Here is a 60,948-nt window from a genome sequence, read left to right on the forward strand (position 1 = left end):
GATTCATTTCCACAGGGCAAAGGAGCCACCCAAAGAGCAGTGCAGCACAGTTGATTCTGAGGGTCACAACACTTAATCTAACATATTGCTTAAGTGCTTGCTTAAAATCCCTGACAGGCATCTTATTCATACTATGCTTTACCATTATTTAGCATCACACAAAACAATGACTGGCATTTGCTGGAGACTGTGAGGGCAGGTTTCATCATTCATTACACGTACAGGGCAGGACTAGTCTATCTTCATCCTGGGAGATGACACCTGGTTCTGACTGCTGTGCTCAAAGGGGCTTCCATTTTGCAGTCTTTCCATCTGTAGCTTTATGGATTTGGTAATAAACTTACTCTTTGCACAGAACACTGTGAGAACTTAACCATCTTCCATAAACAGACACACAATCCCTCTGCTTTCTCTTTTTCCCCTTCACAGGCTAAACCCATGCTTGCCATCAGCAGGTAAGTGATGAGCTCCTGAACTGACACCAGGTAAAAGACCAGACTGTTCATACAGTCTGTCCATCACACAGGGCAGGAAGTAGCAGACAAGTATTTCCACATGGAAATGGAAGCCTCGCTAGGGTAGGTCACAGGAACAGCCACAGCAGACAAGTGCTCGGTGATTCCCTGATAGCCTTTCCACCCTTTGTGAGTTTGGGCTTAGCCAATATTTTTTTTTCCACCTCAGGCTGAATGCTGCCATTACTGTAATAGAGATGACTGCCTTCTTAGCCCTATACCTCTTCCTGAGGAGCCCTCTGGCTTCCTAGTGTGTGCTACTCCTTGCAAATGTGCAGACAATTCAACGCAAAAATAGTGATTTTTTGCCAGTCCGCCTTCTCTATGTCCAAATGTAGTCTGTATATTAAAAAAAAAAAAGGCATATTCATTAAATTTCAAGTGCCCAAATCAAATGTTTTTTGACTTGATAAGCATTCACTCAAATTCTGTTAAATCAGAAGGTGACAAAATAGCTGTGAATGGACGAGGGAAAAATGTGGCTTTATTTTATTTCCTGAATATTACAGTTAAAGCTAAAAGGGAATTCAAAGAGAAGGTATCTTAGACTGCTGGGTTCCTGAAAGGAAATAGCAGTAGATGAAGCAGTGGAAAGGGAGCACTTAGCTTATATCTGATGACCATTCAAGAACTGAATTGATTATGATTAACTGTGCACCTAGAGGAGAGAGATCAGAGGTAGGTATTGCTTGTCCTGGGAAAAAAAAACAAAAAACACTTGTTCCAAATCTGCTGCTGTGAAGTAAAGAGCAAACATGGTAAATTTGGATAAACAGCCATAAGGTGAGAAGTGTGCTACAGAACAATGGACTCCTGTGACTGGTAAGAGAGAAGGCTAGTCTGCCAGGGTGTTGTAAACGAACAACATGGGAATATTCAGCACAGATGGTAGTAAAGGCTGCATGTTAACCTTCAAAAAGTGCAGGTGAGTGAAGTTTGTTTTTTCCCCCATGTGTGCTGCCCTCAGTGCCACTTGGATTTATTATTGGCACTCAGTGTTACAAGGACTGCTGTCAGTAGTAGAGCTTCAAGAAATCTAGCTTGCACAGTTAAAGATGTTCTGTTTTAAAAAAAAAAAAAAAAAAAAAGGCAGGGAAACATCCCTTTTTGATAGCTTACTGCAAAATGACCGTGCAAATAGATGGGAAAAGATCCCTCTGAAGCTTGAATCCCTCATTCCATCATTTTTTAGAGCACAGAAAATAGCAGTGCTAGGTCAGACCAAGGATCTGTGTATCCCTTGCATTGCCTCTGAAACCTAGAGAAGGAATAGTGTGATTGGTTAGCAATGCCTCTTCTGAAAACTCCCAGCATTTGTTTGACTTGGGGAATTGCTCAGTCAAGCATAGTGTCCATGTATTTATTAGAATCAATAAATATTGGATTTCTGCTTGGCGTCTGCGTACCAAAGTTTGAGAGAACAAATCTCTGAAGCCTGAGGGAAGAATGTAGCTCTAACTCACAGGTCATCTCTCTGGAGTTAGTCTAACCTCTATTTAGGGGACCGGGAAGGGGAGGAATGTCTCCTTGGTACTTATTCCTAGAGAAAAGGAAAAGCCATGGAGCTAGATAAGAACAGCAAGGTCATCAAATGCTGCACCTATAGGCACTTGCTGCAGAAGTTGCAACCACCTTTTACAGTTACGTGACATGCTTACTCCCTGTAGTGCTGCAGAATGCTTTCCCAGAGCCATACAGCAAGCTCAGAACAACACCACCTACTGCAGTGAGGTGTCATCAACTGGCTGCTTATCTAAACTTCAGTGAAGCCAGAATGGGAGCTGGGAAGAGACACTCCACTAATGCAGCTACTCAGCCTGTAGAATACAGAAGGGATGGCACCCAGATCACTAATTATCTAATGGTGAAGACTGCTTTCCTAAAGCTGAAAGTCAGTGTTGGTATCTACAGGGAATCTCCCCCTTCCCAGTATAGAATTCTTATATGGTACCTGAAAAGCTGTCACATTGCTGTTGCCTGTGTTTCTGTGACTCACCCTCTGACTTTGTGCTTTTCAGAAGCTGATGAACTTTTCAACATTGAAATCTGTGAAAAGGCCACTCCCTGGTGGTCACAGAACTTTGCTGTGTGCCGTCCTGATAACAGAGACCCACTGGAGATCCTTTGTATATTAGGATAAGGACTTGCTGTTCTGGAATGCTCTTTCAGAAGACAAAAATAGATATCCAGGTGGTACTGGGCTCCTTCTAAGGCCAAAGGACGGACTGGGGTTTCAGTGCAGTATGAGAAAGGATTTGAGATGAATCAGCAATATAAAATAATGTTTTCACTGTAATGTGTGTATAGGACACACAGGAGCTGTAACTGGGCACATCTCTAACTATAAAACAGCCCAGCAGGATGTTACAGTGACTGTGTCTGCTTGCAAATGAGATAGTAAGACCAAACAATTATAAAAGAACCATAACAACTTTGTTCTGTGTTAACTGCTCTCTCTGAATCGCATCTTAATCTTCTCATTGGACATTCTTCAGAGTTCAGATATGTTAATGTTACTTGTGCATCTCATGTTCAAGTTTTCTTCATAGGCTTCTGCAGCCTTGATCCAAAAACTTCTCACATTTCTACCGAAAGCTCAAGATTTTCATGTAAGCAGCAGGGAGGGATTTAGTTTCCCTGTATAAAAAGATATACAGTAGTCTCACTACTCTGGGTGCTAATGCAAATCAAATCTTGACACGGGTTATATTCTTTTACCTGAAGGCAAAGGTATATGCTAGCTGACAATGAGTTATCCTGTTGCAGAGCCTGCAGGATGGGGATTATTGCTGCTAACACGCTTTCATCCTGCATGCAGTACACAGAGCAAATTTCAGTTAGCAGATTTTGAACAAAGACAGGTGATAATGTGTAAATTCATTAGGTGGCAATTCAGAGCCTGAAGTGTGCTTTTAGGATAGCTCATTGATTTCAACAGGAATTTTGCCTGCAGGAGAAATAGACTCATGCAAATACTGTTACATCATTTTAATAGACCAAAAAACCTAAGGGGATTCAGGAGTGGCAAGAAGCCACCTTAAGGCATCTCTGCATAGTACGTGCCTTGGACTCCAAATAAGAACAAATAAATGCCAGCTTATCTGATGACAAAAGACTGATCTGAGGTTTTGTTTTTTTTTTTTTTTTTTTAAAAAAAGGACAATATAGACAAGAACTGTGGCTTAATCTGACAAGGTCAGCAAATCTCTCTACTGAACTGCAATCCTTCTCAGTGTGGAAGAACTGAAATATTTCACCCTTCCCTGGAGTTCAGATACAAAATTAGTCCTATTTAGTATAGAAGATGGAAGACTTGGCCCTCAGAGCAGGATTACCAAGATGCCTTTAGACAGACTCTGAGTGATTGTTATGGGAACAAGGGGAAAGCCCTACATTTTACAAATCAAACACTTCAAGGTATAAATTGCTCTGTACTTGGTGGATAACTATAGATAAGTTGATGTAGAATTAGGCCAATAAAATACAGTGCTGCTTGTTTCTTAATTCCTCTGGCAACACTATCATGCTTTCAATGCTCAGAAATTATGTTCAGGCTCATCTCTTCTATGAGGTAATCCTTTTTAATGTATCCATGTATTCAGTGCTTTCCTTTGCACACCTTGAGACCTTATCTGAATGAAGGACAAGGACAGCTACATCTTCAGAAAATGAAATTAGTGTGTTGCAGCTGAAGTATAGTCAATCTTTAATTACTCACAGAATGTCTTATTTCTGGCTCCTGGTGTGCTGTATGCAGGTAGGAAGCTGCAAACACTGGCTCTTGTTGTGATTCAAGTACTCTAGGCCAGACCTTACTTGCTTGCAGAAGTTCTTGCTGTCTTAGAAAAACAAACAGAAGAATGCTGTTTCTAAGAAATAAGCTGAGTCTCCCCAGAAACAGAAACTATGCAGCTTTCTCTAAATGTCTATATATATGTATTTTCACCTATACTTTTAAAATGTGTGTGTGTGTGTGTGTACAAAACTGACAAAACAGACCTGAAAAGCAACAATTCTGATTTGATGCTTCCATGCTACTGGTTTAATCAGAAGCATTTTCATATTTTTTGTCACTGCTTTTTGTGTTGAGATCATTACCTTTTCTAATGGTAAATTCAAAAGAATAAAAAATTCCTTCCAGAAGTATCAAATTGCTGACATTAACAATCTAATAAATTAGCGCTTTAGAAAAAATGTACCTTGTGTGCTGAATGCATTTACTTTTCAATGTCCTTTGTATTGCCTAAAAGCTTTAAGAAAAATCATAAATACTGTACTTTTCATTGCGTCTTACCACAGTCTTCTAGAAAAGCAACATCTTTCTAACTAGTATCAATCTTAATTTCTGTAGTTGGGGACAGAGTTGCTGAGAGGCCACTAACAGGTAATTAGGGATTCTGTACAACAGCTGACAACCTCAGTAGTGAGAAAGCAGGAAACTTAAAGCATACTGAAAACCTTATGGATTTCCTGCTGTTTACCTGCAATTTTTTCCCCCATGTCTGTCTTAACTAATTAGTTTCATATCCCTTGGGTAATATCATGGTAATTAAACAGTAGAAACTACACGGAAAAGTGGCAGGAGGTTTTTTGTTATCCTGTTGAACAGTAAATGACAAGTACCAACCTTCCTGCCAACCTTCCTGCATTCCTAACACATACAAACACTAGAGAACTACCCTGTCACATTCCCAACCATAAATCTGAATATGTCATGCAAATACCAGCCCAGCAAATATCACTGAATGATACCGAAGCCAAATGCTTACAAGTAGCTCCAAAAAGCATGGCAGACTTTTCAGGAATTTAGAAAGCTTCTTAAAAAAAGCTGAGAGACCATTTGTAACTAAACAGTTTTATTGACTTCTTTGCAAAATAAAAAACACAAAGTAACCACCAAGATTAAAGGCCATAGACAGCATTAACCAAATGAACCAGCCACTTGGTTATAGTAGCTGATAACTAGCACAACTGGATTTTATTGCATATACCTCAGGTTCACTTATATATCCATTAGTTTGGCAAGATTACAATCATACAGTAGCTTTGGTTGTGTAAAACCTAGTAGTAATACTTACTCAAAATGGCTAATGTTTTATGACAACAGATACTTATCTCATCTTTGCCTTCACACATCTTTTCTCATTCTTTCTTCTCCGTAATTTCCATCATCACCGACCAAGAATTAAGGAGACAGTGTTTGCAACTATCATTTATAGCCCTTCTTTATCACCGTATGGTGATGAATCTTTTATAGGGATAGGAATCTGTTGCTTGCTTGCCTTATAAAAGTCTGTAGAGCAGCATCTCTTTCCCTGCTAGGCAGCTTCTACCACCCTGCGGTAGCATGTGCCCAGAATTATTCCAACTGGAACCTAAATAAGTAGAGGTGTATATGGCTTTCGGTCCAAAGCCTGTCCTGACCTACAGCATGGGGGCGTGACTGCACTGCCTTACCTGTGAATACAGAAAATAAAAACATAAACAGCTTTTCACATTGGTATGCTGAGACACCAGCACAAAAAATATTAACAAACCTAATATACAATACCTAACTTAGTTACAGAATTGTGCCTGAGACACTGTGCAGAGTTGCACATGTATGTTCTACAATCTATATATTTTACTTTTGGTCTTTTAAAAATGCTTCATTCTTATATAATCTAGTATAACACCGCAGCTTTAGAGCAATGGTTGATAAAAAGTCATAAACACACAGCGTATCTGAAAACACTGGAGGCCTTTTCTTTTTTTCTCACGTTGTTTTTGAGGAATTCCTTCCTTTCTGCCTTCATTTTGCCCCCAGCTTTCTGAGAATATTTCCAGAGGAAATACGTGACCTACTCAAACCCTAACACTTTGAGTTCTACCAGGGAAAAAGCTACAAAACAATTTCGATTAAATTGAAGTGATAGTGTGTGAAGATCATTCTTCACTTACAAAAGGTTATAATAGTAGATAACTTAGTTGTTTTTGCAGCCCTTTCATTTGCTTGCACTGAAGTAAAATGGAATTCGGCATGAGGAATGGCTGCATGGTTAAGATCACAATGAACAAGGTAGCTGCTGTGCAGTACTTCAAATGCAAGCAGTATAACTGCTTTCTCTATTCAGATCCATACTTATAAAGATATAAATTAATAAGCCCTTCTAAATGGTTTTAGAAATATCCTCTTTGATCTAGACACTTAAAACCTCTGAATGCTTAGAATCACTACATTTCACATGGCTCACGTAGTCATAATTATTTGCACTTACAGGGCAAATATTAGAAATACATTTGCCTGCAGTTGAACAGGTAATTATATTGCCTATTATTCAGCTGAGCAAAGATCAAGCACTCCGTATCTTGCAGTTATTGGATCTCATTCTAACTTTTTACTATAGAAAGGAGAAATACCCATCTAATTATATTACCAAATGCACAGTACTTAGTTTTAAAAAAATAACAAAACCAACATTTATACTAGGCATCTTGATTTTTTTTTTTCCTAAGATGACTTTTTATGAGATACTCTAAAAGCTGTTTCTGATGACTGAGGATTGTCTATTTCACTGTACTCGTATAGTAAAAATAGTTAAAATCTAATACAAAGCTGCTACATGGTTTTGTGGTCTGTAAAATAAAATGATAATCCACAATTTTATCTGAACAAAATACTAGGCAGTATACTAGACAGTATAAAAATATTTCCCAATTGGAGACTGAAACATTAATGCTCTATTATTATTTTTTATATAAAAAGAAAGGTAATAAGGGTAGACATTTGTCTTCTTATTAGCCAAAAATATACATATGACTTTGAGGAGCTGCTCCAGGCTCACTTTCGGTGGGCTTGTGCTTTTGACCCTAGCAGTAATAAATGCACAGATGTGGAACAAAGTTTCCTGAAAACTCGTACTGCATCTTATTTCTAACAATAAGACTAACTTCTGACACTGGCTATGAATTTCCAGTTATGTGTTCTGTTCAGGCAACTACAGCAGAGGAATTCCAGAAGCACCACTTCCGCCTTGAATGGTGTTTATTCAGTGCAAAATCTTCCTTTTCTCTTTCTTTCTTAACCCGTTGGTAGTGATCTTCTTCTTTTAAATACCACACAGGTGGCCAGCGATGCCTCTCAAAATATTCTTGATTATCTGATTAAAAAGAAACAAAGCACAAACCAGCCAGTAAATCACACAGATCCCAGAAATGCCTTGTTTGCAGAAAGCTACACAACTAAGCATTTATCCAGTCTCTGTGTTAGCTAGCTTATCAGAAATTCCCCTAGTTTCCTGATGTGCATTACTTACAGTGTGAAAAGAATTTGAAAGCAGCCACATGTGAGAATTCTCAGACCACCAAAGTGTAAAAATGCAAGACCTTTATAGAGCCTGTCTTTAATTGTGACGCCTGTAAATAGCTTTTTCTTTTAGCATCTCTGAAATAGGCAAAGAACATCATGTTTGCCTAGGAATCAGGCTAATGACTATGACCCTTCTTTAGAAATTAATGTAAAAATTAATGTAGAATGTAAAAATGCTACATGTAATTGTGCAGATGTTCAGTTTCACACCTGAACTATCTTTGTGTTGACTGGATCAGAAGAAGAGAAAGAAGGAGTGGCCTCATGAAAATGGAGAAGTGTTGCTGCCCATACCTGAAGATTTAGCTTTGATCTCCTTGCGGAATTTGGAGCAAACACTGTTGTAATTGGTGCAGATGTAGTGCAAGCACCAAGCTGCCAGCTGGTTAGCGTTGTGAAACTGTAAAGAAAAACAAGAAGCTTATTCAGTTTGCTGAGGTTATTGTTCATTCTGCAGTCCCAACTAAGAACCAAAGCTAGTGTGATTCCCCAGTGAGTTGTACCTGGCAGCACTCTCACAAGAGCACAGGGAAGCTTTTGAGGCTGAATTCCCCTCTAGATGTTCTAGCCCTTGTCAGAATTCTCTGCTGGAGCAAATGGTGGCCCAAAAGGCTTATAAATAGTTGTTTAGTATGCACAGCATCTCTCAAATTGCATTTAGTTCCCTTGAACCTCAGGCATGCTGGACCTGACTTTTCCATTATGTTTGTACCAATGAGTTATTACAAAGCCTGCTCTGAAGTAACTTTCTGTAAGCCTAGCTTCACTGACAGAATTCAAGCATTAATGAAAGCTCAATACAACACCTAGTAAAAGCTTCCTACAGTCATAAGGAAGAAACAGCTAGGATGCAAATCAACCTTCACTGCATGTGTTTCAATTGTCTACCATGACCTCAGGTTATAAACACATTGCAGTTGCACACACAGGGCAGTGAGGATATCCTAACAGCAGTTAAACTTCCTAATTCTGTCTTCAAGCAAGGAAACAAAAAACACCCTTCATAAAATTAAGTGAAGTAAGCTGCCTTTTTCTTGAAAAGGGTTCAGTCTTGGTTTCTGGGACTCAGCAAACATTGAAATATTCTGAACAAGAAGAAGTAATATTTGTACATGCTCTGAACTATCAGAAGACTGGCTCTGAGTAGCTAGTCTAGGCATTAAGTTTAAAAATATAAAAACTTTTGCTGCTACACTACAGATCTAAATATTTACTGGAACTAAACAAAGAGGAACCCAACTACCAGTTACCATTGCTAAACTGCTCCATTACATTACAACATAGCCATGAAAATAAAGAGCTTGGAAGCTCAATGATCAAGAAAAAATAAAACTTGTATTTGAAACAAAACTACCTCCAGTTTACTTTCATAGATATTTCATCTGTGAACTAACGTAAAAACCTTCTTTACAATAGAAAATAAGACTCAGTTTTATTGTCAGTTGCTCTCAGAACTAAGGACTTTGAGTTTCTTAAGTGTAATAGTCAGAACAAAGAGAGCTAAAACAAGTGCTACAGTTGGCAAGAATATCTTTAAAGAACAGTGTGCACTAACCTGAGCCAATTCTAAACAGGACAGTACATCTCCATCTATTGCAATGCCACTCATGGAGGCTTTGGTCAGCTCTTGTACTGCATGCTGCTCTGTTACAGGAGAAAACCCATTACTCACATGGGAAACAGTCTCAAGGTCAGATCATCCAGCAGTAACAAAGATTCAAGAAGCCACATTCTGCCTCCTTCCAGTGTTAGCTCTAGCATTGTGTAAGTGGCATATTCACTTAGGTAGCCTGAGCAACTTCACATCTGAGCAAAGTCAAATTCTGGCCTTCACAGTTATGGCTGAAGATTCTGCATCGCTGGTATGAACTCTATTGCTACAGTAAAGGACAGTCCATACCAGTATTTGCCTCTTCGCCTCAACTGAAATAATTCATTTCTGTTTTCACATATAATTGTTATCTCTTTCTTACAGAAAATGAGCCTGCAACTATTAATCACTCATAGAAGTATAAAATTCAGCAGCCACCTGTCTCCTTCTGGCAGAATGGATAGGTGCAAACTTCAATATAAATTAGAAAAATACATCAGCTGTCTTTTTTGGGTAGTACAAACAATAGCCAAGTTTTTGGCAACAGCAAACTGACAGCACTAATAAAGAAAAATTCACTTCAGGCCCTCTCAGATTAGTTGCTTCTGCGGGTCTAAATGTGGGCTCACCTTCAAAAGTTACCTCAGGAGATTCTCCTTAACCCTTTCCTAGAAGCATAAACATTTTAGAGGCTGGAGTGTTTACTGGGATGTGAGCTGATTTGGCTCTCGTGGATTAAGCTGCTGGCAAGAGCCTTTGGGCTCAAAATTATTTCAACAAGAATTAAATAGAACAAAATATTCTTAATAGTAAATATATGCTTATGCTTCAACTACTTGTAAGAATTATCAGGCAATAAAGACTTGTTCTGTCACAACCAATGTAGACAAGGCATGCATTCCTGATGCACAACTGCAAGAGAGCTAGGATTTGGTACGTGGTTAGAATTTGCAAAATTTTTTTTCCTATTAACTCATGTAACCTTTGCTTCAAGCATCTCTGACAGTTTTGGCCTTGGCCATGTCTTCATAATAATGTCAAGTTACACACAAAGAAAAACATATCCCAGTGGTTTGGGGTATGAATGGACTTTATTTTAAAACCAGAATAGTAACCTATTCTGTCATTTTTCTCTAAATATATGGTAGATGAGTTTCATAGTGAAATGAAGGTTGAATACCCGTGTGTATACCAAAATATCCAACTCCCACCTGGGCAGTGAAAAGAGATATAGTATTTCTAAAAAATTCATGAACAAAGTGTTACCCTCTTTGAACAGAAATTTATAATGGAGCACTTCATCTATTACATAACAAAAAGTTCAGGGTCCATCCTATTTTCAGGTAAATTATTAACTACAGAATGGATACTATAAACCATAGACATTGCATCAAGGCTAAAGAGAAGGTTCACTCTTCCCATTTTTAAAGCACAAAATGCTTCAACGAGCTGGTTTTGCACAAAACTGCAAAAGGCAAGAGGAAGACAAGTACATTTTCATAAGAGAAAACATGAAGTTGTACTATAATTTTCCTTTCATGGAAAAAGAATATCTTCTTTGATGTGAAAAAATCGTGTGCATTCTAAAATCATTAAGACATGTTTAAACTGTTGCAGAAGACACTGCATTGGACGTGGTCACAGGTCCTTACCTGCTAGAGCAACCAGGTGAGGAAGGCAAAACCTATTTGCCAATGCGATTAACTCAAGTATGTCCAGATCTTGAGTGGAGGATAATTGCTTGGTGTACAAGTAATCTAAAACAGCTTGCATGGAAGTCTTGTTTATGTTGGGCAGAACTACCTGGAAAAGACATTAAAAAAACCCCAAAAACTCCAATAATTGAGGATTTTTAATATAAGGGTCATATATCATTTTTGCCACTTTGCAGGACTGTCCCTTTTTCTCAAGTCATCTTAGAAATATAAGGAAAATATTTTTCAAAAAAGGAATTTGCCATTAAAATTCAATAAGCTGCCAACTGGCAAGTTTACCTCCAGAGTCAGACCTTTTGTCAGGTTGAATGCAGACAATTCTACCAATTTACTGGAATTGGCTCCACATCTAACAGTGAATCTGCACAATGCTTTCTAGCCTGCAAATGGACAGCTTTGTTAGAAGCTGAGCACTTCCCATGCCAAAATTCCCTCAGTAGATTTCTTAAGGAATACAGTCTATCTGTTACTAGCAAGGGATATTCTGGGAAATCTGAGAATAACAGAAACCAAAGGATAAGAAAGCAAGCAATCAGCCAACCAGCAAAAAAAGGCGCAATCACCAAATCAGAAAAAAACAAACCATACATACACACACACAAAAACAACAACAACAACAACAAAAACAAACAAACAAAAAGCCACAACCAACAAAAAACCCCCAAACCTTCTCAGTTTGTTTCAAAATAGCCAAATTATCCAAGTAAATGACAGTTGGGAAAGGACTGAGAACTGAAGAAATGAGGCAAAGAAAATGCAAACCTTTTCTGCCACACACGTACATCAGTGTAACTACTGTGCCATAAAAGTCTCTACACTGAGACAAATGCTATTTAATTTTTCACCAGCACAACCCTAAATCCTTGTCACCATGGAACTGCCTTAAAAGAAGAGGAAGGAGAAATAGAAAATTTCACTGTAACCTACCACTGTAGCATCTCAACTGCAGTTTGCATACGTGGTCTTTCTCCCACAGTAAAACCGATTCTTGTGGGTCTTGAGGTTGTGCTGGTTGTGCTAGCCCAAGCTAGCTGATCTCTCTAATCAGAAGTTTGTAATTTACATCTGCACAATTCAATAGATGCTGGCACTGAAGAATGCACTATGGTATTCTGAAAATCTTTTAGTAAAAAAATAGAAATGCAGAGTAGAAAAGAATAGTAAAAATATGGCGAGGAATTAAACATAACTTAATCTGCTCGAAAGCAGTCAGTACGTAATTCTTGCTAGAACTGAATTAATCATTGTCACGTAGCTAGCAATTAACTCTGGGGGCTTGGAAATTTTTCAGTCAGCTGGATGGGTGGCATTCAAACTCAGATTTGTTATAGCTAAAGCATACTCTTATGTGTATCAGGGGCTCTGGGAAATGTTCAGTTCTCCAAGTAAGACCTAATTGTAAAACTCATTCATTATTATCATACTTTGTTAATGCAGAGAACAGTAAATTCAATGAATTAATTTATTGAATGTTGTGCCTCAAGTACAGAAAAGTAATAAGTAAAAAGTAGGTAATTTTGTTTTTGTAAACCATTTGGAGAAGAAAATTAAATTCATATCTACATGTACTTAAAAACTTCCAAATTCATTACTGAACTCTTTAAACTTACAAAGTGGAAGCTAAATATTTTAAATGCGAAAGATGAGCTAAAACTTAAGTTTATCATTAAAAATAGGTGGTAGAAAATAAATGTGTATTCTTCATTGCCAAATGTTGCTTACTACAATCAAACTACGTTGCTTTGTTTTCTTTTTAAATGAACTACTTGTACAGCACGCCTCCAGGCAAGGAATTGTTTACAGCTGTATTAGAAAAATCAAGAAAAATCTAAGTAGAACACAACCTTCCAGAATATTAAATACAAAATACCTGAACTCTTTGTAAGAGTTTCATGATAGAATGGACGAAGAAAATTATAACAAGAACCAACAAAACCCCAGATCAAATTCTAGGTACAGTAAGATACGTGGAAAAAAATGCTAGCGGAGTGTTTAGAACTCAAAAAGTAGACCATGAATACATCTGAAAATATACAGTTTCTACTAAAAAAATCTTAATTCAACGCTTTGAGATCTTTTATACTCTATAGCTGTTTTACTCAAGAGAATACGACGACACAGTAGAGAATTAGAGTTTAGCTTTCTGCCAAAGTACTGTGAAGCCAGCTCTCATTTCTAGCTTAACATTCTAAATTTTAAAATATTTTTTCCTTTAATATCAATGTCTCCTGCCCCAAGTATTCTTCAAAATGTTTTTACTTGAATAAATACGTATTCACACATCTTTAAAACTTATTTAAAAGAAATTAGACATTCATAATTAATTTTTTCAATATTAAATATTTTAAACAGGATTTTAGGCTTTAAGCACATTTTGAGGAAGTCTCATGCCTTGCAGAAAATATGTCATCCTCCTAGGCGCTGTAATTTAATGCCTTAAAAAGAAAAGCATCCCTTTTCTTCATGGAAAATACAAAGAATCTTTCCAAGGATTACTGTAACCATTCAAGTAGCTACAGAATGACGCTTCCATTGCCCAATATCCACCAAACACTATTAAAAAGTGGACAAATACCTCACTGTTCAAGCTTTCAATAAATGATCCTCCAAACATTGCAGACATCCATTCACAGCTACAGATCAGTAGTGGCTTGTGGGCATTTATGGTTCCATCATCCAATTTAAATGTCACATCTGCCATAGGAACAAAGAAACAGGCATGCTGCAAGTCTGTGTCTAAAGCGAAAGTGCCTCAAGAATGCATGTATCAATTACACACTGTTAAGCAAGAACTCCTCTCTCTCCTCCAAGATAACCCTAGGGTTTTACACAGTTAAGTAAAAATAAAACCTTAAAGCCTCACTTAAAAGGGAGATGCTGGCTGTTCAACACTTGGGAAAATTCAGCCACTTATTTAAAAGCTTCTGTATAGATCTGAAGAAGTTAAACTGCAGAATCCCAAGCTGACAAAGCTGGCCACGAGTAACACTAACTTTGTTCTCATCTCTTCTCTCAGAACAATGTAAGCTTTTGAAGTATGTGAAGAGAAGGTAACATGAGTAAGAGAATTGATACTTTGCCTGTTAAAGTGTGTATTTACTCACCAGAGAACGTCCCTTTGCAAAGGCACTCTTTAATCCGATTAGCTTTTCTGACATGAAATGCTTTAGTAATCTCTTGATTCATGAAGGCTTCTTTATTCATAATATTCTCCACCATCATTCGCAAATCAAATACTTCTAAGATCTCAGCAATCTGAGCCAGTCTTGTGAGATCTTTTTCATTTTCATCCAGTTGCCCTGTGTACAAAAACTGCAGAACAGTTTTAAAAGGTCCAGCCTGCACAGAGGAATCCATTTTTACCACAGTTACAGGACACATCCTATTTGAGACAGGATTCACTTGCATTTCCTTATGCACACTAACAAACCCCTTACCCCAGGACGACAGAGATCTTGCTGCAAAAATTGTTTCACCAGGTTCGGGTTTGAGCGTGTTCAAAGAATCAGTACTTTCTGGTGCAGGAATTTTAACATCAACAGATTTCAAGGATATCTCATCACTGTCATAATTTGTCTCAAGGTGACTTGTCAGAACATCTTTACTTGTATTTTCTTTATTGCACTGTGTTTCATCCAAGTTTGAACTTTCCTCACATTCCATTAAGAAAAGGTCATAAAACTTTGAAGAGGAGGTAGCTAGGTAAATTTTGTGAGCAAAGATGCAGTCCTGCTCCTGGAGAACAAACATCACATCTGCGCACAGAGGGCTGTCCAGTAAATAGCCAGCTTCGTTCACGCTCGGTACAGGGCATTCAGGAATTTTGATAACTGGAGGAGGGGCTTTTGGAGGTAGGAATGGAGCCTGAAGCAAAGGTTTTTGGACCTTCTTCAAATGAGATTTCCAGAACTGCAGATGTCTTCTGGAGATCAGGGCAGCTCTAATTGCATTGTCAAACACATCTTTAATTCCAAATTGGTCAAATACACTGGTTTCGTAATACGGTATCCCAAGCTCCTTGGCAACCTCTCTGCCTTTTTCAGGTGGCAAAATGTCTCCTCTTTTTATCGGCCTAGGGTTAAACAAAGACAGACTTCCTCACACTATGATCACTACAGAGTTACTCCAGAAAGAACAGATTTTTGCAAAATGTCACAGCATCAATTGTGAGACAAATATAATTCAAACAAATCCGTTGCATAAAAATAAGTGCACAAAACCCTTTGGGAATCTACAACCACTATACCAGAGAGTTTTAGAATAACACATGTAATTCTGCTCAAGTTCAGTGATGTCTTTATAAGTAAGTATGCTACTAAAAATATATACAAAATCATTTTCACAAGATGGAGCAAGTTTTCTCTCTATTGATGAGAAATTTTAAGTAGGAAGAGCTGAAAGGAGAGCTTTATGACTCCCACTGTTTAAATAAAAGCCTCCCCAAATCCTCTTCTACTCAGCTGTTCAACCAGCATCTTTCTTTGTATACATCCTTCAAGTTCAATGGGAAACTGTCAGACAGAGAAAATGACAGAGAAATGCCTCAAATACAGCTAAATAAAAAGAGAGAAATATTTCTTAGGCTTATGCTTTTTTAAGAAAACCATAGCAGCCTATGACAAAATTGCAAAAGAATAAACACGTGAAGAGAGAGGCCCCAGTTTGGGTTCAGATGCATTCTGTAGGATCTCATAAATTTCCAGAGCAGCTTTAGTACACGATACAGCAAATCAGAAACAAATCCGGGCTGGGATCCAGTTTCCCAACAAAAAAATCCAGAAGATATGACCTCAACACTGCATACCATATTGGACAGACACAACCTGGCACAGATGTAACATGTTCCAGACAACAGTTCACTGCTGTTGCCAGCTAATAATCAGTTCAGGTGGCAAAGTCTGTGCTAGACATGCAGAGTCCTAATTCAAACTTCATTAATAATGAAATCATAAGGAAAGATTAGAATAATTTTGAGTTTTGAAAAATATTTCCTTTTAAAGAGTCCACAAGAAAACCCAGCTCACCCACACAAAAAGGTAATCTTTCTAAAAAACAAACCTTGCAAGACAAGAATTTGAACTTAAGGTAAAGTTGTATAAGAGCCCATGTAATATTAATTCAGCCTTTTTATGGTAACAGGTCACAATAGACGCTTTAACTATATTTTCACAGATACTATTCATGAATCTGGTATCATTCAAATTCTTATAAAGTGGAAAAACTAGAAGCAAGATGTGAATGTTGTTGTTTTTCTTTTGTATCTGGGAAAAGCAAAGCTTCTCTACAGGAACTCCTAACTCTCTCAATCTCCAGTTTAATTTGGAGCACTTATTTTCTGGCATGATCTAGGATTATGTTTAGAAAAGAAAAGCCCATTGAAAATTAAGATACATGAATAGAACCTATCTGTTTAAAATAGTACTTAAAACAGATGGAGAAAGATATATGAAAGCCCCCAGCAATCATTATTATCTACATTATATTAGTGTCCAGGCACTCATCCAAGTTTGGATGTCCAATGAGCAAAAATATTGTTGGAAACATGCAATAACTGTGTGTGTTAAAGAAGTAATGAGCCAAAACAACAGAATTACAAATTATAATTTTACCAAAAAAAAAAAAAAAAAAAAGGGAGGAGGGAAATGTCATGCTCTGCTTTTTCTCTTTGGAAGTTATTAAATTTGATTTACATTTTAAATTCCTATTCTTGTTTAAACTTTACCTTGCCAAGGGCCGTCTGGCTCTGTTAACAGCCTCAAGATCTGCATAGCGGAGATCTAGTTGGCAGCCCACCAGAATGACAGGTGTACGAGGACAGAAGTGCTTGATTTCTTGATACCACATCGTTTTCACATGATTCAGGGAATTAGGATTAGCAATTGAAAAGCAGAGAACAACTACATCAGACCTAGAAAGGGAACATGAAGATACCAATTAAAACCCAACATGCACACTTTCCACTGCAACTTCACACCTGTTTTCATCACTCCTGCTTGAAGCTATTCCACTCTGTGCTTTGAAAAACACACTGACACCCAATAAGAGAACACATGTTGTTCATGCAAAGGTTTTATAGAAGCTGTGCATTTAATCACAAAAGCATGGGAGCACAAAGCCACATACTTAGGAAGCACTGGCCCTGTATGCAGAGAGATGATCTCTGCACGTATAAACAGAGCACTAAGAAGGGAGGTAGAACTTGCCATTTTCTACTTTTACACTGCAGTTGTCCACAGGCTGTCATTACTTGCTGACTGGATACCTGAGTGCAATTCAAAGATCACTGGTGCTCAGGAATTAGAAAGGAGTTACAAAGAACTCCAGAAAAGCCACACCAGCAGACAGTTTCTGAGTTGTTTAGAGGAATAACTTTACTGCATTCTTTTAGATAGTGGGGCTGTATCCTCTGCAATGCACTTTGTACAGCAGTGCTTCCAACATCTTTAATAAATAACCTGTTAAAAGGATTAATTGCCACAGAATTTACAGCAATGATCACTTCCACAATACAAGCAAAAATGAGTATTATAAAAACAAGGGCAATACTGCACAGAACAAGACAGTACCTTAAATCAGTGCAAGCACAAAAACATTTGAGAGCTTTTACAAGTTTTAAGAAAAGACAAAATATTTCAGTAAATAAAACCACTTTCTAAAGAACAAACATGAGGATTAAAGTTGGGAGTTCAGCCACCAAACCACTTGCCAGACCTAGCACCCTACTGGTGAGAAGTGCTTGAGTACTTGTCTCGGAGCATTCCTATCCTGGGGCAATTCCTTTATTTATAAACTAGGATGGGATTTATAAAGCAGTTTTCACACTCCTGGATCTCTCATGAAAGAAAAACAAGAGCAACAAAAATTAAAATAGCAACGTTGCATTGAAACTCTAAGAAAAGACTGGGGGAAAGGAACATCGGGGGTGGTAGAGGGGACTTGTTAATACAGAGCTGATAGCAGAATAACCTCAGCAATACTACGTCTACCTCAGTTCTCTTTAATTTAGCACAATATGTTGTGTCCATAGTTTGCATAATAGATACAGAAGGAACAATGAATCTTAGCATTTGCCTTCTAAATAATGGAATAGCTCTTCAGTACTGCTGCTCTCTACATTACACTGAGGGCACAGACATACCCAGCGGGGCTGCTTCTAAAAATAGCTGCAACAGAGCAGGTACTGCTGCGAGCGTAACTTTCATGCAGGAGAAATGCACCAGCTCCAGATCTGTACCTTATATAAACTACAACACATCTGTCATATTTAGAGACAAGCCATTTTTCAAATTGGAATGTTATCTGCTAAATAGAGAGAGGTAAGTAGTCAAAACACGGGTCTTCTATGTAACTGAAGCAAACACCAATCAAATTTAAACTTGCTCTATTCAAGGTCACATAAGAATAAAACCTAGACTCCAGGAGAAATTTGCTTAAATTCCAGGAAGGAGGAATCAATGTGTAGCTACAGTGAAAAATCTGTTAGACGTATTCTGATCTGCTCAATTGCTTAATTTAAGATGATCAGAATTGCCAGAGCAGGAAGAGTTGGCTGTCAGGCCAGCTCTAACTATAACTGAACAGTCTGTCTTGTGATTTTCAGAAACTGACACCTAAGCCAAGTAATTGCAGCCATGAGTACTCAGCCTTCCTGACTCTACAAACCACAGGATACACATCTCTGAAACCAGAAGTAAAGAGAACTCTGCAGGAGCTCCTAGGCAGGAGATGACAACGGCTGCCCCCAGCGCTTGTACTGCCCAGTGCTGGGATGGCCACAGAGCTGGGCTCCCGCGACAAGCCAGGGCCAACCTGTTTCCTTGGCCAGGAAAGCCCCAGATCACTCAGCAGACCAGACCCAGTGAAGACGTGTGGTTGGGGAAATAATTCTTACTGCAAAACATTTACATCTGATGTGTGCCCAGCTTGCTCTAAACACAGCTATGGACAACTTATAAGAGACTTCTATGGACAAAGAAAGTAGGTCATAAACATTCTGAGATGCACACAAACGTAGTATTGCTTCAATGCATTCAGTGGTACATGTTTGAACATGAATAAGAAGAACTTTTCATGAAAGCAGCTACTTCACCATTCTTTTTAGCATTACTGCTGCTCAGACATTTGAACACTAAGAACAGCTCTTGCAGGTTTCTGCTACGGAGGATAAGGTATGAAAGCTATTTTAAACTTCAGAGAAGGAAAAAAAAAATGCCTCTGGAGCACCACATCTGTGGCAGGAATTAGTACATGGTGTGCTGCTACACGGGACATGTACGTGGGAGCTCCTAGTGTCTGAGATATGAACTTAGATACTGTAGAGACAGCAGTGCAAGTCACTGCAGAAAAGCAAGTACTACAGCAAAAAGACAAGACAGTTTTAAATTAGCAGCCTCATGGTTCGGCAGCAGTCAAGCTACAGGTAACTACTGCACCCATCTGAAGTTTCTCAGTAATTGCTACTATCAGAAACTCCCAAGGTGGGGGAGAAAAGGCAGTATATTAGCCATGTGACAAGCCATTCCAAAAGAGCTGTTAGAAGCAGCAGATAAAGTAATGTTTTCTATAGAAGGCTGCTTTCTGTAACGGAGTATTGAACTGGTTTGGGACTGGGATTTTTGAAGACTCATCTGCTTACATGCTATGTATACTCCTGAGCTGTGTAACGAGGTGCACTGCAGATATAGCTGCACATCATGCTGCTGAGCCATCTCTCAGTGACAAACTACTACATGATTTCATCTTAACTAATACCTTTATTTTAGATAAAATTTCAAGGAAACTGTGATATTAAATGGCATCTCATAAATTCTATGGCAAGTGTGCTTAAAAGTTTATCATTTTTTAGTCGAAAACTGGAGTTATAAACTATGGTGATAGCTGCAGATACTCTAATGTGGATTTATGGCTCATTAAAGAAAGAGGGTGCTTTCTGAAATGTATATGCTGCATTACTTATGAAGAAGTTCCCTCTAGTTTGTAATTTACAAGATAGTGGGAAGAACTTGCATGCAAGAACTGCTGGTTACATTTATGGGGTATCGTCTGTCATACAGTCATGGAATATCATGGAATAATACTGTTTGGTTTGGAAAGGGGAAGAAATAAAGCTGAGGAATACAGAATGTGAAGAGGAGATGCATCTGATCTGGAAATAAATGCAAGGAGTAGGAAAGAAGGCAGGAGAAAGGCTGAACTGTATTGCAGTGCTATCTTTTTGTCTTTCTAGAAGACAAGTTAGAAGTATGCATTTGTTTTAGAGAGCTTAATTGAGACTCAAGAGACAAATCTGACAGAATCATTTTAAGGATAGACAAGTTATATTTTGTTTGACAAGAAGGCTGTTACATCTATTTATTCAAATGAAACTTTAAGAACAGACTAGATTTTTTTTCCCCTGTATCTAGATATCAGCATTCTCTGAGAAGATACAAAGAGAGTCTATTCTTAGAATTTTGAAGAGCAAGCTATATTGCAGAAGTTCATTCAAACAGCTAGACTCTTGATTTTACCTTTATCTTTACAGGTTGATTTATCAAGAAAATGTTGTTTTGCTTTTGCTCCTTCTGCCCTCATTTTTTTTTTTCCCTACACGTCCCATAATTTTGCCTTGGAGTTCCTCAGAGGACCGTGCCACAGCTAAATGTACCCAATTTGAGACAGAATTGGACACTGCATAGACTTTCAGCCACATGAATGAAAAGATTGTAGGACAGCCTGACTGTACACATCAACTGCAAACACAGTAGATTCAGCCCGTAGAAGACTACAAATTAAATCCAGAATCTCGTTTATGGCACAACAAAATCCTTCTGTATCTCTACATCAATCCTTTGAAGAAAGAGATTCACTTGATTATACAACATTTTGTCATACATGCATCTCACAGAGCTGCAAAAAAACAAAAATAAAAACCCACAACCATTATGCAATCAGCTATAAGCAAGACTGATAATGTTTTCAGTAGAACTCAGTTTTTAGTAAATGCAGTTGCAGCCATCACATGAAATGAGAAGAAATTCATTAAGTGACTCATGAGCATAACAAAATGACCTGAAAAAACAGGACTTATGTGCATACACTCAAAGCAGAGGAGACAAGAGGAAAACTATATGCAGGGGGTGCCTAGCATGTGAAGAACTGAAGGTATCCAGGTAAGGCAGGGCAAGACCATGCAATGCCCTGGACGTGAGCAAGAGAATCAATTAGTTCTGTACTTTACCGACAGCAGTGAAGCTTCTTAAGTACTGGTGTAATGTGCGAAACTGTCAAAATGCCCTGAAATATATTCAGATTTTGTGATGAGTAGCATGCAGATCTATTGCTAAAATTTCTGTAACATCATTTTTAGTAAGAAACAAAAGTCATAAGATGATAAAGCTACCTTAGGAAAGCTGTATATTTCAAGGCTGTGGTTGAAAAGTGGAAGATTTTCCCATACATTCTTTACAAATAATACATCATTCTTAACTGTAAGCGTTTATAAAATCTCTATTTCCTTTGAGATACTTATGGAAAAAGTAGTGATGCATGTGCAGTGAATGGCAAAAAGTGGTTTGATATCATGAAGAATTAAGATACTTATCCTCCATAGCAGAAACCTGCAAGAGCTGTTCTTAGTGTTCAAATGTCTGAGCAGCAGTAGTGCTAAAAAGAATGGTGAAGTGGTCTGGAACAATGTAACGGGGAAAGCAATTTTATTTTTAATTTAAAGTACTTCTCAGAAAGCCTGGGGATTTGGTTCATTTTATTGTTGGCTTTAAGAAGTAAATTTAACCATAAGTCTGGTTCATCATTTGCATAAGAAAAATACCATCTTAGTGCCACACAGAAATGTGCAGATGGAACAGGCTGTCTGCAAACTACCTTAGTAGTATTCTAGGCCAAACTTTGCCAGTTTTCAACTCAGTAAAATTCTCCTTGGAATATGGTATGTTTGCACTTTACACATCCAAAATACATACTAAGCACATCCAGAGGAGCAGATATTGATTACTTCATTCCTAACAGGGGAATAAAAATTCCATGATAAATAGAATTATAGATAATTGGAGTCTGAAATTCTTAATTTGCAAAATCAATGTTTATAAAAGTAAGACACAAAGCTTGAACACCAAATCAAGGGAGAAGGATGGAAAAAAAAAAAAAAAAAAGCCAGTAATACCATAAAAAAGGGACTAACAAGGATTTAGATAGTAATGTTTTTGTCAACTGAATGCTGCCTTTGGATGGAAGATTAAACAATGTAAACTCACAAAACGATGAACAAAACAGACACAGAGGGAAAGATTAGATTTGTATGCTTATTTTGTTATTTTCTGTTATATTTTCTGTAAGTAGGCAGCTTGCAGATTAGAACTACATGCTATTTGTCTATGGACACCCCAGCAACTTCTGTCAAGGAAACTGCAGCAAAATAAAGGCAAGAACAAATGAACCTCTTATTTACTCCCACATCATCCTCTTAAAAAATACCAGGAACTACTGCTCCATTAGAAACAATACCAAGTCTGAGGGAGGTAAGAAGAGATTTTGCTGAAATACTATTTGAACCAATGAAATTTAGAAGGAAAAAAACCCCTAAAGGTAAGGAATGGGTGTGAGTATAGAAAGCAAACAGAAAAATGAAGATCCAAAGCTAGATCCTAACATTCATATAAATGATGATTTTTTATAAGTGCTAATGAAAGGCAACAGTAGAAAGCCCAGGACAAAGAGAGGCAAAAGTCTAGAGCAGAGGAGAGAATTACAGAGTCTGGTTTGCATCCACTATGGGAGTAACTTCCGAAGTCATGGAAGACATGAAAATTGAACATTAACAGATGTTAGACAGACTTTTATTCTCTGGAGAGAAAAATAAAAACTTTTTTTTTTTTTGCTTTTTTTGGGCTGTCACCAAAATCATTTATTACTTAAAAAAATAAAGCACACGACAAAAAAAACATAAAAAACAAGTACAGTTGTCAGGAAGTTTAAACTTGCAAGTTGATTTCAAGAAGTTATTGGTAAGTGAAATACACTTAAAATATTTATACGTGGTTGTGCAAGTGGTTTGTGTATCTTGATATATGCATAAGGAAATTCAGACTAAGAACTTTAAAGCAGAACTCTACCCAATAGATATTCACAAAGAAATAATTCACAGAGATCTACATTTCTGCAGAGTCAGTTATCAAGTTCAGCACTTCTGAAAGATTTTGCTTTTGTACTGCTGTCCTTAGGATAGAGCCCAAATACCTTCTTCCCATTCCCTCCCCCAGACAGTGATTTATGAGAACAAGGGAAAAAAGGAAAGCTGTGTAATATAGCAAATAATATTAGCTACATACTTTTTCACCCCAGTCAAGTAAGACTTGAAAACTTTGGAACATTAGAAGTTTTTCTCTACTGTATGTCAAACAGAGCCTCAGACCTCACTGAAAGTTCATTAGGTACACATACTTTCAAGGAAAGAAGGACTCCTAACCACAATTCCAAGCTCTTTCTATTCACAGTATGGAGCCATGGCAGCATGCAGAGAAGACAAGTAATAGATCTGCACTGATTTTACTGCTTTAAGTACATAAAGCAAATACTTACACATTGATTGAGTGGAAACATCTGAAATGTTAGTGTACATAATGAAAAAAAATAGTGCATATATACTCCATATCAAAAGAAAATCTCTTGAGAATGTGATCTATGAAACTCTACTTATTATAGTGTTTCTCGGGGGTGACCAATTCAAAAGGAAAAATATTTTGCATCAAATATCAAAATTTTCTTATAGTACTTCAGAACTACTTGATGACGGACCTGAATAGTCTATAAACCACTGTAAAGCACAGGAAAGACTCAAAATGTTGGTAATTGAAGATGATTTGAAGATACAGCGTGTCATTTTTTTTTTTTTTGTGGCAGCTAAACTCTCCAGAAGTAAGCAATTAAAGCAAAATAAAATACATATCTGGAAACAGGTGGATTCTCTACCAGCTGACTCTGTCAGTAGAGCAAAAAACTCTTCTAAGTGCTACTACTGCAAAGATGCATCTCTGCAGTCTCCCTCCAACCTCCGCCAGTAAGAGACCAGTAAAAGGTATGTGCAAATAGGATCATTATTCTAATATAAAAATAGCAGAATTCCTTGTCCTGTGAAAAGTGTGGGTTTTTTCAAAGCATTTCTGAAATCTTACTCCTCTGAACAAAGCAGAGGAGCTGCTGGTTCATTCCCAACTTCAGCTCAGACAGCAAGTAACAGATGATCTGACTGATCTAACTAAAGGCACAGCTGCACACAATGAAGACACCCACTTCACTCTAATCTTGCCAAATTTCCTGAACTCAAATAACATTTTACGTCAAAGTTACCTGGGCTATGTTGTTAGAGAAACACTGTCATCGCTGCTTTTTAAGAAAACCAAAAAAACAGCAGCAACAAAACCCAGCTTAAACAGATTGGCAAAAATCTTCAACTTATCGGTGATAAACGCTTTTTCTTATGGACTCATTTCAGCAGTGATCAAAATGTGTGTTTCTATGGATTCAATTACATGGAAGTAAACTGTTAAGAAACCTGTAACCATAGAGGAAAAGATGAATTCATGTGTACCTCTGTGTACATACAATATCAACAAAGATTATGAAGTCCATTCAGAACAGAGGTAATACTATGAACATATTTTAAGAAGCTCTGTCAGTAGTTTCACAGAAAGGCTCATTCACATTTGTAAGTCACGAGGAAAAAGCCGTTTGCTGCCCAATCTGTATGAACAGATTTTGTTTGGTCTACAGCTCATACTTAAGTTGCAAGTAAATAAGTCATCCTGGCTACACTAGCTGACAAACCACACTCGTAGTATTGAGAACAAATATTTGATCAAGACTGAATTAACTCTTGATTTCACAAATGAGCTCTGTGCTTGTGCTTACACATACTAGAGCTGCATATATAAAAAAAACTTTGTAGGTTATTAATCAAACTGTGTTGGAATATGTTTACATGAGGGGAAAAAGAGTGCAAGCCAATCTTTTTCCTGTTCTGCTTTTAGAATTAATTTGAACACAGCAACAAGTTGACATGTATTCAAAATCATTGGATTTTCTGTCCAAAAAAAAATTGGAAGAAGGATAGATAGTGAATCCTGACAAATTGAAAGAAGTGTAAAGATGTTTTCTTGTCTTCAAACACGCAGTTTTGTGCCTCCCAGGGACACTGGTAAATCATTACAACCTCCCTTTTCCTCCTGTAATCTGCCAGGATCTGTTTCCCAAAGCTCCTGTAGGATTGTGATTACTATACTAAACACCACACAGTAGAGCACAGACTGATCTCACTCCCCACACTTTCATTTTAAAGGATGACACTATAAATATTAACCATTCCATCCTCAGTGGTATTGAAATATGTTTATTTCTTCCTCTCTCACACACACAAACATAGTTAAAAAACAGTCCTTTTGCCAATCTTCTTTAATGCTTCTATCTGAAAAATAAAGAATTAAGAAGGATTTATCTTTGCCGCAAGTCCTCTTAACTGTTTGCCCTGTCATTTATAGCATATCTATTTATGTAGCATTTTGCAAAACTGTATGGAACAATCTTTTCCAACGTGCAGCAAGTGAATTAATGACCTGCTGGTTCTTGTTACACCATGTTTAGAACAATTAGAGGTCTTGGCTGAGTGCTCGGCTGAAATAAACCTTCCCTTGCACAAGGAGCACATGCATAAAATGGTTTTGTAGGGAATTGAAGGAATATCTCATTAAAGAACCTTTCAGACAGTCTGACACTGAGTACCTCTAGGTGTAGCCTGGAGCAGTTTAGTATAAACTGTTCGCTGCAAGATTCGACTGCACTATGAGTAGACTGTGGCTCAATGTATGCTATTTAAAATGAATTCCTATAAACATGAATATTCAGTATTTTTTTTTGAATGGTTAAATGTTTAGAAATGCTAAAATAGGTAAAATGTTAAACAGCTGGCTTAAAACACTGGTATGCATATATATTTTTCAAGTCCCTGATCATTGTTTACGACTGGGAAACTTCAGAACCAAAATTATATTTATAAGAGAGTTTCCAGTGATTTACTTTATTATGAGACTTGTAGAAGAAAAACCATTAATGGCACAGTAAGTTTTCAGAACAGCCTTTTGAAGTTGACCAGGTACAACAAACCTGACTCTACATACACTCAGTTCTGCTACCATCACATATGAATCCCTGTGTTTGTATGATTAATCCTGTAAGATCTTAATTTATTCATGTCTTCCTTGGTGTTTGCAGGATTAGACAATAAGTATGCTGTTTTTCCCCTCTCCCATCCTGTCAGCAAACAGTGGATCAGAGTTCAGAACATGCCTGATTTTGTTCTTGTAATCTCTAGTAATCTTCTCAGTGGCACAGTATCTGTTGCAGAATATCAGGAGGCCACACCAAAGAGGAACAGTCAGAGGAACCATTAAGTTACACCCAAATTTATCAAAGTAGGCTTCATATGCTGCCAAATGTTAAAATGGTATCTACTCACATACTGGAGCAGCACTGAGTATTAAATCAGTGCTAACCTTGAAGTCACACACAGTCCTTACTGACAAATGGTACATGTTCTATCCCCATGTATTGCTGTGGTGCTGCACCTTAGCTCCTGACACAAACAAAATTCAAGCTAATTCATGAAAGCACACTACTAATACAGGGCTGTATGCAAAGGATAGTTTGTCCCAACTGCTATATAGTTTTGTACTTTGAAAATTTAACAATTGAATTCAACCACAGAACCCTTCTGCAGTGGTTCTGAGGGATGAAGATAAGACCATCATCTCCCAAAGGTGCTCGTTTCATCGTGTAGTGAGGGAAAAGTAAGTATGTTTTGGCAAAATGTAATCTGAAGATAGGACAGACACTATACAACTGAACGGGTACAACCAGTCATTAAAAAAAAAAAAAAAAGTTAGAGAAGGAGAAAAATATGTGAGGATTGAGACCTTGTTCTTGTTAGTTACTTGCTAGTTGTTCCTCGCTAGTTATGGAAAAATCAAAACTATTCAGACCCCATCCTCTTCAGCTAAACATTTGCTCCATAGAGGTAGTCTGCTGTCATTATATCTGCATACAGAAGTACCTCACCTTTCATGGAATGGGCTCGGCTCATTTGGTGTGAGCTGTCCATTTATGCGAGCTGTTCAATCAACATGGCAGGTTTTGTTACAAGAAATATTCCAATGAATACTAATAATGGTTCCCAGTATCTCTGCTTGTTCTTTCAGCATTAAGTAGGCAATTACATCATATGCTCCTTAATCAGGCAGGGAATACTGATGTTCAATTTTGTAAAACCATGATCTTATTTTTGGGAATGTTCTTTAAAAATTGAAATGGGACAGTTGTTGACAGAGCTTAGCAGGCATTTCAAGGAAATATTGTGTAGTAAAACTGCACTGCTTTTAAAATATTTATCTCTTTTTAATCCTTCTGGTATATAATCCTCTTTCCAGTAGGCAAGAATAGGAATACCCTTGATTGTTTTTAATTCCTTGCTTTCAAAAATCAAGATTTGCAAATGTTTATGCTCTAAATTTTACTACAAGTACTATTTAAAGTTTAGCCTGGATCAACTTACCTTCCGTAAGCAAAGCGCCTGTCTTTGTGGTGGTCCCCAAACGTATCCCACAGCCTGAGAGAAACACTCACTTCATCCACAACATCTCGTGAGCGTTCAAGGACCTAAACAGAGCACAACTTATGTTCTTCTCCTCCATCAAACGAGTACATTTCTAATTTGCCTTGTAAGGAGATTCAAAACATAGTACATCAAGAGTATATCAGTGAATGCTATATTTCATAAAATATACAATCAGTATATTTATCTTCTAAAGATAGTTTTAATTAAAAAACAAACCAACCAACACACTTTGGAATGACAGACTCAGGGACATGACAGCCCTCCTTGCTTTCCAGACCATGGCTGCAGCAGAGACCACACACGCAATAAATCTGAGTGCACTGTTACATTTTGACAGGGAAAGGCTAGCCAGTAAATATTAGTGCAACCTCAAAGCATGCACTCCCTATTCTATAAACCTGCAGTCCTTACCTCTTGGCAGACACGGTACTGATCAATGGCCCAGACTGTTGGTACATGAGTTGCCAGCAGCTGATACTGAGTCAAGGTTGTATTGCATGCTCTTGCACAAATTAGACGAGTCTTCCCCACTGCATTGTCTCCAACCACCACACACTTGATAGTTTCAACGTTGGGTCTTTCGTAGTCCATGTCAATGTCCATTTACCAAAAACTGTAACAAGACAGTTAAAATTATTTTCTACCACTGTACAAATAATGTTATTTAGAACCTTCTAATTCTAACCTAGAAGTAGACACTTCTACTTCTTCAAAGATGTCTGAGAAAGACTTAAATCTCAAGGAAATGTCTGTAGCTGTACCCAAGCATCCTTTAAATACTGCACAGTTATGCAAATGCAGGACTATTTTGACCACAGTCAGTTTATGCTTTTCACATGCTATTTTCACTTCAGTTTCTGTAAACAAAGCCTGTTTGCAGAAGCCAGATCTTGGTGAAACAAGGACAGCTAGCACAAACTTACCTCTTGCTAATACTTTTTATGCTAAGAAGGGGAAAAGACTGGACATCAGTGGGTTCAACCTGAAAGATTCTAGTATAAACTTGCCTTCCGTAATCTTACCCATTCAGGATTTGATTTAGAGCTCTCCAAACAATATTGCTAAGACCAAGTCACACAGATGGTTTTAGTTTTATGCACACAATAAAACAGACTTTGTAAGACTGCTCCAGAGACTGTTCTCTACAAACCATGGCTCCTATTAATTCCTGCACATATTACGTACTCAATTTTCCAAGGAAGTTTGTAAAGATCAGGGAGTCTAATGAAACCAAACAGCCCTGCAGAAACTTCCAAATGTGCTCACATATACCAATAAGCTTTTTTACATGATGCTGAAAAGTAAAGAGATTTTTGAAGATGCAATCCTGATTCTGAAAGGTATTACTGAAAGTATTTACTTACATATCTTTGGCAATTTATTGATTAAACACCTGGGTATGAATATAAGGTGGAACAGAAGGATATTTGAAACACTAAAATTAACCTTGCCTGTTTTCTACAGAAGTCTTTCATTTTCTAATAAAGGGATGCAGGATCACAGCTTTTCATTTTCCAGTGTCTAATCGTCTCTCTTCAGCAATCTGGTCTCTGCTGGGGAATGTAGTCAAGGCGGAGGAGAAGAGAAAGTACAAGGCACAAACATGTTCAGAAAGACCTGCATAACTGCTATTTTAGCAACAAAACCTACAGCAGTTTAACTGACAAAATACAGACCACCATCTGGAGTGATGATGTCTTTTTTTTCCTGAGAAGAAAAAGTACAACAGATAAATTGCTGCGTGTCTTTGTTTCAACAGCTTTTTTAATACTTTATCTCATTTGCTCCTAAATATAGAACATATATTAACTATTAAGGTACTGAAAATATGAGATACAAGCTGTTCTGGTGGTCATTTTTCATTGTGTCAGAGGCACTATCATATTTAGTATCATATTTAGTAATTTGGAATCAAACACTAATTTTAATATGTTTCATTACTTTAACTGAAATAAACAGACAAACAAAAGTCAGCGTTAGGACTAAATGTTATCCAAAGATTGTAAATTTTGAGCATAGATTGCAAAAAAAAACATTTCATGGCCATGACACGGTTATTTTCATCTGTGAGGAATTAGAGATCGCAGTGACAGCTGTACAAGAGTGAGTTTATGCCACTGCTGTGTCACTCCAATATGTTTTCACAGACATTGAATGCTACAGGAAAAGCCATAGCACTGACCAGCACGTAAGAATACATTTTAGAGAGTTATACTATACTAGTCTGCAACACAGGCCCAGAAACTCTAGAGTAGATCATGTGGTTTCAAGCATACGTGTGCACTATTTACTTCATGTAAAATGTAATGGCCTTGTGATAGTATGCTTTGTTGCCACAGAAGCTTTAGCTGATAAGGAATGAAAGCTATTAAGATATCACCTTTATCCCTTCATTTGAGTTGTGAAAGGTGAATTGCCATGGGCTAAAGGACTACAGAGACTTTCCAATTACTTCTGCCATCCAACCACAGCTGCTCGCTGCATGCAAGCTCTTATGAGGCTGATGCCTGGGATGGATCATGAGCTTTGTATGATCACAATTAATCCAAGTATAAGAATGCCAGAATGAGAGATAACTCTTTTTTCCTTTCACCCACCCCTTCCAAGTATATAGCTACAATATAAACAAAAGACCACAAATAATGTGGTGTTTTCCACATTACAGAAAATAACATTATTTGTACACTACTGCCTGAAAGCCAGGGCCCTGAACGAGTAGCAAAAAAACCCAAAAGATTTCAATATGCAATCTAAAATAGTTTCATTTCACATCTGAGAATAGAGAATAACCCCCAACACATTATGTGGTATTAAATTGCTTCATATTTTATTCATGCATGGACTAGACATCACAGATGGAATGTGTTTACAAGGCTGGAAAACAAAATGAAGGCACATGGCCAGCCAGCATGGCTGGTTGGTTTTAAACTACCAAGCAGAGTGGTGCCCAAGCAATTTTTCCTCTAGCCCAATATTCCATTAAAATGCTGTTATTCCAATTAGCTTTTTGTAAGAATCTGATTTTAAAATTTTTCAAGAATTCTGAAACTGTATTTCTGCAAAATTACACTACAGTTTGGCACAAAATATGGATTAAGTACTGAGCTGGGAAAGCAAGTTTAAAATAGGAAAATCTTAATAAAGTTAACAAGAGAAATCAGTGCACTTATTTGAGAATCCTAGAAAAGAAACACACAAAAATGAAATTTAAAAATGAGTTGTGTTTTTTTTTTTTTTTAATTATTATTATTTCTGATATACTTATTCAATAAAAGCAAAGTTATCCTAGAACTCAGACACAGCGTGCCTGTATTCTCTGCTGGAGATCAATGGCAGTCTAATGAAGATATTTTTAGCATGACTCAACAGCGCACAGGACAGAGATTAAAATAAACTGGGAATAAAAACAATGCTAAAGCTTTGTGGCTCTGCTAAGAAGAGCTCTTAAAACCATTCCAGTGGATATGGAGTATCTCTATACTGAAAATGCAGATCACTTTAATATTGTTCAGTAGTTTTCAGAAGGAGAATAGCAAACAGAAAGACAGGAAAAGACTCCTGAAGAAGCTAACAGAAATAAGCCTGGCCAGATATTTAGACACCTCAAACAAAAACTGACAGTAACAGTGCAAACAATTTCCAAAATGTGTACATTAAATGCTTGTAAACGTGGCTAGAGCCTTTTGGGGTACAGGAATGGTCATGAACAGGAATATGTACAAGACCTTAAAGATACAGCCATAGTCAGTTTGGTTTGTTGTATTTTTAAGATATCCTCTAGGTTAGGCTTATGTTAAACCTATTATATAACCAGCCTGATTAAAAATGCTAAACATGTATTTGCAAAACTTAAATAAATCTAAAATGAGCTCTGAAAGGCTGGTAACATCTGAGAAAACCAACAGGAGCTAAAACAAAACTGGTTAGGCAAGAGCAATCCAGCTTACATGCAGCTTAAGAAAAAACAGCATAACATTCCAGGACCAATGAAACACTAGTCAAAACCGACCTACAACCTGCAGTACTTCAGTTTACCAATAAAAGAAAACTGGAGAAAGTAAGAGGAAAGTTACTGGAAGTGTGACTGGTCTCAGAGAGGATGCTGGCAAAAAAGACATATAAAAACTGAAAGATCAGCAAATGAGGAGCACTGAGAAACCTACAGGGGGAACCATCAGATGAAATACAGCTGTTCCAACACAGAAAGCAGTGAAAGATTTCCTCCTTAATCTAGTTCCAAAGAAAGATGAGAAGATGGATGGAAATGAAAAAGGATACCCACAAGAATAACATAGGTTCACTAAAACCTCTCAGGATGTTTCTGTTTTTACGTTGTCACCTGTGCTTATTTGTGTATCATGGGGGACAGAGGCAGCCAAAAATTAGCAGATGTGAGCAGACTCAGAATCTGAGATAAAACCATTTAATCAGTTAACTTCATTAGCAGGAAAGAACTATTCCAAATAAAGCTGATTTATTTCCAAAGAAATGTAAGGTTACTGCACTGAACCATGTCTTGCAGACTGTTACAGACACTAATTGCTTCCTCTGTTGCTTCACTCAAATTGCTGAAAGGTGCCTGTTTTTTTTTGTTTAATTTTTCTCACTGTTGAGCCAGTTGCTTCTATCGCTACGATACAATAGTGGTTATTATGGAAAACAGTCCTTCTGAGTTAGCCTCAGTAAAGAAACACTGTTTACTAGGGAAATTTTTCAAAAGATCTATAGATGAAGCCTACCTATAGTACGATAGTTGATCAGCTGTTGTACTGGGACACAACAGACACACATCAGCTCCTCTCTCTCTCTCTCTTAGCATAAATTTAAAGTATACTTATATACAAAATCTAACTTAATCGCCTTAATCGTGAACCTGTCTTGATTTACAAATATACTTTAATATATTTAAAACTATAACTGCACTTTTCTCTGCTGGAAAGAAAGTGGATGATGATCCAAATCCAACAGCAAGTTTCCTGTATGTTCCCTGCCACCCCTATAAAATCCTATGTGGGATCAGGAATCCACCCATATGGATCTTACTACTTATGTAGCTAACTGCCTACTTTGAAATATCGAGATGTTTTACATCATCACTTAACTCATACAAAACATAGACAAGATTGGAAGAACAGCCGCTAATCGTCAGCTGTTTTCAGCAAAACATCACAGATAAATCACCAAAACTACCTGCAGTAATCAGTGATTATAGAGTGACTCTGCAGATGTTTACTTCTTATCTCAGTGCTTAAGCACGTCCAATAGGAGTGAGACAGCATCTGAAAACAAGCAAGCAGGTTACTTAGCTCTCACATTAAGAGCAAACCCTTAAGCTGAAGGCTCAGAGTGACAGCATGTCAGGACCTTGACTATTCCATAAAGTTTTTAAGTTATTCCATGGGAAAAACAAAAATCAGTAATTCCAACCCGGCTCAAGTTCACTAACCAAATGTGCAAAACAGAAAGGCCTTTACACAAACAGGTGGCCAATCAAAACTACATCATCACAATTACTACAGGAATCTAATGGGAAGAGACACTGAAATCCACACCATATAATGTAGATAGCTTGAGTGGGAATTATTTCAAAAACTCAGGCTAGCAGAAAGGTGGTAAATCCATCAACATCAAACAGCTCTGATTTGGGGAAAGAGTAGTGGGCAAAAAGGCTGGTTTGTGGCTAGGTTCAAATCAATAAGGAGGTTAGGGTCTCGTCAAGTATATTAATAAAATAAATCACAACACAGTACGAAGTACAAGATACCCTGTACCAGCTGCTGAAAGGATGATAAGGATGTTATCACAAAACATCCTTAACAAGGTATAAATATTAGGACTATTACTAAATTGCAGGTGGACCAAAGGAGCAACTGCTAAGGCAAACACAAGAAAACCCTATACCACTTCAGAATCAGGGAAGCAAAGGGTGACAAGATTTGAGGTGAGATCAGATAACTAGGTCAGCAGGGGCCATTATTCCCATCCAGGATGATGAAGCGTTGCCCTGTTCCATTATTTGAAGTTCTGTCAACTTACCTTGAAGGTGAACTAGGAAAAGAGTGAAAAAGAACAAACTGATGTGGGAGTAAGAAATTCAGGGCTGAATGCAGATTAGAGCTCTTTTGTGGTTACTTTTGTGATAGCACAACATCTTTTAAGCACTTCCTTGGATAATCTAAAAACAGTGATATTCTTGAGACTCCCAAAATGTGCAGTTCACAAAGGGCCTGTCTGTGTGTTACACTCACAGACATTTGGAGACAATACGGAACCAAATGCAAAGCTCAACATCAGACTTGAACTATGTCAGTCTTCTAAAAGGTTCTGGAAGACCTGAAGTGCAAAGTCAACAAGCTGATTAGTCTGAGCAGATTACGTATTACTTTGACCTGTTACATACATTGCAATATCCTCTGTGCAGAGATCATCTCTCTAGAAATTAATCCATGTAGCAGGTGAAGGACGTTTAGCCATTTCTGAAGGCAGGTATCTGGGATGAAACTGTGCTGTGGATGAGTATGCAATACTGCTACCTCTCCTTTCACCAAATCTTCCCAGTCTACCTCAAGAACAGGCCACAACACGGAACAGTGCCTTACTGCTCCTTTTGTTTCTTCCTTTTTACCACACAGACATATGAGGAAGGGTGACCACACTGGACCCAACCCTGTAAAGAGGGGATAGATGGTATATTATTGATTTATGGCTCTCATATAGTTTTGCAAATGTGTTCTGTCAGGACTCAGGATAGAGCTGGCTCCAACTGACTGCTCTTACCCTTTACCAGAGATTACAGCAGCAGATGTAGGGGACTAGGCAGTGCGCAACCTCTAGCATTGCTGTGCATCCTGTATAATACGGCATAACAATACAAACTGAAGTCAGCTGCAGCTGATGTGACTAAAAGTGTATGAGAACCCAATAACTGAAAAGCAGACAATAACCATTTGGACCAGGTGGTAATCACCACCAAAAAGCTGTTACCCATAGAGCAGCCACATACAAAATATTGCTGTGCACTAAATCCCTAGACTATTCCTCCTTGTGCAGCAAAAGATTGTGTTCCAGTAGCAGATTAAGGGTGTACCACCACTACCATTTTAGTTCAGACAAGAAAACATTTTTGAAGCAAATATCCCAGGCACTGTCACTTACTATGCTTTGGTTTACATCAGGAGCAGCCACAGAGTGCACAAACTGAATTCATTTCAGATTAATCTTAAGTGAAAGATAAGTTACCCACCACTAACAAATAAATGTTCAGTTCCCATCAGATGAAAGGTAATCCCTGCAGTCCCTGAAACATGTGCTGCATGGACACTGGGTCCTCGGCACCAACATTTTCATCTGCAGATACGATGCTGACACACCACTTGACCCATTAATGCACATGAAGCATCAGATGCCTTGGCTTCTCATTCGGTATTTGGATCAGTATTTCAGAGGCAAAGCTGCAGCTGAATACTCAGTGGCTACAATGCTCAAGAGTACCTGGGATAAAGTATAAAACTTGGGATTAAAGGGAGAAGCCTGATTCAGCACTACTGGGTTTTGTGATAATAAACACCATGAAATCCCTAATTTTACTCTTATGTAGTTAAGTTTATTAAACTGCAGATACTGTATTAAGGTTGTTACTGATTTTACCCACTATAAAGACAGGTGCTGACACTGTATGCTCCCTTTGCTCCCTTTGGTACGTTACTCTAAGCAGTACTCCCAACTGGGAAAAATGAGGGAAAAACAACAAAATAACCAACCCAAAAGAAAGACATTCTCCCAACTCCCGCACATTTCTGTGGGGAAGCATTTATCCTGTTTTGCTAGAACTACAAAGAAAAATATTCTAAAGACGTTGGTGACTTTCTAGCACAGGAAGCTGTCCCAGAAATCACTTCCCGTGATTTTTTCCTTCCAAAAGACAGAATCAGGTTCTCGTTCCTCGAACTTTAGGTGACACTTCTCATATATTTTGTTAATCAGTGATGTTTTGGAAAGATTTTTTTTGTAATTTTATTCACTCTCACATATGATTGCTACAAGGAAACTGTAACAGGTGCAATAAATCTCCAGATGACTCTCTCGCTCTCTCTCTCCCTGTGTATACACACACACCTAAACACTGACTAGAAAAGTAAATCTTGCCAGATAGAAGACTTTAGATAAATGCTACTTTCAGATTCTGGATCAAATTCTGAATTTATATCTCAAATGCAAATCCCATGATGCTCACTGAACTGTGTGATGGGAAGAAGTATATATGAAGTCGACTTGTAACATGTAGTTGCCATATAGAATTTTTATTTTTGTAAAGAAGACAGAAATTGCTATATTGTATCTTTTATGTCAGATGAGACAAGAAAGAAAAAAATAGAAAGGTATTAGATGGAAACCAAAGGGAATCTGCAGTTTAATTTCACAAACCTACCTCCAGTAAGAAAGGGTGCCACTATCACCACATGTACCCCAGGCTGCACCAATTCCAGCCTGCACACTGTACCACCATCCACTCCTCACACAAGGTTTTGAGCTTTTTTAGGTAAACTCAATGAATGATCCAAGGGTGCTTTCACACTGATCTGACTAGCTTCTCAGTCTCAGTGATGCCTTGCTGTGAGTGCTGCAACTGCTGTATGCAGCAATGACTGTTCAGCATTACTTTTCCTTCTCTAAAGTGCTCTGCTTGGGAGCAAGTCCAAAGTACATACTTTCTACAGCATTTGTGTACTCTTCTGGCAGAACAGGTGGGAGCAAGGGAAGGACATGTCAGACACCTGTTACTCCTTTCCTTTCCTAATTCAAGGCTTCTCCGTCCTTTCAGCTCCATCAGCACAGAGCAACATCTGGATGCAGGACTTGAGGATTTTTCCTTAAGTGAACAAAATCTATTAGCAAAGAGTCAAACATTGGGATTTACTGGTCAAACGATGAGCTCTTTCTCTCAGTATAATACTCTACAGTATTTGTGAAGCTTGGGAGTTTTAAAAGGGCAGGAGATTTAGAAAGCTATCCAGAGTTAAAACTGATGTTTATTTCTTCTTGGATAAAAATACTTCTACACATCTGAGCATGTCCCAGATCTTACGCTCTGTAAGTACAATGTCTCTAAGATAAAGAATCCTGTATAAATATTCAGTTCATCAAGTTATTTTTTCTGCGAATGGATACATCACAGACCTGATACATAACATCAGGCGTACAAATCCAAAGTGCATAAGAGAGAAACATAACTTAGTGAGAGAGGGCCTTGCTAAACTATTAAAGAGAAATTAAGGTGCTCTGTTTCCATACACCGTGATCCTGAAGTATAGTCTGTATACAGATAGATCCCATTCAGTTGCTACTCACGCTAAACAGTCATACAGCAACTCTATGTCTGTAGGTTGTAACAGCGGTGTTTTCCTCCCCACGCACAAAATTTTTGCCTAGAAATAGTGCTGGCTTAAGAACTTCCATTGAACGCACTGAACCAACTAATTTCCAGCCCAGCTTCTCTTACAGCTCAAGCTGAACATTTGGCTTTGTGTCAGCTGTGTGTCCTGAAATAGTACACAAACTGAGGATGAACAAAGTCATTGAGAATATTCTGGCATCACTTCCTTGCTCACACTGTGACCATATGTAGAGCTTCAAGGGCTTTTTAAAATTGTTATTACCATTGTTAAGCAAGTATATTGATGCCTTTAGTAGCCTGCATAGTGCTTTGACCAGCAGAAGGCAACCCCGAGCTCTCTCACTAGTCCAGTTCAGTTTGTCAGCGACCGGCTTCCTTTCACCCTAGGCACTGGATGCCACAGTATCCACTGAAGGTTGACTTAACAAATCAATGTCTACTCCCGTTTTCCTTTGCAGCCCCTTTCTGTGGTCCTCGGACAGGCCCAAGCCGACAGACACCTGATAATCTGTGTGCTGCGAGCCCCCCATAGCAATCTCCTGCTGTTGTCACAGCAACCCACAACAGACTCCACAAAGCAGGAGAAAAGAAGGGGGAAATAAAGAGAGAGAAAGAAATCTTTCCAAACCTTCAGGTTTTTAGAAAATGACACTAGAAGTGCCAAGCACCAGGAGGTTTCTGCTTCTCATACGCATCATCTAATTTTGTCTTGCATCTCGTGGCCTCGCTGTTAGAGGAAGCGAGAGACCGGCTTCATCAAGGACTCGGCTCCCTCTCACCTCGGGGGAAGGGAGAGCGCACCTGCGGGGACAGGGACCGCGCGGAGCGCCGCCAGCCGCGGCACCGGCCCGACCCGGCCCCGCGTCCGCAGCCCGCAGCCCGATCGCGCCCGGGCGACGCGGGACCTACCCGGGATAACGGGATGCCCGGCAGCCAGCAGCCGGGGCGCGCGCAGCGGGACCGGCCCCCCGGCGGGATGTGGGACAGGGAAGCAGCAGCCGCCGCGCCCCTTCCCGCCGCTTTAGAGCGGGGGGGCGAGGCCGGGCGCCGGCCCGACTCGGCACGGAGGCAGCATGCCGCCGGCGCTGCTGCGCCCGCCCGGCCCGGGGCGCTGACACGGACGCTCGGGCGGCGACAGCGGCGGCGGCGGGGCCGGTGAGAGCCGCGCGCTGTGACGTCTGCGGCCCCGCGGTCTATTTATAGCGCGGCGATTGGATTTCATTCATGAAACCGGGGCCGCGCGTAAAGGGGCGGCGGCAGTGGCGTGAGCCGCTCCTGCGCCAGCACCCGGCGTGCCAGCAGCCAGCAGCCAGCAGCCAGCTGTGCGCCGCGCCCTGCCCCTCCCTGCCCCGCCGCTGCGGAGCATCGCACGCACCTACAGCCCCAGCGAAAGGAAGGGATGCTCACACACGTACGCACACACACTCCGCGAACACCGCACACCGCGGTGCAAAGGTTCTGGAGGTCCCACTGGACGGTCCCCTAAATGAGGTGCACATGCCTTGTGCGGGCGTTATAAATGACTTCTGTCCTTTTCCATTGGTATTTGAAACAGATGCAAAATTAAACCATAAAACCCCCTTCCCTTAGCTGACGCTTCTGCCCTGGGAGTTTTCTATCTGGTAGAAATGGCCCAAGCCCTGTACGTGGGAAAAGAGCTCAATTCCAGAGCAGGCTGCCTGCTACAAACACTGCTCACAGACTCTTTTACCACTTGATGTCAATCAAATGCAATTAACTCCTCAGCACAGGAAAGGGAACGGCACAATGGCTGTGGCTGAGGGAACTCTTCTGACGCAGCTGTGACTCAAAAAGAAATTTTTCTCTTACAGCAGGCCGGACTCACAGCTCACAGTCTGCCAGCAACAACACAGTCATGTTTTGGAAAACATGTTATAATGCTGTTTAAAGAGCACCTCCTCCAAACAACAGTGACCGATACCAAGAACATACTAATGATATCCAACTGCATTTTGCTTACAGTCCTCCATTTAAAAAATGCCAGAAGCCAAACTCACATTAGCCAGGTCAGACCACAACACTTTTCAGTTGAGCACAGCTACGTCAAGAAAAATTACAGTTTGCAGTTCACCAGAGGCAATTAAGCACAGGAGAACAATTCCTGTCATTGCAAATATTAAGCATGGCTTTTTTTTTTTTTTTTTACTTTTTGTTTTTAAAGGTTCATGCTCTGCATACAGAAAGGACATTGAATAAGGGCAACAAGGCTTGTGAAGGGCTAGGAGAATATGCCCTACGAGTTGAGACTGAAGGATCTGGGGCTGTTCAGTCTGAGAAGAGGAGGAGGCTGGGGGGAGGCCTTATTGCTCTCTTCCAATATCTGAAAGGTGCTTACAGCGAGAGCGGGGTTGGTCTCTTCTCACTGGTGACAGGTGACAGGACGAGGGGAAATGGCCTCAAGTGGCGCCAGGGCAAGTTTAGGTTGGATATCAGGAAATACTTCTTTACTGAAAGGGTTGTTAAGCAATGGAATAGGCTCCCCAAGGAGGTGGTTGAGTCACCATTCCTGGATGTGCTTAAAACCGTTTGGATGTGGTGCTCAGGGACATGATTTAGCGGAGGGTTGTTAGAGTTAGGGTAGTATGGTTGGGTTGTGGTTGGACTCGATGATCTTTAAGGTCTTTTCCAACCTGAGCAATTCTATGATTCTGTGAGCAACTTTTTCTCTACCAATGTTCTTTAAAACTTTTCATTCTATGTAAGAACAAAAACCCATGTGTTCACTTGTTTCCAGGACATAGCATTTCAGGAAACAATAAGGCCCAGGTTCATCTCACTTAACTTAGGAGCTGGGCAAAGCAAGTCGATAAAAAGTGGCTAGGTGATACAGAGGGTATCAATCTTGCTCTTTTGGTATGGCAAACCTTAATTCTCTATGGTCACTTTTACAGTCCAAACACTTATTGAAGACAAACCACAAAGTTATAACCCATGTCCCTATTAAAGACACCTGCTGTACCACTACAGCAGAGAGAATCCTGTTGTGGCTCTAACAGGTAAGTTAGCGTTACCTGGGAGAAAATTGCTGCAAAGCAAGCAGACTTGTTCTGATAATGACTCAAGAACTGCAATAAAAATAACATTATCTCTACTTGCAAGCATCACACAGAGTTGTCCTATAGGCATAAAGGAGGAGTGTTAGAAAGTGTTAGCTTTAGTGTACAACAGTAAAAATAACAGAATCCAGCGATGATGGAGGTTAGTTAGGTGGTGAAAAAGGAGTGGGAAGAAATAGGGATTTTCTTCTGATGGGCTCAAAGAAAGGTTTCCCTTTTATTTTTTTTTTTTTTTACTCTCATCAAAGGGTATCCAAAGCCTGAAGGCTTCTGCAGCTGTGGAAATATCTGCAAGCTACTAAGGAGTTTCCACTTTAATGACCATCTAAAGCAACTTTTGCCATTCAGAACCTTATAGAATTCAGATTACATCTTCTCCAGTGAAGTATAAAATAAAAACCCAGGACATGTCTTACAATCCTAACATCAGCATAATCATCAGTATTTACATTTTTCAAAGCATTTAAATGAACAGTGGAGTACTGACCATAAACTTGAGTGACATACCTTCAGAAGTGGCTGGAATGCATCTCTAATAAAGTGTACAGCAACTGGCAATTTCTAGGCTTTGATACAAGAAAGGATAGTAGTAATAAACTCTAAGTGTTTCCCCTGAGTTAGCATAAGCATTAAAAATGTACGAGTGTTAAAGCTTTACTCAATTAGATGTGTAAGCATTCCAAGTAGCCAGCTTGGATTTTTCTTTTTTGACTGTTTTCAGGGGATGGATAATAGCAAGAGGGAGAAGGAAATAAACTCCATTTCCACAAGCAATCCCAAAGGACGTGGCACTGGACCATGGCTAGCATTTAACTGGAGTCTGGACTGCCAAGTCCATGCAGCTCTCCAAAATGTGATTATGTGCTGCCAAGTGTGTCTCATCACTGCATCTCCATTATGTGCTGTTAACACCAGCACAAAACTTAGAGAATAACTGCATAAAAAAAGAAAGAATAAAAAAATGCATTCACACCCATAGAGAATTCTACTTAGAACTATTTTAGCTTTACTAAATCACAAAATATATTTGGAAGTGAAAATGTAAGGGTACATTCCTGTATGTTCCAACATCTTATACATTACTCTGGGGCTAAACTGACCCTTTGTCTGTTGAGAATGTGTTTCTCAAATGATTAAAAGCATCATGAGAGAACATTAGCTGTGCATAAACCATAACTGAAGTTAGAAACAGCTTTTTTGCTCCTGGCTCTGGTAATTTGGTTTATCTTCAGAGGCTTCTCCAACATGTATTGTTAGGAGAACTCCTTAGAGAACTTTCTACCAACTCAGAACTGCTCATCAAGGTTTTCATCCAGAACAACTGAAAATTACTTCCCTCATTTTTGGCAGTAACACCCAAGCACAAGCTACAAAACAAGTTACACAAGCTTACAAACAGTCAGGACTTGACTCTGCTCCCAGGTACCCACGATAAGACAAAAGGGAATGTCCTTGTGTTGTACCAGGGGAGGTTCAAGATAGATGTTGGGAAAAATTTCTTCTCTGAAAGAGTGGTCAGGCATTGGCATAGGCTGCTCAGAGAGGTGGTGAGGTCATCGTCTCTGGAAGTATTTAAGGAAAGGGTAGATGTGGCACTTTGAGACACGGCTTAGTGGGCAGCACTGCTGGTAGGTGGACAGTTGGACTGGATGATCTTAGAGGTCTTTTCCAACCTGAATGATTCCGTGATTCTAAAGCAGATCTGACATCATACAGGCAGCCTGAGGCAGTGCAAGAATCAAAGTCAGTAGCATAGGGTAAACTGAAGTTCTCCCTCCTTTACCCCTGAATGCAGGGGCTCTTAGTATTAGAAAAGCTCTTAAGAGCATGTTGAGATCAAAAAGCTGTTAGCCAAAATAAATATTAATTTTACAAAGAATTCAGTAAAACAAAGTAGGTTAAATTGTCCTGTATGGATATGGACTGTACGTTGCATCTTGTAGTCCCACAGGGACAGAAGATACAATCTTTGAAATCTGCCTTCAATAATAAAAAAGAACATGAATGAATGACGTACAACCAAAATAAGGAGACATGGTGCATCAATTACAATGGGAGGATAGCAAAGTCTGCATGTGGAATACGTAGTCTCAGCCAACTGGCAGCATGTGAATTAAAATACCAGAATTACCCAGCTCCCATCACTGAAGTCTACTCTTCCCCTACAATTAGGCTTAGAGGTTTTAATTATGTGGCTATATCAAAATCACTTGTAACTACTTTTGTAATGGATTGGTATATGCTCCATTAGATTTTACCCATACAAAATTCATAAAGAGAAAAAATACACTGGAAAAACTACATAAATGCATATTAAAATAAAATTAAAATTGAACTAAAATTCATTTCCTTGTTTTTTTTTTTTTTTTGTATTAATGTGTTTGCACTCAGAACTATACAATTCCCATGCCAAATGCATATGCATTCACAACTGGCCTTCTTTTCAACACTATTGCATATTGTTTGCAGTCCTTTAGCAATGTGATTTTTTTTTGGTCTAATAAGGACAGAATTTAAGAGTTTGAGATAAGGTGCTTCTACGTAGCGATCTCAACATCTCTTCTCAGCCAATTGTGATATAAAGCAAATCAAATAGGTCAGCTGCATCCCTTTTCATAGAACCCACCCAATTCTGCCACAGTTCTCAGAGATGGAGATGTAACGTATGCAATCATATATTCATTGTATGCATTACAGACACTTGCATTTATTTTTTTTTCCAGTTATTCACTGAATGCTAAACACAGTGCAAAACCTTTACTCCTTTAGAAGCCTGTCATGCATGAGAATTTATTGAGACATTCTACAAATGAGATACAGCAACAATTGTTTGCTGTGTGAATAGTATTTCTACACTATTTTTCCCTAATGGAGAGAGATAAAATGCTTAATATATGCATATATTTTACATAGTCCTTTTGCCGTGGAGCTTTGAGAAGAGTCTACTTGTTTCCCAATAGCCCTTTGTTAGATACCTGAAGGTACTAAGTACATTCCCTCTTAGCCTTCTCTTCTTCTCCAGATAAACATAGCTCTTTCAGTCTCTCCCTGTACATCTTGCTTCTCAGGCCCCTAGCAACTTTACTTCAGCTGCAGCTTCACAAGTGCCTGAGATGAAGGGAATAATCACTTCATTGACCTCCTTGCTACGCTCTTCCCAGCGCAGCCCAGAATGTGGCTAAGTCTTAATTTCTGGAAGAGTGCTCCGCTGACTCAGGTAGGTATCAGTTCTGCTGTCAGAGGCCCATAAAACCTTGCAAAATTCTATTACTGCCTTTAATACTGCCCTGTTCTTCTGCACAGGCTGCATAGTCTGGTTTTTAAAAGGGGTGGATTCACGTGAGTTGTCCCAGTTTGCAAAGTTAAGCCTACGAAGATAGAATGAAGCAAAATAAAATTTCATCTTAATAAGGACAACAAGAGGAGCAGCTGAATGCTTATATAATAGTCTCCCAAGGGAAGAAGTGGAAGAGTTACGGCTTGCTGAATTCACAGCCCAGAGAGGACAAGGCAATATTAAGAATTTGTTGCATAGCTCAGTTTTGTATCAAATAGGGAAGTATTTTTTTAAAGGTAAAACATTTGCAATGGCTTGCCTTGGTTACATTCCCTGCTTCTAGATCCTCAGAATTACAACATTAATAAGAAAGATTTAATCGGCTTATGTATTGTTCTAAAGCAAAACTAAATGGGAAAAACTGACTATTAGGAGGATTTCTTCCACAAGGAAAGAAAATTAGAAATGTGGTTACACTGAGGTATAATAAGACTTTGCCAACTACCCAGAGCATGCCAGCTTTACCAACTATTTCCAGTATTTAAGGGGTTTCCTGAAGTAAAGGAGACTCATCTTTGAAATCAATGGTTTGCTCTCTATGGCAGTGCTGGAGCATGTAGCAGAAATGCAAAATCACATCCTAAACCAGCAATGGAGCACCTTGTGGGAAGGCAAAGCCAACGCAGGTGTATGCAATATGCCTGAGTGGCTGGCCAGAACCCTGGCTCCACCTCTTCCCAGACCTCATTTAAGGGTTGGCAGTGGAAGCAAGGGTATCTTGTTGGAGATCCCTACCTGCCTGAGGCTTTCTAAAGGTAAGTAGACTCTCCATTTTTTTCCTGTGTCTATGGCTATTGCCTTTGAATAAGACCTTGCTGTTGTGCTATCATTGCTATGCTTTCCACCATGTTATAGGAGTGTTATAAAATATAATGCTTACTAGCAAAACAAATGCTAATGCATCAGTGAAATTTTGACTAAGACAAAAATTCTCAAATCTTGACAACTTTATCTGCAAGTGCTGCCTTTGTTCACAAAGCAGGAATGTGTCAGAAACACATCTTCAGTCCAGAAAAACTCCTCATTACCACTTCATAAGAAAACATACGCACACATTTGAAAGGCTAACCCCAGGAGAAAATCCTCACCTTGAAGAAATTATTTCATGCCTGCACTACATTATCCATTTATCTCACCTGTAACAGTTATGCAGAAGTTAACTTCACAAATTTCTTGTAACCTTTCTGCTATCCAATCAGATGTCAATGAAACAGCAATAACTTCTTTAGGGAATGAAATGAGAGTCATAGCAAACAGCTGGGGGAAATTTTCTGACTAACCTTCTGGCTGGATGTTGGTTTCAGTCCCTTCTCTCCACAGATCAGTCAAAATGCACTTCTGAGTACTGAGTTTTAAACAGTGAGTGATATCGGGAACTAAAATGCTCTCAATGGCAAATGCTGCCTTTGCTTTTCCCTCTTGATCTGGGCTATTGAGCTTTAAAAGCTAGACATAAATAGATGTTCTCTCACACTCTAAAGCATTATAAGTGTTCTGCCTGCCTTTTGGGGCATGTAAAAGTCACCTAATGTATTAAAAGCCTAGTAGTTTCATAAGTAGAAGGATACAAAATGCAGATCAAAGTTTAAAAGCTGAAATATTGCTCAAAGACTCTTCTACCTCTTCTACAGGAACTATATATAAATAGAAAACTCTGCACTTACATGCAATTGCTGCTCCAAGTTCTTTATAGTGTAAAGAGATCATGCAGACAAATCTTGAACAAGGATATCTAGTTACAGCAATGGGAAAGTGTAGGTAGAGGTGGAGAGGAAAAGAATGGAAGTGTATTTTATTTCTTCTTCACAATAGTCAAAACCTATTATAGTTCTCTGAATCACTGCTTACATATGTAACTCCAGCATCCAAAGCCATATTCTGTTCTTTCCAGGCTGGAAAACAAAAGAGCTGGATTAAGTAGTAGAATCGAGGGCAGCTTAATTTCGCCACCATTAATCTTTGAAACATTCTTGTTAAATATGATTTACCCTTGCATCTCTGTGCTATAGATAGCTATATTTATCCTACTGAAAGCAATGAGTAAAACTTTCCACTTGACCCCCGTGAGGTTCAATTTAGGTGGTATCTGTAGAATTAGTTGCAACATGCAGGTCCTAGAATGAAGACATCAGGTAGCTAAAACAAAACAGTGCTGAATGAAACGCCTATCACTCTACTGTTTTTTTTTCCACTGTGCTGTTCAAAAGATGTATTGCATCTTTGAATAAAAGATTACAGTAAAATTCTTCATTATTTTGACAAGTGTGATTCTGCACGTCTTTAATAATTTAAGATCCAAATTCATTGTTACTTTCTCTACATGTTCTGCTTCAGAAAGACAGGTTATCTTTAAAGAGAAAATTTTGCCAGGAACGTAAAACCTTTTGGTTTTACTAGGCACAGATTCTGACATAAAGACTGTATTTCAGCAAAACAAACTTAAATTCAACAGACAAGCCTGGATTATGTCAACACAAGGTTTATACTGTTGAAACAGCACTCATCTGTTTTAGTGGTTTCCTTCAATATGCCTAAACAAATCTCATTGCTGCAGCTCTTGCTTCCTAATGAGTCAAGGCCTTACATTACATCAGAAAGTTCACTGGGGTTGCTCTGGGCTGACAATTTTTACTCCCTTTGAAACATTTTATATAAGTTTTTAAAAAAATTGCATAGCTGAAGGGTAACAATAACTCCAGAATTTGCAGAGAAATGCACGGAAGAGATCTGCTTTTGTATCTTGAGGAAAAAGCCTCAGAAGCAGTAAATGATGGTTTGCTTGCTTCACTGCGGGCTGTCTAAGGGGTCTTTCCCAAACTGTTTTCACCAGGAATCCTTATCAGAATTTTTTTCTTCTTTACTGACTAAAAGCCACCACCTGAGAAAGCACATCCTTGTTATACATAGTTGCAATTCTTACAGAATGTGTGCAATACACAATGTCCAGGGGCTGTCAAACAGTCACCTTCACACACTTGAAAAATCGGTTAAGGAAAAGAAGAACTCAGAGGATTCAAGTTACTACATATGTGTGTGATTTGCAAAATATAAAGAAAAAGCCATCATTTTCCAATTATGCATATGCAAACAGATAACTACTGTATTTAAATATGCCAATATCAGAATTTAATACTGTACAAATAAAAGCTGACTAGAACAGCCAGCATTAGTTTTAATCCAGTATGTGGGTAGCTCTAATGAAGTCAAAAGTGCTTCACTGCCTTGAAACTTATTGCACACTCATTTCTTGGGAGTTATGTTAACCAGACGTCTTGAACTCTATTATACATATATTTTTCTTTTTAAATAAGGCAGCAAAGCATGTGGACTTCTATTTTTAAAGAACATTTTATACTATTTCCTGAGTTAGGATGAGTTCTTTTTCTGAGAAAGGCTGTAAGAGAAGAATTACAGAGTTAGTAATCTTATGTGAGCCCATACCTGTTGGCTAAAGTGCTACAGCAGAGTGCAGTTCATAGCATTTTAGAAGCTGCAAGTGAATGCCTCCCCAAGCTTGTCTCCAATCTTTAGGCAGGAAATGTATAAATTAACTTTCAAACAATATCTGTTACAGGAGATGACAACTTTAAATTGTAATGGAGAAATGTTTATTACACTAATAACGATACTTTTTCTTCATGTAAGGTTTCTAGCTGAAATTCAAAACAGTAAAAAAAATATATTCCTACTCTAAGACAAATGTTGCCAGTTCCTTCATTAAGAAATTACCAGTGGGAGCTCTGTCACAAACGCACAAGGAAAGGAGGATTAAAAGAACCAGATTCAAACCTGAAGAAATTCTAACAGAACCAGTTGCATGGCCTCAAGTAAAGCCTGTCCCACAATTTCCCTTAGAGTGGAAATTATCTGTAGAAATATTCCTCCTCATTTAGCAACCAAGAATCCACAGATAAGTTTAAGCATGCATGAATAGTGAGAAACACGCATCTGAAAGAAAACCATGTTTATGAAGCATTAAGCAATAGCTGTAAATGATGAACTAAAACATGCATACAGTCAAGAGAGCCATAATACACATCTGTCTCAGGTCTAAATGGTACTATTGCTCAGAACAATTACTGCAACACTTGCCAATTAATAAGCCCAGGTCCATCTTGTCACTGATAAAGCAGTGAAAACAAGTAACTAAAATCCAAGTACTGCTATCGTGCTCAGTATGTTTTTATTGCTGGTAACCCTCATCTTGAGAGTGCAAATGCCTTGCTTCTGAGAGTGGGAGACACGTACTTCCAGCTGGCAACTGGATGTTTTGGGGTAACAATGTTGTTTATGTACATATATCACAACTTGGATTTCTTGTGCTGGGTACCTTGTTGTTCAAGTGCCCTGGATTAAGGGACATTTCAGTACTACAGCATTTATTTCTTGGTTTCCTACCCAGAAATAACAGACAATTGTTTCCTGGTTGTGCGCAGGTGCTATGAGAATCAGTCGTTCCTCTTTGTGAAAGCACAGAAATCAGAAGTGTGCATAGTACAGGATTTCACAGTCTGATAAATACTGCTAGAGAATGTAAATTCAATTCTCAGGACTAAAAGCTACAAACACAGCAACACTGCCCCTTCCATCTACCCACCAACCAAAACCATGCAGCAGATCCCTCATGTTCTCTAGTCACAAGCATTTGCTAGTTTGGGAAGAACTAGTTCAAGTAATTTTAGGATTTAAAATTACCTCATCTGCATTTAGTTCTACTGCAGGTTACTGTTTCACACACCAACACCTCTCTGTTGGTTTTGCACAGTTCAGAGCATGGTTTTTATCAACCTGAATTGGCAGCTAAATTAAATTGCTGGAGTCTGCATTCTTGTGTGCAGTAACACATACATACCACTTTATTTTACTGACTGGAAAAAGTCATCTCTGGGACAGCAGTAGCTTCTTTAACCATAGAGCTGAGTTTACTACTAGTGCTCTCCTAATTCCTCAAGAAGGCCACAGGCAAGTAAATTGTGACTGGATATTAAGGAGGAAATAATTCTGCACATACATGTCTTCCATAGATGTAGCTTTTTTCTGAATCACATATGAGATATATAAGCCAATTTCTGTACACACCTGCAAACTAAGTTTTCCAAGAACTGGGAAGTGCAACTTGCTCCACACTCATTCCCAGTATCAATACTGGAGTTCGTGGATGTGCATTTTAAACTAATGCACACATCCATGATGCTGAAATCTCTTATTGGGTATTAAATAATTAATAGTGTCACAACTTGCATTCACATAATATTATACAGTGGCTTTCAGGAACTGCACTGCCTATGATTCTATTTTTGTTCACAAAATGTTTGTTATTGATGGTCTGCTGGAGGGGGCTCATCAAATTGCTAATGCAACTATTAAAGCTATCAAATTACTAATTTTGAGGGATCAATTCAAAGCACATTAAGATAAGCAGAAATCCAAAGTAAACAAGGGCATGTCTCTTCCCTTCAGTGACTCTCTTAACAGGTTTGGAATGCTGAACTCTATTCTTCCTGACAATATTAACCCCTTGTTTGGATGACCCTCACTGGCCAATACACTTAAGTAGCTATTTTGGGGGCCTCACTAAATGTTCTGTTTTGTAGTTTAGAATTGCAGGGGTGGATGGAGCGGGTGTGGGAGGGGAAGATGAGGAAGAGCACTGGGTTTGTGCTTATTTTGAGAGGCCAGGGGAGAAACTGCTTCCTGATAATATGCTTATTTTTATTCACATTGTCACTATGTTTTCCCATGAACAAATATTTATACTTCAGAGGAAGTGTTCCAGAAACATACATCAGGATAAGTAAAGTGTTCGCTTCCTTTCCCTTTATTATGAGAAAGCAATTTGGTTACATGAGAAAGTAAATAGATTCCCTAGGGATGCCTGGGGGGGGAGGACTCATTCTGGCAGGGAATCCATTCTCAAAAGTAGTTGCAGCATTTCACTATGTTAGATGATCTTTACAAGCTTGATGTGTGACTACAAGAAATGAATACGTCAGAGCTATATTCCCTTCATTCAGGGGAAAAAAAAAAATCACACGCATTCTGCAATCTTTTCTTAATTAAAATATTTTCCTTTCAATAAATATTAGAAGCATGTTTATGGTCCTATCTGCATTATTATAACACATATGTTTAATACATATGGCAAAATATAAATTCATTTCTTATTGTTTTTGAACATATAATAGTAATTTCACTTCACTGACCTTTTTAGTCTGAATTTCATTGACTACTGGCAAATTTGAGCAGGAAGTTGGACTACATCATTTCTTGAGGTTCCTTTACAACCTGAATTTTCCTGTGATCCTAACTCAATTCAGGGGCTTCATTTGTTATTTGTTTTTTTGTTTGTTTTTTTACTTCCTTAAGAAACAGCAGAGATCTAGCTCAGTACAGAAGAAGCTGGGTATGTGATTTGGCAAAAGCATTATTAATATGTGCCTGTAATTCAGGCTACCAACAGCCCAACCTATATCCAGACTGCACAGGCCAGAAAGGAGGGATACCTGACTGCATTAAGGAAAAAAAGGAAATAGAAATGAGAAACTCTTTCTTCACCCTGGGATTTCATTCATTTCCCCTGTCTACAGTTGCTCTGCCTAAGTATTCCTTCTTCAAAATTTGACTTAGCAGCTTCTATTTCTCTGATGCTTCACTCAAAAGCTGGATGTTAGGCCAAATGCTACTATGTGTAGAAGCCACCCATTGCACCAAGTCTGGAACAACACAGATCCTTAACCCATTTGTTTTTATCTGGCGGAATAGCCACATGAAGTTGAGTAATCCTGTAAGTGAAAGGATTAATCCTAGGACTCTCAGTTACTAGTTCCAGTGCAGAGCTCTAAGTTAAAGGTGCTATAACTTGAAAACGCATGGAAAAAAGCAGTTGGACAGAACAACAATGGCAACAGCAATACAAAGCAAAAGAAATCAGTTTTTCTTTCATTTCTCTTTAAGAATACTTACCTCACTGGAGAAAATAATATTCATGTCCATTTTTAACTGCTTGATTAGGATCAGAATTCCATTAAAGATATTTCATGTCTTTTACCATGGCTTTCCTGAAGGGAAAAGTAGGAAGGGAAAAAAAAGACCATTAAACCTTACAATTTTCAATTTTTAACAACCTAAAGTTGTTTTTTTTAAAAAAAGACATCATATTTATCGTATTTTATATTGTAAAGCAACACTGCTTAGTCAACAAAACAGTCTTTCAAAGTTTCAAACATAGGTAAACTGAATATCTGCACTAGAACACAAACTTTTCACTCCAATGCACTGGAAAAATCATAGGTACAGATGAGATTTTGAGCATACCTGGCAATTGATGCTTTTGAACAGTTGTCTTCCAGATGTGGATATAAAAAGCACTCTGCATTACAACCAATCATTGCTGCCTCAGGAATTTGTCAACTAGTTATTCATAGGCCAGCTAACAGACCAACTACCACCTTCCACAAGGCAACAAGATTGTCTTAAAACATGAAGTTGTAGTCTGATTTTTTTTTTTTGTATTACTTCCACCTTTAGTCCCAAAGGAAATTAATTAGAAAAGTGTTACTTTGGGTGGTAAATTATTGTGGTGAGGTTCTCAGCAGTGTTGAGATTTTCCAAGAACCTAAGGTAGAGGCAACATTGATTTTTACCCCTGACGCTGTCCTGAAAGCAAAGCTCAATGGGCTAATCAGCTTTAGAGGTTCCATGCTAGCTTGAAAAGCAGAAGTAAAACGCAGATTCTTCAGCTGAAGAGGCCTGCTTAGCTTTCTTAGGCACTTCCCTCCTTATGCGAATAGTCAGAGTTGGATTTAGGGCTGAAATCAGCTTCCCACAGAAATTCCTACCTTCAGTAGATACTACCCTGCACAAGACAACAGTGGGAGTGAGCAGAGAAAATGAGGTATCACCTGATTCCACCTTGTGAAACAGGCAATACACTTACGCTAGAATCAAGGGCGCAATCTTTATATCACATCCTTCCAAAAGGATACTACTTCTGTCATAGAAGGAGCATCTTTGCTAGTCAGCATTCAGTATTTAAGTTGCCAAGACCACGTTACCCTTCCTTAGCTGCTGTTTCACATAGCTATGATTGTTAAGAATCTTCTCAGCATGTTATCTACTATCTTCACCCCGACTTCCACGAGGGCAGGCCCAAACAGCCTCCACATATCAACCCTAGCAATCACAGCCTTACCTCACAATGGAACAAACCCCAAATAACAAACACAATAGAGACATTAGCACACACACATGGGAGTCTCAAACTGTTTAAACACCTATTCATGTGATACTGAGATATTCATAACTTCTGTTTTCTCGTTACTGATGTCAGATTCAAGGTTATTTCCATCTTTTTTTCACATCTCTATCTCAAAAAAAAAAAAATTGGATACATTTGATAAACTCACAGCTCTCTCTCTTTTCATTTTACTGAGATCTCAGGCGTTTCAACCAGCATTTTTCTGCTTTGTCCTCACTAAAATCCACAGATACTGACTCCGTTGACAGATTAAGATCTTCCTCACTTTCAGGCAGATGTGCAAAGCCTTTCCACTTGCTCCATTCATAATTTTTCTCCAGAAGTCATTAATTATTTACACCGCTATTCTGTTAAAGGCCACAATGAGACTCTTCTGCTTGCTGGGAGATTTTTTAATTGTGTATAAACAGGCAGAACGTAGTTAAACCTGATTTTCATCATTACTATGTAAAAGCTTAAAAGTTCCAGTTCACTTAAAAAAGGAAGAAAAGATTCTGGACTCCCCTCTCGCCCCTCAATCTTACTTCTACTTTCTGGTTTTGAAGGTAGTTGAGACCATAAAAGAAAGGTTCTCTTAATTAGCACTGTGCTTCCTAGTTACAAGTCTAACTTAGCAAAGATCTTTGCTACAGTGGTAGTGGGGGCAGATCATCTCAGAAATAGAGCAGCTAAATCACACGTGTAACTTCCTTGTATGAGTCTTAAGGAGCTCATAGCTGAAGAGATCTGGTTTGAAGCATCTCTTACCCTGCACTTCTGTACTGCAGAGCATCTATTATGACCACAGCAGCACAGTTCCTTCCCTCTCTGATGTGCTCCTCACTCAAGCAGGAAACAGGCTGTCACTCGGACTGATGCTCACACACAAAACACAGGTGTTGCAGGAGCACTACGTTGCTATCTGCAGGACATGCAGTACAGACATAAACTGAGGGAAAATAAAGCCAGCTGGAACAAACAGTAATTCAGTGAGAGATGTACTTTCATAGCCTAATTCTCTAAGGTGGTGAATTTTTGTTGAACTGTGAAGTAGAGGAGGCTGTTGCAATGGGCTGGCAGGCAATAGAGCCGCAGCACAAGCCAGGCCCAGAAGGAACACAAATGAGACCATGTGAAATGCTGGGCTCCCTGGATGGATCCTCAGGGCCAGTGCCTCTTCTGTGCAGAGGAGTCATTTCCCTAATGACATAGGAGAAAACTTAAGGAAAGTTCAGTCAAATTTACTCCTTGAATGCTCCCAGTTGCACCTTTGGGTTGTTCAGTAGCCTATGCTGATACAACCTTTTTTTCTTCTCCAATTTTTATTTTTAAAAAGATTTTTAACAAACAGTACTGCAGAACTTTATTCTCTCAGACTACACAAAAGCTTATTTTTTCCAGCCTGTCACTTCTACCTATTTACTTCATGTTTCTATAACACCAAATATTTTCAGTACATCTGCCTGAAATCTCTTCACCAAGCCTCAAGGCATTATGTGGAAAAAAAAGTAAATGCTTATAAATACGATGTTTCTACTTTAATATACTTCGAACTTTTGCCTTTAAGATTGCCAGTACGGAGAAAGTTCACATAAAACTAAGAGCAGAAGCTCAGTTTGCTGTTACAATCTCTGCTATGACACACCTCACTTACTGTACATGACATGGTTGAACAGACATTAGAATTCTTACTTCCCATTGATACCTAAGTCAACATTTTCGCTGAACACATGTTCAAGACTTTAATGCTTCAGAATGCTGGTACAATGTGAGTGTTTCACCTTTCCTTTAGCCATCAGTTTTCACAAATATGCCTTTACTCGAGGTCTCCTCTGAGATGAAGATTTAGATCACGTGTGATCTAAATACTTCATTTGGCAGTCGGGTTCTAAAAGAAAATGGGGTACCACCAGTAACACCACCACGAGCAGTGTACACAGTGACACGGTCAAATAAGCACTCAACAAAAGCATACTTGCTGAAGCTCTAATTTCCTACACTCCCCACTTGGAGAAAGCGTTGCCCTTTTCTCATTCCTCTTTCAAGAGCTGCAGGATTGCTGGGCGAGGTGCAGCCCACACTGCTCCCCCAGCAGCCTCCCTCCTGCTGCTCCTGCAGGGCCGACCTGCACAACTCTTACTGCGGATCTGCTTCCCCACACGTGTTTGCACTCTGTACCCATTTCAAATGTTGTTTGTGTAATGCACGGACCCATTAATAATTTAAGATTCAGCAGGAACCCAGGGGCAGGAACATTCCATTTTTTGCTCAGGCGATAGATGCTACTTCACTGGTACGTCAACTCCAGTTATCTCTGTGCATGCTACGTTAATTCACTAAATGGCTTTTCAAACAAAGTCCATTCACAAAGCTCCCGGAGAATCTGCGTGAGAAGAAACTTGAGGTTTTGCACTAAACGCGCCAGATCGATATTCAGAAAGAAAAACGTCAACAGATTTTAACTTTGCCCACCAAGTTTTCAATACAAGGGAGGCAGCCAGAGCAAAGCCTTCCTCACGAACAAATGAAAGTCACATCAGACGTACCACGAAACGCCTCAGCGCGGTACTGACAGCGTGCTCACCCAGTGCAAGAACATAAAAAATACTTTTAGCGGCATTTAGCAGCCCGGCACCGGGACCGCCGGCATGCTGGAGAGCGCCGCGCGGGAAGGGCGCGGGACGGCGGCGCGGCCGGGCAGGTGCCGCTCCCCCCTGGGCAGCCGGGCAGCCCCTCATCCACCTCAGCCGCTCCTTCCCCCGCGGCGGCTCCCGCCTCGTTCCCGAGCTCCGGCGCAGCGCAGCCGCCGCCCGACCTCCTCCGAACCCGCCGGACACACCGCAGGAGCTACACGGCTCCCGAGCGCGGTTCGTCCCTCCCCACTCGCCCCGCGGGACAGCGGCCGAACCCGCGCGTCTCACCTGAGCGGGAAGCGCGAGAAGTGACAGCCGTCACCCCCCGCAGCGTTCGGTGCGGCGCGGCACGGCACGGCCCGCCCTGCCCGGCCCGACGCCGCGGGCGGCCCAACCAACCAACCAACCAACCAGCCTCCTGGGGCGGGCTGCGCCGCGGCGTCACGTGGGCGCGCTCGAGCACGCGGTGCCGTTATGGCCGTTATAGCCGTTGCGGCGCGCGGCGCTCTGTGGCGTTTCGCGCCTCGCCGTCCCGAGCGGGTACAACGCAACCCTGAGCGGTCTTTTCATCATCCCTCACGTCGAGGGCAGCGCCTCGCCTTTTTCCTGCCTCGCTTCTAGCTATTGAGCGGCTGCCCGAGCGGGAAATCCTGACCCATGTAATATTCGTGCTGAATCCCGGCTGAAGACCAATTATAAATCTGTTTTTCTGCTTTTTCCTCTGATGCATGATGCACTAACCGAACTCGTTAAGGAGAGCAGTGCAGGCAAGCCATAGGTAACCCAGCAGTATTTAAGAGAATTGTAGTGCACATTGCTAACATGCTTAAAGCTCACGTACAAAATTCTGGTACAAAAGGAACTTTCTCCACTTGCTTGATCTCTGTGGTCCGCCCTGGATCTGTGTGTGGTTTGGGGGCAGTTTGGAGGAGCAGAGTGCTGAGCCCTGCTGCACCTGCGGGAGCTTCACCTGCTGCAGTGACATTGGTGGTGGTTTGGAGGGTTACTGGCAGCATGGCTCAGCTAGGCTGAGAAAAACCTGGTTCAGGGCCCAGAGACAACTCAAGCTAGCAGTACAATGGAGATGCATGCCAAATTTGCTGTCAAATTGCTCTTCTGTTTGAATGGCAGAAGTTAGCCATGATTCTGTTTAGAACTAAAGAATCTAGCTCCCAAACCATGTAAATGAGAGAGCGAAAGTTGAGTTACTGAATTTAGTCTGTTTTTGACACTATCTATTTCATGTTCTTTCCCGTGGAGTCATGAAGGCCTGGAGGGCTGTACCTGCTGTATAAGTGTCATGCATGCTGTGTCAATATGCTACACTGTGCAGCAGGGTACATTGGCCTGTATGGAGCTGCAGGCAGCCTTGGCTAGTCTGCCTGCAACACATATATCATTGCCTTAGGGTACTGGCAAGCACCAGCATACACAGTGCTTCAACTGTGAGAAGAATGTAGGAGAATAATCGTAGGATTCTAGGAACTGGGTCTTGAAAGTAAATGACACGTCTGTAAGCCCTTCACTATAGGGACAGAAAGAAAAGATGTTAGTAACTTGGTTATATTTTAAGATTTTGTATAAATCCTGAAAGCAAATGACCCTTGTTGGATGTGTGGTATCAAGGGAAAAGATAGGTTGTTGGGACAAAGTTACTGTTTAGACTGGAAGGATTCTTTTGCTTGGTAAGAGTTTATTCAGAGTTCTGGTAGCCTATTTTCAGAAACCCAGTAAGTAAGCTTCCACTGTGCTTCCACAGCCATCTGAGTGCAGAAGTGTGTAGTTGTGCAATTCCAACTAGTACAAACTCTGTCTAAATTCCTGTAGCTCCTGCTGAAAACAGTATCATTTGCAGGGCAATCAGAGCAGACAGCTGAGCTCACAAGCTTATCGTCTGTGTCTGTTCAGAAGATGACCTGAAACCCTGTATTGGCTAATATTTAGCTCTTAGCTCTGCTAAGAAAACCCATGCAAGAAAAAAGTCAACCCATGCAGCAGGTGATATAGTTTGCTTTAAATCAGTGCTTTTGGTGAATGCTGAAGAACTCGTGTCCCTTTCATGCCTTTCCTTTGCACTTCACAATGAATTTAGGCATTTAGGCTGTGTGAAAGGTACTTGACTGACAGTCCTGAAAACTGAACTCCAGATTAGGTCCAGCACAAGCAAGCAGGCTTCTCAGTGCTACCAGGGAGAAAATTTTGTGAGGTTGAGAGTAGTTCATTCATTTACACAAGCAAAGATGGGATTTCCTGGGGACAATGACTGACTGTTCACCTTAAGACTTAATGGAAAAATATAGCTAGATCAAGTAACTTGATGAATATTTCAAAAAAGCAGTGTAAATTGCAGAAACCAAGAAAGAAAATCTTACAATTTGGGTCTGTCTATTAACTGTTACAAAAGCTATCTGTCTTTGCAAAGGACCTTGCATCACAGGGATGAAGTAAGAGACAGTATAAGTTAAATAATCATAGAAAATGCTTAAAGACTACATTGTAAGCTTAAAAAATGATTTCTTAATCACGGATTGCACGATATATCAGGATATAATGATAAAGTAAATACATAGCTTGCTCCAAAAGTAGTGCCTCCTATTTATTTCCATGAAAACTGCAATAAATACAAAGAGCACAATAACACTATTAGAGCAAATTCTTATCTACAAAACTAGCTATGTTTTTTTGTCAGCAAGGAACAAGAGGCTGCATGTAACACTTGTCAAAATCTGCATCAGAGAAGGTGACCCACTGTCACTGTCTCCACTGCTGAAATGCAGCATGCACCACCTCACTGTGTTCATATCCACTAGTTGATATCCATAAACGTTCAGAAAGTGTTGATGAATGTCTGTAGGTGCCATTTTTTTCCACATGGAAGAATTCAATTCCATACCTTTGCTTCATCTGCGCTTCCATGTCAGACGTCGTTTGTCAGACTGCCCCTCTGCTGCCATCTGTTACACGGCAACAAAATGTAACAAATTGGTGGGAAGATTCAAACTCTACAGTTGTAGCACCAGCATTTGCCTATGACAAATAGGGCCAACAGAATAAACTAGAAAACGTTACTTTCAGAGCAATCCTTGTAGTAGCAGGTATTGTCTTTTGAGACACACCAACTTTTCATGGATGTTGAAGGCAATACAATTTGATAAGTTTCCAGTAATTCCCTCAAATATCAGGTAAACTCTCACAGTATTACAAAAGAAAGCTAAATATACTCTGATACCACAGTGTCAAGATGCCAAAAGTTTGCTAGACTGTTCTAGCTAACAGAAATACAAAGGTTGTGAGAAGGAAGCTTTGGAATCTGTATTTGCCTATGAGTTAATGGAAAATATTTTTGTAAGTTCTCTGAAACTGGCATTGCAGTTAATTTTTAAACTGTCATGTTCTTTCTTCACTACCGTATAGTTACTGGGTCTAGGATATCTTACATTAAAACTATGTGCTGGATACTAAAACTACAAGTTCAATTCAAAAAAAGCAATAAATTAGTAATCCGTTTTTTTTTCTAACATCTGATTATTCTGTTTCAGATCTAAAGTACTGTTAAGCAGTACTGTGGAAAGCTAATAGTCTTTACAGCATACTCACTCCGTTTTCACCAGCTTTAATTTATTATCTGTAATGCTTTTTGCAGACAAATTCATTTATACTCTTAAGATATAGCTTCTTTTTGTGCAAAATTGAAAGCCCTGAATCTATAAGAAGGCATAGAGAGTGTGATACTATCCTTCAAAATAGGCATGGGATAAAAGAGCAGAAGCCATGCAAATTCTACGTTTCAAGGAATGGATTACTAAGTATTTTATTAAATTTCCTGACAAGAATAGTTGGCTGACAGTTGTGTAACTTTTATGATAGTATCTTGAACTCAGACACAAGACAAACTGATACCAGTCATGATGTCAGGACTGTGATTACATTGCTCCCCATTCACAGCAGATACTGTGGTGACAAAAATATTTATGGTTGTGAGATTTTTCATTGCTGCACCATTGTAGATGAACTGCAGTTATGTTATTCTGAGTACGGTAGCTTCAGATGAGTCATGTTTTCCATTATAAATCTGAGATAATAGATTGAGAGAGGTTTTTGTTCTGCAGAAAAGTGATATAAAGTCTGTTCTGTGTGATTGGCGCATTTGTCCTCTTATTCAGCACCCACTAAGCAAATAGGATGGAGCTACACTGCCTAAGCTAACACTTGTGTTCAGTGTCCAGAAGCATGATACCTCACACGGGTAATAAAGCACTGGCCTTTGTGCTGTGCTGGAGTAGAAGGACTAGGAGTGTTCATCTACTCAGTTCTGCAAACTGGGCTGTGATAACTGGGGAGGTCATATGGGAGGTAATAATGAGTTGGTTAGGGAAGTAAAGCCCCTCTGTTTTCCAGCTAGACTTGGAAGACAATGGCTCACTGTGCTACAATTCACTGAGAAGCTTTTAATATTTTACTCTCTTTTGCCACAAAGGTACTCTCAGAATTACAGCTGTGGTCAACATAGCCTTTTTCAACCAAATCAGTAATATGCTTCAGACAGTGGTATCCCGTTGCTGAGTATTCTCTGACTGTGCCCATAACATCCCACAGGCTGTGCCCAGATCCTGCTTACATTTCCATCCCCAATTATTTGATGCTAGGGTAGTTGGAATTCCTGCTCTCCACATCTCTGTGTGGCAAAGATTTTACTGGCCATAACTCCCGAAAGACATCAGAATCACAGTGATTCATCTACTCAGGACTTTCAGAGCCTTTCTTAGAAAGCCTTATGATGTCTTGAAGCTGTAATTTAACAAATTGTTCAAAAGAGGTGAAATATGTGATTCCTTCTTACAAGGTTTCAGCCAGCCCATATGTAAAACACTGCATTGTTTGGTGGGAATTGTGAGCAGACCAGCAGCTGAATGAAATCTCAGAAGGCATGTTATAAAATTTTGCTGAAGATCTAGATCATCTTTATAGGCTGCTATAATATTCTAACGCTGAAGCAATGACCACAGTGAATCATTTTGTGATCGTACCAGAAAAATGTGTGTAAGCCTGGAAGAGGTTGGATAAAGATACTGGCTTGGAAAATACATGAGAAGGAAAAAAAATTCATTGGCAAATTGTTGTAACAATGAAATATTTTAGCCTGAGCAGACATACTAGTTAGGTTGGGGAAATGCCAAATCCATAATATGCAAAGTCATGCAGAGGGGATCCATCCCTAATTTTGGCAAGTCTACCTGAATCTCCCATTGCTTTATATCTCAGAAGTGGCAGGATTGAAGTGACAGCAGAATTCCTGAAGTCTAGTGGTTCTTACAAATGAAATTCTACTAGCTCTGCTTCGACAGATGGCTTCTGTTTATCCAGCATCACTCAAAGTGGTGTTTTCTTACAGCTCTTTCTTGTTCAGTAGAAAAGCTTAAACCTGGTTGGACAAACCTATGAAGAATACACTCCAAAAAACGCCGGAAAGAAAAACAGTGTTATGGAAGAAGAAAAAGAGATAAACCTTTTCCTTCATTAATTTCTGTGCTTTAATAAAACACGATCAGTAAAATACATCTAGGCACACCTAACTAGTCTTATGGGAAGCACCACATTCAGCAAGTAAAGCTTATATGACTTCATTAGAAAACCCAATTGATTCAGGAAAAAAAGAGTCATAAAATAATGTAACGTTCGATTGTCTGAAGATTATCCATTCTTGAGTTCAGATGTAAAGCCAAGAGCAATAACTGATAAAAAATTTCCTATCCTACCCTACCCTGCCCTACCCTACCCTACCCTACTCTACCCTACCCTATCCTTTTTCCTACACTGGAAATGCGGAGTTCAGGAATGGATTTAGTATAGGGATGAAGTCCCTCCATTTGTATGGTTTGGTGTGCTCCTGCAACGTTTGGTAAAAGCAGTGTTCAAAGTCTGCCTAGCCTGAATTGCACAATTTAACCTCTGCTCAAAACCACTGTGGATTGTTGACTCCACCAATACAGAGGATTTGCACCAGTGTAGCTGTGTTCCTAGCAAATCCCCAATATAACAAGCCAAGGCCTGCAATGCTACCTGGGTTTGGTTCTCAGCAACATTTCACCGTAACCTCTCACCATGCAGGGAGTGTGAAATGCTACCAAACCAGAACAGCATGGTTTTACTCGGCTTTACAAATAAGCAATCAGTTGCAACTAATGGGGAATAAATCCATTGTGAATTAAATGCCGGGTAGCTGAAATCTGAGATTAATCAAATTACTTGTTTGCCTGTGCATATTCTTCCAGGGATCAGTCAGTTTCAAAGAAAAATATAATTTTATTTCTCTTTCTAGGTTTAGTGATACAAATGTCAAATTGCTTTGTGTGCCTTCGCTTCTGATCTGGGACAAGTGAGGAAGATGAGAATTGCCTCCAATCCCTATCACCAAGGACCAAACCTCTCTTCAGTAGAATGC

At 39.3% G+C, this 60,948-nt stretch overlaps 1 protein-coding gene across 6 annotated transcripts; it reads right to left on the bottom strand.

The window, feature by feature from the left end:
• Positions 1-5,354: 5,354 nt before the first annotated feature.
• Positions 5,355-54,935, bottom strand: RHOBTB1 (Rho related BTB domain containing 1). Of its 6 annotated transcripts, XM_085229225.1 has the most exons (12): positions 54,795-54,934; positions 50,601-50,695; positions 29,281-29,382; positions 28,241-28,442; positions 27,767-27,870; positions 16,892-17,077; positions 14,274-15,241; positions 13,745-13,863; positions 11,107-11,257; positions 9,419-9,507; positions 8,158-8,263; positions 5,355-7,654 (listed from the first exon to the last, which is right to left on the bottom strand). In XM_085229225.1, the coding sequence occupies exons 4-12, from the start codon at positions 28,430-28,432 to the stop codon at positions 7,485-7,487; spliced, it is 2,085 nt and encodes a 694-aa protein (XP_085085351.1). In that variant the 5' UTR covers positions 28,433-28,442; positions 29,281-29,382; positions 50,601-50,695; positions 54,795-54,934; the 3' UTR covers positions 5,355-7,484. The 6 variants fall into 6 exon arrangements, 5 of the variants coding, with proteins under 5 accessions (XP_085085351.1, XP_085085349.1, XP_085085352.1 ...); XM_085229223.1 differs by lacking the exon at positions 29,281-29,382; XM_085229226.1 differs by lacking the exons at positions 16,892-17,077; positions 29,281-29,382.
• Positions 54,936-60,948: the final 6,013 nt, after the last annotated feature.

Source organism: Meleagris gallopavo, chromosome 8, assembly GCF_905368555.1.
Source record: "Meleagris gallopavo chromosome 8, MGAL_WU_HG_1.1, whole genome shotgun sequence".
NCBI lineage: Eukaryota > Metazoa > Chordata > Aves > Galliformes > Phasianidae > Meleagris > Meleagris gallopavo.

Excerpts from the sequence above, each read along its gene's own strand:
- RHOBTB1 (XM_085229223.1), bottom strand. The coding sequence starts at position 28,432 with ATGGACATTGACATGGACTACGAAAGACCCAACGTTGAAACTATCAAG. Across the intron at positions 17,078-27,766 it reads AGGCGCTTTGCTTACGGAAG|GTCTGATGTAGTTGTTCTCT; the intron begins GTAAGTTGATCC and ends TTCCCTTTCTAG. Across the intron at positions 7,655-8,157 it reads GATCAAAGCTAAATCTTCAG|ATAATCAAGAATATTTTGAG; the intron begins GTATGGGCAGCA and ends CTTTTTAATCAG.